The sequence below is a fragment of the Eupeodes corollae genome, chromosome 1 (assembly GCF_945859685.1).
Source record: "Eupeodes corollae chromosome 1, idEupCoro1.1, whole genome shotgun sequence".
Classification (NCBI taxonomy): Eukaryota; Metazoa; Arthropoda; class Insecta; order Diptera; family Syrphidae; genus Eupeodes; species Eupeodes corollae.
The window spans coordinates 27,689,976-27,762,064 of record NC_079147.1 but is presented as its reverse complement, the minus strand read 5'-3'; the positions used below and the strand labels follow the sequence as shown (position 1 = coordinate 27,762,064).

Here is a 72,089-nt window from a genome sequence, read left to right as displayed (position 1 = left end):
GCTGAGTAGTGTGAAATGTAATGTAATGTAATGGTTATATTTGTGTCCAAAACTTCATTATAAATACCCGGAAGTGTATGCTTTGCCAAAAGCATGGGTCTTAACTTCGGTTGAGTTTCAAAGGTTTTAACATTCAAATATTTCACCTAATTCCAAAAGTTCTTTGAGTACATATATTTAGATTACCGTTTAGCTTCTGTCTTAAAATATTTTGTTTTGTATTATGTGTTTACTTGAAGATACTGCCCTTAAAAATGTTCATCACTTGAGCGACGATAAGCTCTCTTAACCATCCAAATGATAATTTTCTAGCATTTTTACACTCTAGACTAAACCAAGGCGTTATGAAGCTATTAATGATATTAAATGTTTTTTATTCAAGTATTTAGAGGAGAAAGAAAGTGAGATACAAATTTTACATCGCACAGAATATTGTTATTAATATTTTGTCAAGTTTTAGTATTAGCGTGGGACTCTTCGCTTTAAGGGCAACCATATTCCGCATTTTTGGCGTTGGTGTCGTGAAGTGGAGAAATTAAAAGTAGCGAGAAGAAAATATTCTTTTCAATCCCATAAGGAGCCAGCAGAATAAAGGAGATAGTTAATTTACCAGCCAAAATGACAACAATATTTCTTCTATTCTGTTTGATTCCATCTTTGTATATGTTTTCATACGAAGGTCAATGAATTTTGTTTTTTTTTTTTTTATATAGGTATATTATATCAATCAATTTTATAGGAACCCTGGAAACCCTAGTGACCCTGGGAACTATAGGAAAAATGGGAACCTTGTGGACCCTAGGAACTCAATGAACCCAAGAAACTCTAGGAACCCAGGGAAGAAGGGGATACTTTTAAATAATAGGACCCCTAGGAATATTTCGAACCCTAGGAACCCTAGGAACCCTTGGAACTCTAAAAGTCCTCAGGAACCGTGGGAACACTAGGAACTTTGGGGACCCTAAAAACATTGGTAATCTTCAGAAAAGTAGGAACCCTAGGAATCGAACTGTGAGTTAGAGTTGGGGTTATGTGTTATGTTTAGAGTTATTATCAGGGATAGGGTTTGCGTTTGGATAAGGGTTAGATTAGCTGTTTATTTTAAATTAATATGTCTCACAAGATAATCTTTCAGACCCAAGGACACTATTGAGCACTCCCTAATATATATATCAATCAATCCAATTGGTAACCGGCATTACTGTCACAAAATATTGGAATTTAGTTTTATCTGGGATGCACCGTATATTTGACCACAATTATCAAATTTCTGAGTCTAAACCGTGTGATCACCAACTTGTTAAGATCTTTTAGGACTCTCGCAACAGTAAGTGCAAACAAAAGTTGGCCCCATAGAATCACTAACGCGCTTAGTGACAGGTGGGGCCATAACACTAACTAGCAGCGTTGAATTGGCGACGAACATGCCTATCAAAGAGATTAGATTTCTCTAAAGAGCTAAATAAGAGAGTGTCATAGACAGCCAGCGTAAGAACCGAGGAAGAGGAAAAATTACTCACGTTTTTTACAAATGACCAAGCTTTGCCATAATTTTTGGTCATGAACAAACTAGGTCTGTTGAATGTGAGCGTTGCATGCCTTGTTGGTTTGCTTAAACTTATTCCGGTTTTCCTAAGTTGGATAAGGTTTAAAACAACGGAAACTTACTTCCTTGACCCTAATAACCACTTTACATTTCGCATCGAACCATGCGGTTTCCTTAGGTCTGATGCTTTTAAACCTATTCGGAATAAAAGTTCTCATGCCCAGAAGAGTCAAACTTGTGATCATATCTACTCTGGCGTCAACGATCCTAAAATAATAAATAAGACTGTCCCAATTGCCTTTCTCGTATTGCCGAACGGTTCTCCTAGTAGCTCTTTCTTTAACTGGAGAGTTTTTGACATGAGGAATTTGCAGATATAACACAATAGTCAGATGTGCCTAGTGGAGATAGAATATTAATATTTTACTTATCAAGTTCAAAGAGTGGTTTCTGCTCGACCTACCACGTCCGAGAACCGAGTGGGCTACGGCTCGTTGACCAGCTATGTTAGGTGGTTAAACTCAGCGAAGATCTCAGCAGACACTCCTTCGGGTGTGGACTGAACCAAATGTTGATGTTGAAGCCTTGAAGAATTGTGTACATTGAAATCGCCCGTAACAACAATTTCAGCGAGAGGATAGGATGAAAGAATTCTATGGATGGAATCAGACAATGGATCAAATTCATGAGAAGTTGATTACTTCTTACTTAAGGTGGCGCTATAGTCCGGGGCGGCCCTGGGCCTCAACCAACATACGTCTCCAGCCAGCTCGGTCCCTAGCTAGCTGTCTCCAGTTTCACACGCCAAGTTGGTTGAGGTCCTATCCCACCTGCGTGCGCCACCTGAGTCGCGGTCTTCCTCTACTGCACCGTCCCTCGGGATTGGATTCGAAGACCTTCCGGGCTGGAGCGTTGATGTCCATCCGCTCTACATGACCTAGTCATCTAAGCCGTTGGACTTTAATTCTGTTAACTAGGTCAGTGTCGCTGTACAGCCCGTACAGTTCGTCGTTATATCTTCTCCTCCATTCTCCATCTATGCGTACGGGACCAAAAATCACCCGAAGAATTTTTCTCTCGAAGCATCCTAAGACGCTCTCATTTTTCTTTGACAGGGTCCAGGCCTCAGCGCCATAGATGAGAACCGGGATGATGAGTGTCTTATAGATGGTGATTTTAGATGCTCGAGAGAGGACTTTACTTCTCAATTGCCTTCTAACTCCAAAGAAGCAGCGATTTGCAAGAGTTATTCTTCGTTTGATTTCAGCGCTGGTGTCGTTGTCTGCATTAATAGCGGTGCCTAGGTAGACAAAGTCCTTAACTACCTCAAAGTTATAGCTGGCCATGGTGACGTTTTGTCCAAGACGTCGTCGTTCAGTGTCGTTTTTTGATGACAGCATATACTTGGTCTTGCCCTCATTGACCACTAAACCCATCTTCTTCGCATCCGTCGCAATGCTCAAAAACGCTCCACTGACATCACGCTCTAATCTTTCAATTATGTCAATATATCTTCTGCGTATCCGAGTAATTCTATGGACCTTTGGAAGATTGTGCCTCTAGTATTGACGGTTGAGTTTTGCACCATTCTTTCTAGAACGATGATGAAGAAGTCGCATGTCAGTGTCTAAAACCTTTTTTGACATCAAATGCATCGGTAAGATCTTTTCCGACCTTGATAGAGCAGCGTGCACTCTCCATCGTCATTCTACACAAACGGATAAGTTTGACAGGGATGCCAAAACTAGACATTGCTCGGTAGAGCACTTACCTACAGATGCTGTCATACGCGGCTTTAAAATCGATAAAGAGATGGTGGGTATCGATTTGAAGCTCCTGGGTTTTTTCCAAGATCTGCCGTAGTGTGAATATTTGGTCGACAGTGAACTTTCCTGGTCTGAAGCCACGCTGATAAGGACCAATCAGGTTGTTGACGAATGGCTTCAGACGTTCACATAATACGGCAGAGAGGATCTTATACGCAATGTTAAGGAAACTGATGCCTCTATAGTTGGCGCAGTTTAGAGGGTCTTCTTTTTTTATGTATCGGGCACACTATGCTGAGATTCCACTCATCGGGCATGCTTTCTTCCGACCATATTTTGCAGATGAGTTGGTGCATGCTCCGTACCAAGTCATCGCCTGCTGCTTTGAATAGTTCGGCAGCGATGCCGTCAGCTCCAGCAGCTTTGTTTGACTTAAGTTTAGATATAGCTATCTTCACTTCGTCAAGGTCGGGTAGGCGGAATTGTTGATCTGCGCCGCCGAGGTTGAGTGGTTCTATCTCCCTTACAGCAGAATTCGGTTCTTCATCCCCGTTATAAAATTTGGAGAAGTGATCTTTCCATATTCTCAGCATCGATTGCATTTCTACTACGATGTTCCCCTGATCGTCTTTAGAGGCTTCGGTTCGTGGTTGGTACCCTTGGGAGGTTTTTTACCTTTTCGTAAAATTTACGAACCTCATTCCTGTTGTGACATCCCTCTATCTCCTCGATCGTGCGCTTCTCATGCTCTCTTTTTTTCCATCTAAGAAACCGGTGTTCCTCTCTCCTCTTCTGCTCGTAGAGCTCGCGAGCAGCTCTAGTCCTTTTGTGCAGCGCCGGCATTCGTCGGCAAACCAGGGGTTTCGCTGTGGTGGCCGTGTGAAACCTAGCACTTCAGAGGCGGCATCTCTAATGGCTGTAAGGCAATATTGCCACTGGTTTTCAATGCTTAATGCAGCAAGCATAGGACTCCTTAAGAGATTATTAGAGACTCGATCGGAAAAGGACATGGCAGTTTCTTGCGATTGTAGCCGTCTAACGTCGAACCTTCTCACAGAACTTCCTTGTTTTGGCTTGGATCGGGATATCCGTACCCGTACCTTGGCTACAACGAGGTAGTGGTCCGAGTCAATGTTGGCCTCCCGAAATGTTCGGATATCCTGTATATTGGAGAAGTGTCGTGCGTCGATCGCAATGTTGTAAATCTGGTTGACGGTTGATTAATCAGGAGATTTCCATGTCCCCTTGTGGATATTAAGATGCGTGAACTGCGTGCTAGCTAACAGAACATCTCGCCCCACAGCGAAATCGACCAGCCTGAATCCGTTGTCGGAGGTAGTGTCGTGCAGGCTTTATCTCCCGATTATGCCACCAAAGATGTCTTCTCTTCCTAGCTTCGCATTAAAATCTCCTAAGACAATTTTAATGTCATACTGCTCATATGTCTTGTCCAAGAGCTCGAAGAATATGTCTTGGGTGTCTTCATCTTTCTCCTCTGTTGGGCAAGCAAAAGTGAAAGTTATTTTATTTGCTTATTTATGAAAATTATTTCTTATCACTTAACTAACTTGTTATTGCATTGATAAAGAATGGTCAACGGAGCACTACCCACGGAGATGGCTTGTCAGCTTTTCTCTTAGACCCCGGAATAATCGGTTAGGATTCCGTTCCCTGTCCCTATCTCCAAAGTCCAAACTAGAGATTAATCGGCCTGCTTAAGCCTTGTCCCTTGTCCGTCGTATACACTTGGAAAATGTGGACGGCGGAATATAACAGGATTAGATTTCCTTCGTGCACTTGACAGCAAACGAGAGATATTTAGTGATTTGCCTCACGATCACGATAAGCTAAGGCTATGCCCGTGGCGCTCTTTACTTGCAGTACTGAATGTTGTCGGGAATTCTCTCGTTTTTATAATAAAGACACGAAGAGAATTCGTTTAGTAATTTTATATCAATTCATATCAATGAAATTTTCTGTGAAAAGTCACTCTGAATTGAAAGCAGGTAAATGGAAAAAGCTTTACTATATTAAAATCTCTTCTGGAAAATATCTTTAACACGTCCTTGTTTCGACAATTAAACAAATGCCAAGAACATCATCACCTTTACTTCACTCGTAAACCAAATTCTTCACAAAACCAAATTTAAAAAAAAAATGTCAAAGATTGCCTCATTTCTTTGAGCAACTATTTAAGCTTCACCTTTTGCTCCGCGTCGGTCGCTCGTTGCCGTCAGATATGCATCACGACACATTAGCCCACTAAAAGATGATGGCATTTCGTCATTATACCAACAAAGCAGGAGACCTGACATCAGCATCACCTTTGTCATAATCGCTATACAGAAGAAGAACCCGTCTCTAACTTACCGCTCCGACCGCTTCTTAACTTCTTGTACTCGTAGGTATATTTATATCGCATCAAAAAGGAAATGCAAGCAATTAGCGTTTGTTTTTGTTCGTAGCTTCTTTTCAATTCCAACCAGGCGTAGACGCAAAGCTTCCATCACTGACGTAAACTGCACCGGCGCGGCTGACTGGCGCGACCGCACCGATCTTGACAAATTATTTTCAGCTCTTCACAGCCTTCAATCTCGAACTTAATTTGCTTTCGTATATCGCATCGCCACCATCGCCATCGTCATCGCATTTGCAAGGAAAATCGCAAAATATGCACCGAGTCATAATTACAGAGCCAGAATGGCATCTAATTGAATAGACACCTCACTGCAGGTAGCCATCAGTGGTGCATCACTCGTTAGTTGATTGGATGGATTGTGGCATGACTTGGGAATTTTGACTCTGGGAGACTTTGGTCTTCGTCTTCGTTCTTCTCTGACTGTGGACAGCGTGCGCAGTTGTACAGGAACTCTTCGTTTATATACCTGCCCTGGGAGATAAAGCTTCCTTTCACTTGAAGGCTATCTCCACTTGAGGCATTGCAAAAGAGACTGCGACACAACGAAGCAGCATCAGGAGCAACAACCGAGTCAATAGCTGTACTTTGCGCACGGTTATAGTATTCTGTGCGAACGATAACTCGAATAGCACCTAATCGTGAGCCATTACGCGCGGCGGCGGCTGCGGAATCACATAGCCACTATAGGAACCACTATATAAGCCTTGCCAGCCGTCTGGTAATTGATGATTTCCAGAAATGCACGAATCCATTGAGGTTTTTTTTGGTAGGTATAAATAAAATGGGCGCAATCAAGAAACATTCATTACCACAGCTCCATAGACGTAACCATCACATATGGATGCACTTTTCGTATCAGCTGCGGTGGCAGCGGTAATGGAGGAATCCTTGCCCAATAATGAAAGTCTTGACAAATATAGCCGAATGTATATATAAAATGTATAGTCAATGAGGAGGACTATTAAAATGACAAATTGGTAGTTGGTTTGTTGTGAAATGCAAAATTGGCGATGATATTTTACAAGGATCAAAGCCTCTTATAAGCAAGAAGAAGTGTTTTGCGACAAAAGAGGAACATAATATATTATTAGGAATGAGAAATGGATGCTTGGGGACAAGTTTTGTAGAGAAAAGAAGAATTGACCTACTTTGATTTTTATTTTATGCAAAGACATCGAACAAACTATTCAAATGAACGTATACTTGAATCATTTGAACTTAAACCACTGAATTTTTTAACCTTTTAAAACAATGATAAAATAGTTTAAGTCCAATATTTCTATCATAAGAGTGACTGTGGGACATTGGTGAAGTCTGGGACGAATTAAATTAAATTATAAAAGAACATTTACTTTAAAGCTTAATTGTCAAAAACGTTGAACTACACATAGCTTCCTTAAAGTCCTGAGGTAACAGCCTTTTTTTAAGGTTCGTTACAAACCATAACAATGGAGCTCATAATGTCACAGCTGATCACACCCAATTTCTCGCAACTCAACTCAACGTCTGATACAACTCATCACAACGGACAACTAATAATACAGCATGTAGTACCCGTGAAGTGATGGTTACTGCGTAGAACTGTCATACCAGAGGTCTTGGGTCTGTTTCACCTAAAGTTAAGGCATCATTATCGTTCTACGTTTAAGGGGAGTTTGAAAGTAACGTATTGATTTATATAACAATTATTTGCCTTAAAGTTGTAAGGCCCCGATATAAAATAGCAACAGTGATTCACTTTTTTAACACTCCATTAAAAGAGTTCTAGGCTTCTACAAATTTGTCGTTATTCCTCTTAAATGAACACATGTCTAATTTTTAATAAACATGTTAGTTACTAATAAAAGTTCCTACAAAATGTACATAACCTGCCTGTTATTATAGCAACCAAGGGCGTTTGACCCCATGATTTGTCTGTAAGCCAGACACCAGAAAAGTATTACCGTTTAGTATGTGTGTGATTTGATAGTATCTTCTAAATTATTGCAACTTTTTCTTTTAAAGCATATACTAGTTATTAACTTAAAGATGTTTTGACATCCCATCTGAGAGTTTTTGCCTTAGGGAGGCCTCAAGGTGCGAGGCCTCCACGACAACCAATACGACCTCTTTTATGAAACCGCAGATCAAGACCAAGGTATTCCCAGAACTTGTATTTTAGCTAAGAAACACTTAAAAGGTTTTTTATGTCAAAATTTTAGCACTCCCGATCTGACAGTTGTCAGATTTGAAGACAAGAATACACAGGGTTTGCTAATGGCCTCTTTTTACTCTGCCCAGAATGCACCATCACCTCCGGAGGAGGTGTGCGAAATCATAACCGAAGCTAACATCAAAAAGGCAAACCTTCTGATCAGAGGCGACGCAAATGCTCGGCATACCCTTTGGGGAAGTTCTGTGATGAATGAACGAGGTGAGTCACTTTTTGATTTTATTATTGAAAATAATATGACAATTTGTAACAGAGGCAATACTCCCACTTTCGTCTTTCCGAGCTCGGAAAATTATGATGGATGGGAGGATGTGCTTGATGTTAGTTTAGTAAACAACCGTAATTTATTAGTGGAGAATTGGAGAGTTTCCCCTTTGAATTCGTTTTCGGATCACAAGTGGATTCTTTTTCAAATTAATTTCAAGTCGAAAAATCCTCCGCCTTACAGAAATCCCAAAAGAACTTACTGGACGAAATTCAGTCAAATTGCGAATTCCAAACTAAGCAACTTACCGAACCTCACTGAATCGATAGGAGACCTTGAATCAAAGGTGAAAACCTTTGAAACTTCTATAAGTAAAGCTTTAAGAGTCTCTTGCCCAGTTTAATATATCAGTAAAACCCTTCCTTCTTGGTGGAATGAAGAACTGTCCAATCTTAGGAAAATGACGAGGACAATTTTCAATATCTGCCACAAACATAAATTTTACCAACCGCATAAAGACTCTCTTAAAATTTACAAGCAAGCCCTGTCATCAGCCAAAAGACAAGGCTGGAGAGAATACTGTCAATCAATCGATGACATAAAGAACTCCGCTTCCGCAAGGCTCAGCAAAGTTTTTTCGAAGGAACATTGTAATCCTTCATTTCTAAAAAAGCCTGATGGAACCTGGACAGCCTCTCCAGCCGAATCTCTTGAGCTACTAATGAAAACGCACTTTCCGGGTTGCGAGACTGATAACCCCGAATCGCTTGAAACCACGGAGCTAAACGTAGTTCATGTGGAACAAGTCAATTCCGTTATAACCAGAGAAAATATTTTGTGGGCCATCAATACTTTTTCTCCATATAAATCCCCAGGCATGGATGGCATACTGCTAGTTATGCTTCAAAAGTTGCATGATGTGGCAGCTCCATGGCTGAAACAAATATTCAAAGAATGTCTCCTTCTCAAACATGTGCCCATGTCGTGGAGACAGGTCAGGTTTTTATCCCGAAAGTGGGTAGGCGAGGTCACGAATCCGCGAAGGATTTCAGACTAATAAGCTTAACATCTTTTGTGCTTTAAACCTTGGAGCGTATTCTTGATTACCATATTAGAGAAATACTAGTTGGACGACCTCTCGAAAGCTCTCAGCATGCTTATCTTAAAGGCAAATCTACGGAGACTGCCCTCCATGACGTAGTGCGTACTGTAGAACAAACAATCCATTATAAAGAATTTACTCTTGCCACCTTCCTAGACAAAGAAGGTGCTTTTAACAACGTCCTTACCGAATCCATAGATGAATCGCTCGTTAGGTTCGGTATAGAAGACTTCATTCGAGAATGGATTATTTCCATGCTCAGTGGTAGGAAGATTCGATCCACTCTAAGCAATACAATCGCAACAAAACACGTGAGTAGGGGAATACCCCAGGGTGGTGTCCTTTCGCCTCTTCTATGGCTTCTTTGCGGATGATTTGGTGCTATTGGTGTCAAGAAAGTACACCTCTGTGATTAGTGAAATCACGGAGTCAGGTTTGAAGAAAGTTAGCAACTGGGCCACGAGGTGTGGACTAGGAGTTAACCAAAGTAAAACTGAACTGTTGCTCTTTACCACCAAAACTGAAGTACCGCCTTCCACGCTACCTCGACTCAACGGTCAAATCCTATCATTGTCTTCCAGTGCAAAATATTTGGGTGTTATACTCGACCCTAAACTAAACTGGAAACTAAATATTGAAGTACGGGTTAAGAAGGCCTGTGTTGCCTTCTACGCCTGCAGCAAAACTTTCGGCAAAAAGTGGAGACTTCAGTCGAAGATGATTTTATGGACGTACACAGCCGTAGTACGTCCAATCTTAACATATGGTTCGATTGTGTGGTGGCCTGCTCTTAGCAAAGCCTATAACATTAATAAGCTGAAGAAGGTTCAGAGAACAGCTTGCGTGGGCACCACAGGGGCCATGCGTACTTGCCCAACGGACGCCTTAAACGTTATTTTGGATCTTCTACCAATCGGCCTTAGGCTGAAGGAATCAAACAGCTGGTTGTCAAAACCTTATGGTCACAGCAACACAACGAAATTGATTCCCTCAGATATTATCTCGGTAGACACTAACTACTGCACTCCTACTTTAACCCTTAGTAAGGGTTTTAAGGTTATTTTCCATCCAGAGAAGATTGGGAGGATGACATCGTGTCGATAAGTTTTAAAACAACCATCTTTACTGTTGGCTCAAAGATGGAGTGCGGAGTTGGTTCTGGAATCTTTTCTGAGTCCCTAAATGTAGCCATATCCCTTAGGCTTCCTGACTTTGCTAGCGTTTTTCAAGCTGAACTGCTGGCAATAAGGGAGGCATGTAAGATACGTAAGCAAAACCCAAACCAAAACCGAAATGCGGCTATATTTACAGACAGTCAGGCAGCTGTCAAAGCCATTAGCACGACCATATCCTCATCTAAATTGGTCCAGCGATGTCGCGATGAGCTTGCGATCCTAAACATTAACCTCGGTGTCACATTGATCTGGGTTCTGGGGCATAGTGGTATCGTGGGAAATGAACGGGCTGACGAGGTAGCCAGGCAAGGATTGGAAATTCATAGCTCACTTGCGGAAATGGTTAACATTCCTCTTGGTGCTATGAAGGGTAAAATCTTTTCTATCTACCAAACTGAATCAAACCGAAGGTGAAGCAATTTACCCAACTAGGAAGATATGGCCCACCTATAATAAAACCCGTACAAACGATCTTCTATGCAGGCCAAGGCAAGGCATAGAAACGATTGTTGCGGTTTGTACCGGACATTGGCCTATATGAGTTCATGCAGAGAAGTTGGGTATCTCTTACAACACCTTTTGCCGTAGCTGTAGTGACCAAAGAGAAAGTGCAACCATAATCCATTTCCTCTGCAAATGTCCTGCTTTGGCAAACACCAGAATGAAATGCTTTGGAAAAGCATTCTTTCAAAAACTTGATGAGCTATCTGAGACAAAGATTAGAGACCTAATCTTTTTTCTCAATGCGACAAAATGGCTCTAACATAATCGCTATGAAGCTTCTCTATCAATCAATCCCTTTCAATCAAAGGTCAAACGAGTTTTTGGTATCAAAACGGCGCACTACAGCGGTAATTGGATCTCAGGCTAGGTTGCCTTAAGATCGCCATTTCTACCTACCTACCTAACTCTGGTCATGAAAAGTGCATTCTTAAATTACCCGGTTAACCTTGATATACCCGAGCATTGGTCGGTGAGACCGTAAAATTACTTTTTCTCAAATATTTTAGTAACGGTGTAATTTAGCAATTTAATTTATTTAATAAATTTAAAAAAAAACTAATAAAGACTTGTTTTATTTAGTTATTAATATGTTATTCTATAGATTAAAAAAAAATAATATATATATTCGAAGTTGAAGAGAAACTACGGGCTTTTTAGTTTCGTTCCGAGAGATCGTACGCGGGTATACGTGTTATATTTTTGACGCGGGTATAGAAAGGTTAAATTAGGCCTAAAATTGTAGGTCCCCTGTATATAAGGATGGAATGGTTTGGACTTTAGAGTTCAGAGTTGTAAGTCACTAGGCCCTATTTTTCAACGGACTGTTGGGCCACCTAATGCATTTATTTGGTGAGAAGATTCTAGCTTGTTTTGAGTAGTTTCTTAGAAACAGATTCTAGCTCATACTCGTTACCAAATTTATACGATAAGAGCACAGATGCTTTGAAAGAGACGCAGGATCAATACCCAATCTCATTCAATGTAATTAAATTTCCCAAAAATTACCTTCGTAGTACCCGTGGGGTGATGGCATAGTGCGTTTTACTGTCATGCCAGAAATCTTGAGTTCAATCTCTGTCTGTGTCTAAAGTTTTTTCACGAGTACGTCTCTTAAGGAATTGACAAATCTTCTAAAAGCGGTTCTTGTCATGAAAAGTGCTTTCTTAAAATAGCCGTTTGGATTCGCCCTTAAACTATAGGTCCCCTTAATCCATGACAACATTAGTCATATACAGGAATGGTTGAGAGTTGTAAGTCATGAAAAGTGCTTTCTTAAAATAGCCGTTTGGATTCGGCCTTAAACTATAGGTCCCCTTAATCCATGACAACATTAGTCATATACAGGAATGGTTGAGAGTTGTAAGTCACTAGACCCTAGTTCTCAACGGACTGTTGCACCACTTAATTTATTTTTTTAAATTAGCTTAAAATAACTAAGAAAGAATTTCTTCCCATTCCGTCTGTCGATTAGTTTTGCTTAAAAGGTATGTGGGTTTTCTTGTTTTGTTAAAAAATTTGTTAGTTGAATTATTCTAAAAAATTAAAAAATGACCAACAACATATGATGAAATAATTTAATTTCGAAATCTATTTTTGTTAATGAGTCGAAAACAAATTTTTAAAAATTTTCGAAGCACTTGCGTATTTTTTCGTAGATTTTATTTTTTTATGATAAAAGTGACTGTTTAATTTTTATAAAAATTACTGAATGTCGAAAACAATATCTTCTGTGAGATAAAATTAGTTTAAAGCCAATATTTTTAAGTCGAAAGCAAATTTTCGCCAAATTTTAGTATTGTTTTTTTTTTTCAGATTTTTATTTTTTGTAAAAAAAACAATAGATTTGATTTTTCTCAAAATTTAGCGAATGTTGAAAACAATATTTCTTATAACATGAAATTGGTTTAAAGACATAATCTCAAATTTTTAAAAAGCTATTTGAAGCAAAAATCAATGTTTACCAAGTTTTAGTAATGTTTTATTTTTATTTTGGAAAAAAAAACCTTTTATGTGCCTTAAATATTCAAGGTGACAATTCTTTTTTATTTATTCAAAAAACCCGTTTATTTGATTTTTTATTTCCAAAACTATATTTGTTAAGTATCACGTTACAATATATAATACAAAATTTAATTCAATTTGCAAGCGTTATTGGTACGTGAGATATTTCCGGCTAACCAAAATGTTCACCTTTTTTAAATTGCTGTGATAAAAAAAACCACCCACGCAATTTTCTTAAGAGTCCTTCCTTTATTTTTCTACATTATTACCTGTATAACAAAATTTATTTGAAATCGATATCTCTACCTCACCTTAAGATATGGACGACAAAAAAACACCGAGAACGTACAAACGTACGTACAAACTCTCCTTAAATCTTTTATTTCGACTATAGGGACTTTGAAACGTCGAAAAAATGTCAAAATTTAAATTTTATACTTAATTTGAAGTTGAAAATAGCACATACCCTTTTATTATTTTAAGTACTACATGGGACTATACAAAACTGGATTATTTATTATTTCCCCATGAGAACATGTATAGAAAAAAAATCTTTCAAAACTTCCAATAGAAGAAAAAATAATGAACTTTCCATAAGAAGATAATCAATGTTTCCTTTAAAAAAACAACATTTTCCTTATCATCCATCCTTAGTATATCACTGAATATATAAATGTTAAATCTAGTAAATAAAATAATCCATTAGACTAAGTGGTTTTTAATTGTATAATAAAGTTGTTTTTAAGTTAATGTCTAAGCTTATGAATAAACACTTTGGTCGTAATTTAGGCATATTTCAATCAATTATCACAATTTATTCAATTTAGTGCCGACATTAACAAGAAATTTATTTTTACAGGTGGTTTGATTTTAATGTATTCATCAATTTTGATAAGAATGGCTTCTTTATGATTTTATATATTTTTTTTGATAGCAGATGCCCATAATTTTAATTGTAAAAAAAGTTATGATAGTTTTATGGAAATGAGGCAGAAAGAAGAACTTTGAACTGATACTTCATAGATTCTACTTTTCTCTTGAGCCTTTGCGATTACGTATTAACCATCATTTTCTAGAGTAATAACTTTCTATATTTTATTATAATTTGTAAATAACCCTAAAATAGTACCTTGGCATTAGTGCGTTGGACTGTCATGCGAGAGGTCTTAGGTTCGATCCCTGCTTGTGCCACCTAAAGTTTTTATTCACGGGTATTGCCTCTTGCGAGGAATTGACAAATTCTCCAAGAGTAATTCTTGTCATGAAAAAGTGCTGTCTCAAATTAGCCGTTCGGATTCGGCATATAAACTGTAGGTCCCCTCCATTCCTGACAACATTACTCGCACACAAAAATGGTTGAGAGTTGTAAGTCACTTGGCTCTAGTTCTCAACGGAACCCAATTTAATTTAATTTTAATTAATAACTTTTTAAGTGACCTTACTTACTTAAGGTGGCGCTTCAGTCCGGGGCGGACCTGGGCCTCAACCAACATGCGTCTCCAGCCAGCTCGGTCCCTAGCTAGCTGTCTCCAGTTTCGCACGCCAAGTTCGTTCAGGTCCTCTCCCACCTGGGTGCGCCACCTGAGTAGCAGTCTTAGTCTACTGCGCCGTCCCTCGGGATTGGATTCGAAGACTTTCCGGGCTGGAGCGTTGATGTCCATCCGCTCTACATGAGCTAGCTATCTAAACCGTTGGACTTTAATTCTGCTAACTAGGTCAGTGTCGCTGTACAGCCCGTACAGTTCGTCGTTATATATTCTCCTCCATTTTCCATCTATGCGTACGGGACCAAAAATCACCCGAAGAATTGTTCTCTCGAAGCATCCTAAGACGCTCTCATCTTTCTTTGACATGGTCCAAGCCTCAGCGCCATAAATGAGAACCGGTATGATGAGTGTCTTATAGATGGTGATTTTACATGCTCGAGAGAGGACTTTACTTCTCAATTGCCTTCTTAGTCCAAAGAAGCAGCGATTTGCAAGAGTTATTCTTCGTTTGATTTCAGCGCTGGTATCGTTGTCTGCATTAATAGCGGTGCCTAGGTAGACAAAGTCCTTAACTACCTCTAACATATAGCTGTCCATGGGGACGTTTTGTCCAAGACGTCGTCGTTCAGTGTCCTTTTTTGATGACAGCATATACTTGGTCTTGCCCTCATTGACCACTGAACCCATCTTCTTCGCTTCCGTCGTAATGCTCAAAAACGCTCCACTGACATCACGCTTTGATCTTCCAATTATGTCAATATCATCTGCGTATCCCAGTAATTGGATGGACCTTTGGAAGATTGTGCCCCTAGTGTTCTAGACGTTCACATAATACGGCAGAGAGGATCTTATACGGAATGTTAAGGAGACTGATGCCTCGGTAGTTGGCGCAGTTTAGAGGGTCTCCTTTATTATGTATCGGGAACATGCAGCGATGCCGTCAGCTCCAGCAGCTTTGTTTGACTTAAGTTTAGATATAGCTATCCTCACTTCGTCAAGGTCGGGTAGGCGGAATTGTTGATCTGCTTCGCCGAGGTTGATTGGTTCTAATTCCATTACATCGGAATTCGGTTCATCATCGCCGTTATATAATTTGGAGAAGTGATCTTTCCATATTCTCAGCATCGACTGCAATTCTACTACGATGTTCCCCTGATCGTCTTTACAGGCTTCGGTTCGTGGCTGGTACCCTTGGGATGTTTTTTTTACCTTTTGGTTAAATTTACGAACCTAATTCCTGTTGTGACATCCCTCTATCTCCTCGATTGAGCGCTTCTCATGCTCTCTTTTTTTCCGTCTAAGAAGCCGGTGTTCCTCTCTCCTCTTCTGCTCGTAGAGCTCGCGAGCAGCTCTAGTCCTTTTGTGCAGCGCCGGCATTCGTCGTCAAACCAGGATTTTCGCTGTGGTGGCCGGGTGAAACCTAGCACAATGTTGCCACTGGTTTTCAATGCTTAATGCAGGAAGCATAGGACTCCTTAAGAGGTTATTAGAGACTGGATCGAAAAAGGACATGGCAGTCTCTTGCGATTGTAGCCGTCTAACGTCGAATCTTCTTACAGTACCTCCTTGTTTTTCTCGGATCGCGATATCCGTAGCCGTACCTTGGCTACAACGAGGTAGTGGTCCGAGTCAATGTTGGCCTCTCGGAATGTTCGGATATCCTGGATACTGGAGAAGTGTCGTGCGTCGATCACAATGTGGTCAATCTGGTTGACAGTTGATTGATCAGGAGACTTCCATGTCCCCTTGTGGATGTTAAGATGCGTGAACTGCGTACTAGCTAACAGAACGTCTCGCCCCGCAGCGAAATCGACCAGCCTGAATCCGTTGTCGGAGGTAGTGTCGTGCAGGCTGTATCTCCCGATTATGCCACCAAAGATGTCTTCTCTTCCTAGCTTGGCATTAAAATCTCCTAAGACAATTTTAATGTCATAGCCAGGGCACTGCTCATATGTCTTCTCCAAGAGCTCCAAGAATAAGTCTTTGGTGTCTTCATCTTTCTCTTCTGTTGGGGCATGCGCGCATATTAGGATTATGTTGTGATGTGCTCGCTCACACTCTTGAAACTCAAGACTTTTTGCCTGAGCCTAGTCCCAACAACAAATCCACACCCAAATAGACGATGTCTTTGTTCTCGGTAGCAGTCGCCGTAGTAGATATCGCAGTCTTTTAGTTTGCGTTTGCCCGGTCCATCCCATCGCACTTCTTGGATGGCTGTAATATCTGTCTTGCAGCAGTTTAGGGCTTCCGCTAATTGTTCGGCTGCACGTGGTCTGTTAAGGGACCTAACATTCCACGTACATATCCGAAGTTCGTTGTCCTTATTTCGTTTTCGTGGGTTGTCAACAGTGAATCCGTCCGTATCCGAGGCTTGTTGGTGCTTCGAAACTTAAGGTATTTTTTACGTGGCCAGGAAGTCACCCCGACGGCACAACCTCCAACCTGGAGGGCCAGATCCTTAGTATAACTCCAAGGAAGGGGAGCCGGATAAACCGCTCCTTACAGGCCTGGGCTCTGAATGTGTTGAAGAAGCCCTATAAGGTGTTCACTAAGTAGTTCAACCTTACTGGAACTGTAGACGCCACCGTTGATTCCATCTCGAGAATTCGTCCGCTGCCGCCTGGATAAGGAGAGGTGCCTTAGTGGAAACACCTCTCCCCCCTCTCTCGTTTGCTGCACCCCTTTTAAATGACCTATCAAACATTAAATTCGAAAGTACTTCTTTAACGGCCAATTTCTTGCAAAGTTCAATTCTTTAAACTTGGTTTTCTTCTATTTTATTACTAAACCGAAAACCAAAAATACAAAATTGTAATAATTTTAAATTCGGTCAAGAAATGAGAAGCAGGTTTGTTTCATTACGAAATTAAAATTTTACGTGTTTTTGAACACACACTAAATTCATCTACAAACTATTTAAATAAAGGGGTTATCTAATAGGGACGGGTTGATTTTGCCAGCTCGGATGGCCATATTGATTTTTTTACTTTTTTCCTTTTCCTTCGTTGGGAAGAAATTTTAAACTAAACTTCTGGGTGACCTCGCTTCTTAGCTGATTTCGGTGCTCTTCACCGCGTTTCCAAATCCACTCGTGAAAACCGCAATTGGGCTTTTTTTCAGAACTGTTCTTCATTTTAAGAAACTGATCTGTCCCTTTATAATAATACTCCCAGTCCACCTTATTATAGCAATAAGTTCTTTTCTATTCAAAAACATTTTGATTGAAAGTCCTTGAATAATAAAGTGGTATAAAAACACAAACTTAAATTAAGCTGCTCAAAAGTCTGTTGAGAACTAGGACCTAGTGATTTATAACTCTCAACCATTCCTGTTTGCGCGTAATGTTGCCGCAATGGAGGGGGCCTCTTGGATCGTTTTGCCCCGTGACGACGAAATTTGACCAACACAAACGTTTGATTTGACCCGCTTTAGACTTTTTCATGTGAAGCACGTATGTACATAATGTATATCCAAATAAGAGAGCATTAGGTCATGGATGGGGCTGTTAAATAAAGATAAACCCTTTATGATATCCCATATACTACTTGTTTTATTTAATTTAAAAACAAACCCACCTCTAAAAAACCCTTTTATATTTAGTTAGAAACATACAAGATCAGGTAATTAAAGATTTCATTAAATTTCACCTCAAAATTAAAATAACCTTGTTACTTGATGACAATTGACAGCTCTCAGAGAGCTGTCATTGATGAACTTTCCAAATGTGCAAGGGGCTCAAAAAACCAGTATTGTCATATCTGCATCCACGAAAATTTGATTGCTTAAATCAAGAATACAAATTTATCAAGAATCCCATTAATTTTTTAATAATATTCAATTTTGTCAACACCTTTTCACTTTTGTATAAATTATTCTTACTAAGAATTTTATTTCTTTAAAAAATAAAGCTTATTGAAAATAAAAACATGCAATTACATCTATTTTACTATACTCGTTTACAATACACAACATTTAAGGTCATAAAAGTTTATGTCTTGTGTCATTAATTTGCCAACATTGAACCACGACAATAAGATCATAATTTTTGTGGAATTATTTTTCTCGTGTTCCTTTGGGCACGGCCCGTATAACATCCCACGCATTATCTTAAAGAACACTTCCACTACACCTATAACACCACGATCACACTTCAACTTTATTGTGGTTACATATGACAGCTAAATAACTTTCAAGGGGAAGTAGAAAACGAATGTTTATTTTATTTTAAGTGTTCGAGTTTATGCATTAAAATGAATGAAACATAATAATAACAATAAAGGTAGGTGTAGGTTATAGCGTACTTTGTGTTAAAATACAATCCGCGCCAAATGGATTGCTTTGGACTCAGATAAACTGAACTAATTGGAAATAATTAGACATGACTGTCAGAGGTAAGAGATTTGTAGGAAAAATTGACAAAAAGCGGAAACCAGCAGCTCCCAGTCGAGTGATAAATGATAATTGAATATATTTAGGTAAGTTGAAGGTTTTTTTCACTGCGTTTATGAAAAAAAGTGACGGTTGAAATTTAACAATTTGAAGTTTTTGACTCCAGGAATGTTTTGTTTGACTTAGATATTCTGTTAATAGAATTTATTTAAACACAAATGTTAACAAAGTCCACAATATTTTTCTAACAGAGTACAATTAGTACAGAATATTAGATCTTATATTGTAGATAAAGTGTATAAAATATTGAAAAAAAAAAAGAAAAAATCGCTTAGCGGACTTAAGCTGATCTGTGATACTGACATATAATGCCTAAAAGAAATCTGCGTGGACATTTTATTTCTTTTGGAATTTTTCCCTTATCAAGATTCTGTATCGAAACTTTTCCCTTTGATATAAAAAAGTACCACCGCATCTATATTCGAACTATGAGTATTTTAAAAGTTTTCAGTAACATTAAAATCCCATATTAATGGAAAAAAATCTTTCCTATCATATCAAAATCACAATTTTGTTTTTATTTTAAATCTTTCAAACAACATTATGAATCTGCAGCAAATACATCGCAAGCCATGCAATTCATTTTTGGATCAGCTCCGCTAATTGGAGAATTACCTTAAAGTCTGTTGTAAGTCTTCAAAAGTATACAAATTGTACATCTAAAAACACTGTTAAACAAATTTTATGAATTAAGTAAGTCTATCAAAAATTGTTGCAAACAAAAATGGCAGTTAAATACAAATGTTAAGAATAAATTTTATTATTTTATCAATCGAAGAAAAAAGAGTTCAGATTGATAAGACGCATCCATACTAAAGGTGGCTCTACAGTTCGGGGTGGACCTGGGCCTCAAATAACATGCGTCTCCAAACAGATCGATCCCTAGCTAGCCGTCTCCAGTTTCGCACGCCAAGTTGGTAGAGGTCTTCACCCACCTGCGTGCCCATCACATCTTCTTCGTGCCGTCCCTCGGGATTGGATTCGAAGACCTTCCGGGCTAGAGCGTTGATGTCCATTCACTCTACATGACCAAGCCATCTAAGCCGTTGGACTTTAATTCTGTTAACTAGGTCAGTATCGTTGTACAACCTTCATCGTTATATCTTCTCCTCTATTGTCCATCTATGCAAACGGGACTAAAAATTACCTAAAGAATTTTTCTCTAGGAGCATCCTAAGACGCTCTTATCTTTCTTTGACAGGGTCCAGGCCTCAGCGATATAAATCAGAAGCGGGATGATGAGTGTCTTACAGGTGGTGATTTTAGATGCTTGAGGGAGTACTTTACTACTCAATTGCCTTCTAAGTCCAAAGAAGCAGCGATTCTTCATTTGATTTCAGCGCTGGTGTCGTTGTCTGTATTTATAGCGGTTCCTTGATAGGCAAAGTTTTTAACTACTTCGAAGTTATAGCTGTAAATGGTGACATTTTGTCCAGACCTTCGTTGTTCAATGACCTTTTTTTTGATGATAGCATATACTTGGTCTTACCCTCATTGACCACTAACCCTATCTTCTTCCTTTCCGTCGCAATGCTCAAAAACTTTCCACTGACATCATGCTTTGATCTTCCAATTATGTCAATATCATCTGCGTATCCGAGTAAATTGGATGGACCTTTGGAAGATTGTGCCTCTAGTGTTGACGGTTGAGTTTTGCACAGTATTTTCCAGAACGATGTTGAAGAAGTCACAAGACTGCATTGCCTTGTCTAAAACCTTTTTTTGACATCAAATGCATAGGTGAGATCTTCATCGACCTTAGTAGAGTAGCGTGCATTCACCATCGTCATTCTGCACAAACGGAAAAGTTTGACATGGATTCCTAAACTGGACATTGCTCTGTAGAGCTCATACGCGGCTTTAAAATCGATAAAGAAATGGTGGGTATCGATTTAAAGCTCCTGGGTTTTTTCCAAGAACTGCTGTAGTGTGAATATTTGGTCGATAGTGGACTTTCCTGGGCTGAAGCTCAACTGATAAGGACCTACCAGGTTGCTTACATACGCTTTGTTCGACTTTAGTTATGATAAAGCTATCTTCACTTCGTCGAGTTCGGGTAGTCGGAATTGTTGATCTACGTTGCTTAGGTTGTGTGGTTCTTTATCCCTTATAGCGGAATTCGATTCGTCATCGAAGTTATATAATTTGGAGAAGTGGCCTTTCCATATTCTCAACATTGACTGCGGTTCGACTACGATGTTTTCGTGATCGTCCTTTCACGCTTCGGTTCATGGCTGGTACCTTTAGGACGTTTTTTTTACCTTTATTAAAATTTAAGAACCTCATTTCTGTTGTGACATCCCTCTACTTCCTTGATAGCGCGCTTCTCATTCTCTCTTTTTTTCCATCGAGGAAGCCGGTATTTCTCTCTCATTTTCTGCTCGTAGAGCTCTGCGAAAAGATCTGGTTATTCTGTACAGACGCATACTATGGGATAAATCAAATCCATCGGAGCTATGTAAGAAAACAAGTCTTAAAATATTGATTTTGGATCACATTTTAATTAGATTAATCAAAAACCACAGGGTCAATAAATTATTATTCAAACATTCACTCGAAATTCTCTCCCAATGTGTTCCATAACCAAAGAAATCACGTTGAGTTTGCCACTGAATACTCTTTTTTCTCGGAAGTCCTCTCGAACTTCTGTAATCTAATGGAAAAAAAGCTTATTTCAAATTGGGAATTGAAGTTTTGGGAAAAGAATTCGAGAATTAGTTTTGGGATTTTTTTTTGAAAACATTGTGTTCTAGAGTAGCACCAAAGGTTTCAAGAACGAAAAATGTCTGGCAATTCCATCTTAAATTACTGCGGTCCAAATTAATTTGTTTGTCAAAATATATAGAAGTTTAAAGAATTGTACTTTTTTGTGACATTTCAAATACCTTAAGTCACCGCGAAAGATCTAGAAGTCATTCGTTATCCCAAACTAAACAAGAAAGTAAATATTCAAGAACGGACTAAGTATGCTTGCATTGCCTTCAACGACTGTAGAAAAACTTCAGGTAATAAGTGGGGTCTTCAATCGAAAATGAATTTACAACACAGCTGTTGTAAGTCCTATTTTGTTTTATAGCCTGCGCTTACAAAAAACATCGAGAAACTAACGAAGTTTAAAGAATAGCTAGTTTCGGGACGCTTTAATTATGCCTAACAGATGCCTTAAAAGTTATTCTGCACCTCCTACCAGTAGATCTTTATATTAAAATTGAGTATCGTACAGGTTTTCCAGATCCTATGGGCATGGCAACACTATTCTAGTGGATATTTTTGCGACCGACCATCCCAGACATGAACCTCAATAAAGATTTTAAAGTCATCTTTCCTGCCAGAAAGGATCGGAAGAATGGCATGGTTAAGAAAGGTTTCGATACCACTATCTTTACCGAACGGGTCAGGTCAAAGATGGAGTTAGAGTTTGGTCGGAAATATTCTTCGCGCCCTTAAATTTCTCTGAAATACAAGTAAAAAGAAAAATCAGGCTAAATATTCAAATAAAACTCAAACCTAAATAGAAACACGGCTTCCTGCAATAACAGACAAGGGGCTGTTATGACTATCAGTTAAGTCACAACATTGTCGATACTGGTCCAACAACTTCGCGACAAACTATCGAGTCTAAACATCAACCTCCGTGTAACTCTTTTTTGGTTCCATAGAATTATTGATAGAAATGAATGGGCTGATAAGTTGGTCTGGCAAGGTTTGGCCTTTAATGACAACTTGTACTTCTCTGACAGAATCTAACGCAGATGGAACAGTTAACGGACTGTACGTACTTTATCCACGAAGATCTTTTTCGAACTTTCTATCGAACTTTTATGCATGATATAGCCAGGGTCCCTGCAAAATATACCGGACATTGGCCGATAGGAGAGCATGCAAAAAAGTTGGGTATCCCTCACAATACTCACTGCTGTAGCTGCCGTGACCAACATAAAGACTTTATATTCTTGATATGTAACTCACTTTTTATTTCGAAGAAAATTGCTGAAACTTTTCTGTAAAAATTTCGGTTTTTTGGCATTTTTTCAATTTAAATTTTCTGATTCCAAATTTTCTTTTTTCTCAATCCTGTGTAGTTGATTATGATAATGTTCTGAGGTTCAAAATATATCATGTTTGTTAACAATAGATACAATGATATCAGCAAAAAAAAAAGATAGTAAAATATAAATGCTAGCTTAACTTACCTTACTAAAGGATTAGGGCCATATAATCCTCCTTCTTATTCCCCTCAGCTCAATTCAATTTGAAATATTTCACACCATACACATCCGATCCGTTCCGTACAAACATAAATCGAGCTCTAGAAATGGAAGCACAAAAGTGAAGATGCAATTTGTCTCAACTATCCCGTTTTCCTTCAACGAGTTATTGTGAAGGTAATGCCAATGGCAATATAAGAACACAATTTAGCCAACCAAAGCGAGATATAGTTTTCCATTATAAATAATTCATAATTTCCCTTAAGGCCCAATGCACATGGAGCATGTGCACTTCTCCATACAAAGTAACTGTGCGTCAAGAGACGAAGTCAGCAACAATGACCATTTCTCTTCTTCCACGTTTTTACTGCACCTCATCGGACTGGACGCCTTGATAAATATAGCAGCTAGCTATTTTAGTTTTCAGCATCAGCTTGAACATGAATATGAGCATGAGCATTCACATGGAAATGTCTGCCCGATGCGAAGTTCAGTTCATTTCACCCCCGTCACCGTCACGGATTATTAAAATTGGCGCGGCTTCAATGTTATTGTTCGCAGTGACAAACAATAGTGGCCCTGGCCCCACAGTGCTGCATGAACTCCTTCGAGTCGAATATCGAATGAGAGCTTATGTTGCGCATCATCAGAAAAACAAAATTCCCTGCAACCCAAACGGACTCAGGCGAAGCGACCGGAGCCGACGACTACGACCGCGATGCAATAAACGCAAGGAACATCAGCTTCAGAGCAGCGCAGTATAAGAAATGTAAATGGCTACGGAGATTAACGTGTGGGTCGCGCACTACAATCGATAGTTAACTTTTGCTTCTATACTAGATTCAGACTCTAAACCTTCTTTAAACCTGGACCGGGACATGAAGTCTGAACGAAGAAGATGATGATGGTCTAAAGTCGTCGCGTCGTCGTGGTCGCTCGCTGGGATGGACCTTCTTATTTTAGGCCGCTACATCGTGTCCAGTTATGGAAGAAGTGCTCATGTGTATTATAGTTGTCCTGCTGTTGGGATGACCCTGGGCCATTCGATCCTACACTATGCTTCATTGCGCTTCGTCGAACAAGAGAGTGCACAGTTATGGTTTCTGGGATCATAACTGAAAGTAACGGAATTCGAATGTAAGTAGGGTCTTTTTTTATTTTTTTGAGTTGGTTGTAAGGAGACTTTTTGGAACTGTTCTTCTTCTTAGAGCCGCAGCAATTATGGTTTTTAGTTCGCTTAGGTATCATGGTTGGGTGGATATTGAAATAGGATAATCAAGTCATAGGGTCATATTGTGTGGGGTAAAGTCGTCATAAAACGAACCATGCCTTATTGGGCTACTTGAACTTTTTGCTCATAAATATAGGAGGTTAGGTTATCGCTGTATGTGCGATATAAAAGCTTAACAAAATTAGTCTTGAACATTAATAAGAAAGTTAAAAATGTACCTTAAACATAATTTGGTACTTAAGTGATCATATTTTGTTGTTGAAAAGGTCTACGTATAAAGAAAAAACATTTTTCAATTTTAGAAAACATCATCGGGTTGGGTTCGGTAATGAGAAATTTTACAAGGAATTCAGTACAAAATCATATTAGACAGAAAAACTTATTTGATGAGGTTTTCTTATGGCTCAATAAAAAAGGGTACTTATGCTTGAAGCCTCAAAGTACAGTATAGCTGGGAGGTCAATGAGGCAGATAAACCTTATTTTATAGGAAAGATAAATGGATGTCCTTTAGACAAAACTATAGACGTAGCCTGAATACAAACAAGCAAGGTATGAAATATAACATGGTTCAAGTAAATTGGGGTTTTAAAGGTTATTAAAAGCAATTATTTATGAACACTATTAAAAGTGTTAAGGACTTAAAAGGCGATAAAACACCAATATACTAAATTTGAATGGACTTTTAGGGCGTTAAGAAAATTTAAATTAAAAGGCTAAGATTTTTAAATTCAATTAAAATAACACCTTTTGGGGCTTCTACGACATATTTGTAGCCCAGGCCTATAATGAATGGTTTATCCTGCTCCCCGTCTTTAGAGTTATTCTAAGGATCTGGCCCTCCAGGTTGGGGGTTGTGCCTTCGGGGTGACTTCTTGACAACGTAAAAAATACCATAGTTGAGAAGCACTAACAAGCCTCGGATACAGACGGATTTACTGTTGACAAACCAAGGAAAGGAAATTAAGGACAACGAACTTTGGTTCTGTACGTGGAATTTTAGGTCCCTTAATAGACCATGTGTAGTACCCGTGGCATGATGGTTTGTGCGTTGGACTGTCATGCAAGGGGTCTTGGGTTCAATCCCTGCCTGTGCCACCTTAATTTAAAAAAATTAATTTTCGCGGGTACTGCCTCTTGCGAGGAATTGACAAATCCTTTAAGAGTAATTCTTGTCATGAAAAAGTGCTTTCTCAAACTAGCCGTTCGGATTCGGCATAAAATTGTAGGTCCCCTCCATTCCTGACAACATTACTCGCACACAGGAATGGTTGAGAGTTGTAAGTCACTAGGCCCTGGTTCACAACGGACTGTTGCGCCACCCCATTTGATTTTTTTTTTTTTGAATAGACCATGTGCAGCCGAAGAATTAGCGGAGGCCCTAAACGTCTGAAAAGCAGATATTACCGCCATCTAAGAAGAGCGAGGGGGTGGACCGAGCTGATGCAAATTAAAAGACTGCGATCCATACTACGGCGACTACTACTGAGAACAAAGACAGCGCGAATTAGGGTGTGGATGTGTTGTTCGAAATAGACAAAGCCTAGAGTTTCAGCAGTGTAAGCGAGCTCATCACGACATTCCGCATCAAGGCTAATTTAGCCAACATAATCTTGATACGCGCTCATGCTCTTGGACATGACATAAGATCTGTGCCCTCGCTATCACATTTAAATTGTCTTAAGAGATTTTATTGCCAAGCTAGGAAGAGATAACATCTTTGGTGGCACAATCAGGAGCTACAGCCTGCACAACTCTACTTCCAACAACGGATTCAGGCTGATCGATTAAGCTGCGAGGCGAGACGTTCTGGTACCCAGTACGAAGTTCACTCATCAGGGGAAATCTCTTGATCAATTAACCGTCAACCAGATTGATCACATTGCGATCGACGCACGACACATCTTCAGTATACAGGATATCCGAACTTTTCGAGGGGCTAACATTGACTCGGACCACTACCTCGTTATAGCCAAGGTAAGGCTAAGGATATCCTGATCCAAACCAAAACAATTAAGTACTGTGAGAAGATTTGACGTTAAACGGCTACAATCGCAAGAGACTGCCATGTCCTTTTGATCGAGACGATTATACCTCTTAAGAGGCTGGTTTGACGATGAATGTCGACGCACGCAGCAAATCAACATGCATTTAAAACGGCGCTGCATAGATGGATAAAAGCTGCTCGCGAGCTCTACGAGCAAAAGAGGAGAGAGGAACTCCATCTTTGTATATGGAAAAAAGAGAGCATGAGAAGCTTGTGATCGAGGAGGTAGAGGGATGTCACACAGGAATGAGATTCGTAAATTTTTCCAAAAGGTACACAAAATTTTCCAAGGGTACCAGCCACGAACCGAAGTCTGCAAGGACGATAAGGGGAACATCGTAGTAGAATCTCAGTCTATGTTGAGAATATAGAAAGACCACTTCTCCAAATTATATAACGGCGATGGTGAACCGAATTCCGATGTAAGGGAATTAGAACCAATCAACCTCGGCGACGCAGATCAACAATTCCGCCTACCCGATCTAGAAGAAGTGAAGATAGCTATATCTAAACTGAAGTCAAACAAACTGCTGGAGCTGACGGCATCGCTACCGAACTATTGAAAGCCACAGGCGATAACTTGATAGGGAGCAACTCATCTGCAAAATATGGTCGGAAGAAAGCATGCCCGATGAGTGGAATCTCAGCATAGTGTGCCCGATACATAAGAAAGGAGACCCTCTAAACTGCTCCAACTACAGAGGCGTCAGTCTCCTTAACATTGCGTATAAGATCCTCTCTGTCGTATTATGTGAACGTCTGAAGTCATTCGTCAACAACCTGATTGGTCGTTATCAGTATGGCTTCAGACCAGGAAAGTCCACTATCGACCAAATATTCAAACTATGGCAGATCTTGTAAAAAAGTTAGTAGCTTTAAATCGATACCCACCATCTCTTTATCGAATTTAAAGCCGAGTATGACAGCATCTGCAGGGACGAGCTGTGTAGAGCCATGACTAGTTTTGGCATCCCTGCCAAACTCGTCCGTTTGTGCAGAATGATGATGGAGAATGCACGCTGCTCTATCAAGGTTGGAAAAGATCTTACCGATTCTGTTGATGTTAAAAAAGGTTTAAGACAAGGCGATGCACTGTCATGCTTGGAAGATCAAAGCGTGATGTCAGTGGAGCGTTTTTGAGCATTACGAAGGAAGCGAAGAAGATGGGTTTAGTGGTCAATGAGGGCAAGACCAAGTATATGATGTCATCAAAAAAGGATACTGAACAACGACGTCTTGGACAAAACGTAACCACGGACAGCTATAACTTTGAGGTAGTCAAGAACTTTGTCTACCTAGGCACCGCTATTAAAACAGACACCGACACCAGCGGTGAAATCAAACGAAGAATAACTCTTGCAAATCGCTGCTTCTTTGGACTTAAAAGGCAATTGAGTAGTAGAGTCCTGGAAAGATGAGAACCACTTAGTAAGCTGCAAGATTTTTGTTCCCTTATGCATAGACGGAGAATATAGGAGAAGATATAACGAAACACTGTACGGGCTGTACAGCGGCACTGACCTAGGTAACAGAATTAAAGTCCAAGGACTTAGGTGGCTAAGTCATGAAGATCGAATGGACATGAACGCTCCAGCCCGGAAGGTTTTCTAATCCAATCCCGAGAGAAAGACCACGACATAGGTGGCATACGTAGGTGGGTGAAATTGGAGACAGCTTGCTAGCAGCGCAGGTCTGGCCTGGACTTCAGCGCCACCTTTAGTAAGTTAGTAAGTATTTTCAAATCAAGTGAACGCCAAAGCGAAATCGATGAAGCTTGTTCTTTAATTGTGTCTTCTACATACAGTTTTTGATTGATTGGTTACGGTACCAATTTATCTTAATTAATTAAACTTTCATTAATTAGATATCACCAGTGTATCTAAACTTCTATTTACACATAAAGCCAGGCGACTTTTAAGTCTACTAATTTGACTTTAGCATCCCCTTTGCAGACGAAATTTCCTGATAAAACTTAAACATTCCTCTTCGTGCTAAAAAGTCAAATATAAATGTGTGTACTTAGAATCTTTTTTCTTTCAAAGGCAAAGGGCTTAGAATTGGTATACATTTAATGTATCAAAGACAGACTAAAAGTATTATGAAATAATATTCCCGACTAAGTCTCACGAACTTACTCAAATTGTTCTTTTAGTATAGAAAGGGCCTCGTTTTTATTAAAATAACAATAAACCAGTTAGCTAGCCAAAAGAAGTCAACCTAGGCGCCCGAATCGAAAACAAAGAGCCAGCAATCGAAGGAGACTTATCAAGAAAGCAATTACCTGAAAAACCACGCAAGCAAATACTGAATTAAGGACATTCACCATCATCATTATCATTGGCTGGACAATCGGGTTTTGGTCCTGCTCTCATGCAACAATCCATCCTCCTCCGCAACCCAAGTTTTGGGCATCTAGGATTACTCCATCTCTTCAGCGTAAGCTGTCGCCTACCATAGAATGTGCTACAAAGGACTTTCTAAGCTGGGTCTTATTCCGTCATACGAGCTAAGTTTCGAGCCCACCGAAGTCTACCGAGCTTAGTTTCTGTCAAAGGAAGATTACATACAGTTCATAATTGTAGCGTCTCCGGAATGACCCATTCTCATCTCGAACCCACCTAAGTGGTTCGAGTGTCTTTTACTAAGTACCCATGTCTCAAATCGATATAAGTGTTCACGGAGAAAAATCCTTCAGGGAAACAGTTTAATGCATTGGAAGAGGCAGGCAAGAGATCGTATATAAATATGAGGAAAAGACTCGGAGACAAAACGGAGCCCTGAGGGACACCAGCATTTATTTTATGAGTTTCAGATTTAAAACTATCCAATACAACTTGTATTGAACGGTTCGAAAGGTTGTTTCTATTCCAAAGAAGAAGAGATTCATCAATAGCAAAAGCCCGCATTTTCGATAAGAGAGTCTTGTGCCAAACTCTATCAAATGCCTTTGAAATATCAAGTACAATAATCTTACTTTCTCCAAAAAACAATTTTAAGATTTCTTCCACTGTTCGATGAAACAAACCATGAGATCAGCAGTGGGTCTATTTCTACGCAAGCCACACTGTCGGTCAGTAAGATATTTCTTAAGCTGATGATTAATCAGGACGATAGTTAGAGGAAGAGGAGGATTCGCTTTTTTTAGGGACAGGCTGGACATATGCTATTTTCCATCCACTCAGAAAGAGACCTGTAGAGTAGGAAAGATAGAAAAGCTAATATAGTGGTTTTGCCATCCTTGAAGAACATCTCTTAAAAACAATAGGGGGATACTACCTGGGCCAGCGGATTTGTGTATGTCAAGGTCTTTCAGTACTCCTGCAAATGCACGAGAGAGAAAGAAGATTCCCCCATAGAATCGTTTACGCTCTCAAGAACTGGAGGACTTGTGATACTCTTCGGTAACGTCGAATTAACAGCAAATTCTGCTGCAAGCAAATTGGCTTTATCAATCGAGCTTACATAGGGAGTGTCATTGTGGACAAACGTTAGAACTGAGGATGCAGCAATTTGCTTCGTCGAATATGACTGTTACAGGTCTTCCTAGCTTGTTTGAACTTATTCCGGTTTTCCTCTGTGGGGTTGGCTTTATAAATCTGGAAACTTACATCTTTGATTGTAATAACCTTTGTACAGCTCGAATCAAACCATGAGTTTTAATTTCTTTATGTTCCCATGCGTGCATTATAATTTCATGAATTAATCGTTGTAAAGCTGAGATACCATGTTGACATAGCTCAGCGGATATGCCATCGGTTCCTGGGGCTTTTTTACTTTAAGCCTTTTTACAGCCTTCTCGACTTTTTCTTTGCTTGGTTGCGATAGCATATGTGCTTCTTCTTGAAAAGGTGGAGCATCCACTTCGTCAGTGAGCTGACCGATAAGCAATTCGTTAATGTACACTTTCCAGCGCACCATTATGCCTGCATGATCGGTAATCAGATTTCCCTCTCCGTCCTTGTGCAGCGTGATGTATACTGCAACATGATTCAAACGTGTTGGTAGGTATTGAGAATACTAAAATATAATGTTCGAAACAGTTCTTTTTTAATTTGAACTTGTAGCCTAAATCAAATTTGGTATATAAGTAAGCACTAAGAACGTCATTCCTCATCGTATTTTTTTTAAACCTTGAAAACGATATTCAAAGTTTTGCTTGTTTGGAAAAAATCTATAAACATGAGTTTCTAAGATCATAAAGTAAAATAATATCTTTTTTATTTCATAAATAATAATTATTGTCTACCTAACCTATCTACCTAGATAAATAAATTATTTATCTCTTAATAATCTCTTCCAATTTTCAACTAAATCCGCATGAAACTTCCACCGCGGACTTAAGACCCCATAGATTTCTACTAGTTTCAAAATGCATTTTGTATTAAGTTATTATCTAAAGATAATTTATTCATATATGAAGACTGCATAAGCTTAGATATCTAATAACTATATACAAACATATTAACTCAAGCCTTGCTATAGACACACACGTAGAAGCACTAAACTCAAGACTTGAGAGACACTAACTCGCCTGCTGTGTAAAACTACAACATTAATTCTTACAGCAATGTTTAAAGAAAAAAAAATAAATAAAAGTATTAACAAATAGCAGCAATTGAATATGCATTAATGTCTCAATAACTTTCGATTGTAAGGAAATATATACAAATAAACCCATACCAAAGTTGTTGGAATTGGAAGGTTTCATAATTTTATACTTTAACACTAGTTAAACATACGCGTACATTAAACACAATTCATGCCACATTGCCATTTATGGAATTCAATATGTGAATAACACATAAGCTTAACTTAAATTCATTAATTTATTATCAGTAAGTTGATCAAAAAATAGTAGGTCGATACAAAATATAAGATATTATAAATTATGGAATTATAGAGGTCTGTGGTATGAGTTGTAAATAATAAGAACTTTAAGTAGATAAATGTTGCAAGCTAAAGTTTACGTCACCAAAGAAAGTCTCAACAAAGAAATAAGTAGGTTAAAAATAAAAATAGTAACATGACAAATTCGGTGACTCACTGTGGCAAAGTATTAGACTGTTCTCAGACATAAAATATAATAGGGTGTCAAGTGCCTCGAAATATTGACGTCCTCCTGTTTAAAAACACCAATCCTACTGCTGGCCATAGAGCCATAATATTTAGCTTTCTTTTTTAGCCATTATTTAGGAAGACAATATCTTCTGGTTAAGGACACCCTATCACATGGTATGAGGTTTTCTATTCGCCAACACACTATTCGAATCTTTTATAAACATAAATTGTCAGGACCTAGGTGTAGGTAAGTCAGTTGATGCAGTCATTGACAACTTTCAACATGATATATCTGAAGCAATTGAGAAGCAAAAGAGACCTAAGCTGTCAAAGGACAGGTACCATCATCTTCCTAAGTACGTCAAGAATTTGTATGCTCACAGACAGTGGCTAAGAAAACCACTCATACGGATTCATCAAAACGAGCTTAATACAACAAACATCAACTACCAGACAGTTTGGAATGAGCTACAGCAAGTCAACATTAAGTTCCGGAACTCTATTCAACACCACAACAACATCAAATATTAGCGAAGATTGCATGCAATTAAGTCAGGACCTGATGCCTACACAAACATCAATAGGATTACCGGGAAACAGCCACAGATGCCTGTAGCCATCTTCAGCAACACTACTGAAGCAACCTCAACCCAGGACAAGGTGGAAGCGTTCGCCAACTTCTTCGAAGGAAACTTCAAGGCGAATCCATCTGCTGAACCAACGTTCATACAAGAATTAGAGACATCAATTCAGTATACCTCATAGCCAAGCCCGGATATAATCAGTCTCGTTGAAACTAATCGAGCAAGTGATCCTATCGATAGTCCACATCTATGCAATTAAGAGGAGGTAAATAGAAGAGATCATCGGAAATTCTAAAACAAACAAATTAACTGGACCAGATGGTGTCTCCAATTACATTCTGAAAAGGTTTCCACAAGCAGTAATGAATTTTCTCACAATCATCCTCTAAAACTGCATCAATAACTGTTACTTTCCCCGAACGTGGAAAACAGCGAAGATTGTGCCAATCCCGAAAAAGGCCCTTTAAACCTTGTACCCAACTACATGCCAATATCATCTCTCAAAAATATCAACAATTTACTGGAATAAGTAATCCTCCGGAGATTGAGTAAATTCTGCAGTGAAAACTCCATCATCCTTGACATGCAGTTCGACTTTCGAGAAAAGCACTCAACGTTGCATCCGCCGATGAAGTTCCAACATGACATCACCTCCCTCAACAGTCATATTGTGACCGTCGGATGCTTTCTGGATGGCATTTGATAGTGTTTGAATAGAAGGCCTAATGCATAAACTTCATCTACTACAGGTACCTACTCCATTTATAACAATCCTTTTTTCTTTTCTTTGTTTCAGGAAATTTTTCGTGCGTCTAGACAATTGTAAATCAAAAATGAAGAACATCAGAGCCGGAGTCGCCCAAGGCTAAAAACTTGGCTTCTTCCTCTACAGCCTGATGACACCTGACCAACCCGTATCAGTTGGACACGGGAACCTGCCATATGGTGAATACTCTCTCCGTTCGTCATACATGTCAACACTTATGGTTCTCTAAAAAGTAGAGGCCCACATCAGCAGACTCTTCAATTTCTACAAGAAATGGGGATCCGGATCAACACTTCCAGGTGTCTGCTTCAGGACGCCTTTATCTGGTAGAGGTAGCCGCCACGATGCCAATTGCAGGAACCTGGTCTTGAAACTACCTGACGGATCCACAATAGCTGCCAAGCAGAATGTGAAGTACACTTAAAAAATGTTCTTAAAAAAACCAGCTGGGCCTTCCACCGCCTACACTCTTTGATGAAGAAAAAAACAGGACTATGTCAACCAACGAAGATTCTAATCTACAAGCAGTTCTTAAGACCAAACATCAACTACTCCTTTCCAGTCTAGTTCCAAACTTCGAAGACAGCCATAAATGAAGCTTCTAGTATTCGAAAGGAAGATTTTCAGAATTTGCACTGGCCTGTACTTCGACCGGCAGCGACGGAAACACTACAGGAAGAATCATCTCTACTCTGAAGCCAAAATAATCCCGATTGACAAATACCTAGTCCTGTCTCCTGTCAGCAAAGAGACTTGTACGGAACCTCACCCGAATCAGCTAATGAGAAGGATGCCCAATGAACAACGACACCCAGAGCCAAGGTACCTCAGTATAATGGAAACTCTTGATGACACTTGGACAACGAGTAAGCAGTCTCGTTCTGTACTGACATTGGGCAACCTTCTACCGAGGCTAAACACCACTTCCCCCAAACCTATACCAAAAGCAACATTCACATATGGGAAAAGCACCCTGAGAACGATTATTCAGTCGACTTTTTTAAAATGCTGCTAAGCGCAGTATTCTTTTAAAAGGTTCAAAAAGGCCATAATTTCTATGGTGATGAAGAAGGAAAAAGAGAGCGACCTGTCTGACGTTCCTTGGATTAACATTAATAGAAATCTTTTCTAGAAGAAACGGTGATTCAATGGTACTGGTGTAGAAAGAGACTTGGCGGCGTTTTTGGAGGGTTTGTAGATTAATATATTTTTAGCGATCTTCTTAAGGTAGTAAGAATAGATTATAACTCCAAGGAAGGCCGCGGATCACAAATCAAAGAAATCCTCGTTGTACAGATCCAATTCATTGAGAGAAAGAGTTCTGAAATGGAGACCAGACTTGACTTAACAAAGGTGGTGCATATAGATTTAGTTACATAGGGGTTTGAGAATTTTTTAAACCAACGTATCATGAAGCCAAAGGATGATTTGCCCTTGTTAATAATATAGGTTTTTTCAATAAGGGCGGGTTGATGTTGTGTGTAGAGTCGTGGTGTTTGCTGTTTGACAAGTAGCGTCGCTCTGCTGGGACCACATGTCGTCTAGGTGCACGGCGCACGCACGTGGTTTAATTTGCGCCATAAGAAATTAGTTACTGTAAGTTAGTTAGTTAGTCACTGTTGACAGTAACCCCCTCACTAACGTCGTTTTTAAAAAAGGGCGGACTAATTATGCCACCGCGCCGGCCCGAAATCTACACCAAACGGAAACGTCTGTTGCTGTCGTCCCATATACGGGAATTCTACTTCTTTACACATTTATTCACCCAAAAATACGCCTCGTCACTTAAAATGATGTTTGGGCCAAAATTGGGGTCCTCTTCCAAACCATTCGAAGTCCAGTCAGCGAAAAAACGGCGTTCTCTATGGTCATGAACTTTGAGCTCATGGGTCAGTTGGATCTTGTACGGGTGTAGGCCGCGGCGATATTCTCGTCCAATCTTGCGTTTTTTGAAAGTGTTGACTGATTGTTTACTCAACCAGTCGTCTCAAATTTGGCCCCCAAATGTTTAAGAATTGACTGTAAAATGGGCAGAATGCCCGAAACGTTTGCATTAACGATGATATAGTTTTATCATTTGAACGTGTTTTTCAATCGTGTAACTTACTATGATGATTTGGCCTAAACAACAGAAAAGTAAACAATAACTTTGACAGATGTCAGCAAAAGATAATGGCCGTCACGGGGTATATAACCAAAATATAATGGAAAATTTAACTGAGTGTCGCAAGTATCTCCTAAGTACCGAATAGAAATGAGAGAATGAAAGGTAACATCGTGCAGTCTGTAAGTTTGGTTTTTGGAAGATGTGAACACTTACGGCTAAATGTCATGAATTGGCATTTAGCTACATTCAGTTCTAAGAAATTTTCGTCGACCCAAGTCTGAAATGCGTCAAGATCATTTTGGAGTAAGGCAGATAGAACTTTTGTTAATTTCATGTCAGCAGGGTTAATAGAGACAGTTGAATTATCAATGACATTAATAACTTCGTTGATAGTTAAGACAAATATAAAAGGACCAAGGTTGCTTCCTTGAGGGCACTCCTGAGATTTCATTAATGGGATCGGAGATTGAGAACCTTAAAACTTCTCTATATTGGGGGTTCTCGAGTTAGGATTGGCGCCATAAAATAAAAAAAGGTGGGCAATCAAGGGCTTTAAGTTTAAGATAAATAAGTTAGTGACTGATTTTACCAAAAGCTTAAGGATTCCAATTCTCAAATTCGTTTAGAGTTTCAGACACAAAATCAATAAGATTGGTTATTATAGTGGACCTGCCTTTTAAGAAGCAATGTTGTTGGGAAGACAAAATGGGTCTACAATGAAAATAAAGAGGGGCCTAGACAATGCTTTCGAAGAGCTTGGAAATTGCAAAATTAAGGAATCTTTCCAAAGCTTTGGGAAGACAGAAATCGAAAGACAAAACAGTACTGAGAGGGGTTTACATTAGGAGGTGGCACACTTTTTCAATAAATTAGATAAACTATCCGTCAACATTATCATCACTTACTTTGATTTGGGTAAGGGAGGTGCATGACTTACTTAGTCAAAAAAAAACTAGTCAGGTACATCAAGATTATTGCTGTATGATTAGCTGAAGAATAAGGCAAAGGGGTAATAGTTTAAGTGAAATTTTAATGTTGAAGGGAAACCATTGAATGTAGGTTTAATGTTTATAAATTAGAAGTGGCTGGGATCCGTAATCAGGATATCTTGTATTTTGTCAATGCATCCTAGATAAATGTAGCAATTTACAAAGAGTTAAAAATCTGCATTCAGATTTCTCATAGTTAGGAGAGTCAACACAGGACCTGGTTTTTAAAATATGTTTTCAACAATGTATTTCGGACATTTAAAAGGGTAGATCCTTATTATACCAATGAGGGAAGGAAAAACAGAACAGAAAACTAGGAAAAGAAGATCTTCTATTCAAACTAAACCACAATCACGCAAGTTATTTTAATAAATTTTAAGTATAGTTTGTAAACAAAAATTGAGTAAAATAAATATTTTTACTTAAGGTGGCGGTATACAGTCCGGGGCCTACCTGGGCCTCAACCAACAAGTGTCTGCAGCCACCTTGGACTCTTTATCAAGCTGTGTCCATTTTCATTGGTTCAGGTTATTTCCCACATGCGTAGCGTTCCTTTATTGTGCCATCCCTCAAGTCCGGGATCTAGCTAGGCCATAACCAACGCGTCTCCATCCATATCGGTCCGTATAGAAAGTAGTATCCAGTTTGACTGGACTTGGTCATTTCCCACCTGCGTGCGCCACCTGAGTAGCGGTCTTCCCTAACTGTACTATACCTCAAGATGTCTCAAGTTTCAATTAATGTCTAATCGCTCCATATTACCCAGCAATCTTTTGGGCTTTTATGAATTTCTTTTGACCGGTGTCGCTGTACTACCCGTACAATTTGTTTGACGTTTAAGAGAATCAAAGAAGCTTTTTAATGGCTTCATACAAACGTCATCCCCAAGATTGAGCTGCAAAAAGCATAGTTGCTTCAGGTCAGCATTTTTGGATGACAAAGTTGATTATTGTACAGCCTAAGTACTAGCATTTTTTCACTGTTTCGATTTGATCTTGACCATGCAATTATTTTTTTTTAGAGCTAAGATTTTTGATCCTACCGAAATACCTTTGTTTTTAACTTGTTAAATTGACAGTCAAGTTCCATTCAGAGAAATAGCCACGCAATCTGTTGGTTATCAACATTAGTAGCTCAGAAAATTATCCAAAAATGATGATATTATTGGGGTACATAAGATCTTTATCTGTTTTATGTCAAAAGGGAATCCAGAGGCCATGATCTTAAGGTCTTGCATGTGTATTAGCAGAAAGCTGATGGACTAAAGTTGCATCTTTGTTAAAGTTAAACAAAAAAACAATCTAAGAGATTAGTGTTATTCTATGTAGATTTTAGTGGTATTCCTATCCTGTAGAATTTTGATTCACCCAAAAGCTTTTCGAAAGTCAACGAAGATGTAGTACATTTTCTTCGGGCTGCGAAGGTATGTGTCAGCATTATTTGGTATTGGCTAAGCAAATGAACTGCCTCATAGAACGACATCTCAAAATCTCCAGAAATATTTTTAAAGATGTATAAAAGTAGTTCGCTGAAATAAGGTTTCCTTAAAGTGATAGTAAAGAAAGTTTCATTTTTATGCAACCAAGCCACACCACCGGCCAACGCCGGCCGCCGCCGCCGCCACAAGTCACGCACAAAATTTCCCTGACTATTTTATTTGTTTTTAATTCACCCGAAGTTAAATGCGTATAAAAGGTTTTTTGGCACGTAATGAAGACTTTCACAATTATCCGCATGAATGTTGGTCGTTTTGTCAAGTTGACTTTTTTTAAAATAGAGTTAAACTTTTAAACAAACAAGTTTTATCAACCTACTCAAAAGTATACAATCATGGTTGTTGCAACGCGACACATCCTTCAGTAGCACGATTTTCGTAGATATGATTTCACATGTTGGTAAATTTAGTATTTTTATTTTATATTGAAAGTAAATTCAATTAGCATTTTTTGGAAAATAAAGATGAAAGTTCGCTATGTCAACCAACAAAAAGAAGAAATAATCATGAGTCACATGCAGGTGGTGATTTATTACTTCTTGCTTGTTTCAACTACGGATCACGCACAATGATTATGTGGGCGCGATATAACTTCTTCGGAGCTTAAGATATATATTTCCATTTATTTTTTAAAGTAGAAACCTGTAATTACGGAAAAACAGCAATTAAATAACTAGTATTTAAAACTGTATAGTACATTTTACTCACTAGATTGAATTACTCATTTTTATATAGTGCTTTTACTTTATGAGTGCATGGTATTCAGGATTATTTTTTCTTCCTCTACATTTAACACTATTAGTTTGTATTAAAAAAAAACTATTTCTTAAGGTCCAAATATCGTGAAGTTGAGAACCAAAGTACTTGGCAAAGCATAAAAACATACATATGTTAAATTAAAAAATCTAATATAAAATTCGTAAAGTAATTCACGACAGTAAAAGAAAGATCACTGCGATTTTGAAAAATTGTGTTCTATTATATTTACATCGAAAAAAACAAGTTAAAGGGAATAACAAAAAGGTCACAGCCAAAGACCTACGAGTATATCACACTATATAAAAAAAAAGTAAAGTAAAGTGATTTTATTTTCAAATTTAAATAATGTACAGTATAAAGATTAAATAATCAAGTATAGCATGTCAATGCCGTCTGCCAGATTAACATTTTAATTGAATTACTATAACATAATCACACTGCGTCTAAGCTTTTTAATTATCAAAAATTTTTATTAATATAAACTTGTTTAAAAGATTTCATTTAGAAATCTGTTTCGATAAGCTTGTGCTACTTTGCAGTACATAAACAGTTTTTTCACCTCCATTGTATTTAGATAGGCTATCATTTCTCAGCCTCAGTTAAGAAGTTGCAGCCGAAGAAGGATCGGCTAGTTTCCATTAAAACCGGACATTTCCCTAATGGAAAACATCTTCTCTTTCCCTGAGGTTACACAAACTACATAAGATTGGGAGATCCTCTCTGTGTGGCATATAATTCAGTTGAAGAAGTTCAGCACGCAGTCTCAACATCGTTGAATTTTCTTCCACACAATTCTTATCTCTAAAGTAGTTTTTTGCTCCTAGATTATGACAAAGTTTAGTGTAGAATACTCTGTGGTTAGAGCTGACTGCATCTTCAATGTACTTCTCCATAAGCTTCTCGTCAACGAAGGCAATAAGCTCGTACAGTTTACCCCTCCATTCATTGAGATTTAAAACATGCAGGTTCAGTTCGATACCACACCATTTCGCTAGTTATTTCCATTCCTCATACCAACTGAGACTTCGGTTGATTACGTGCAAAGCTGCTTTCTTTGGAAGTCTATCATTATTCATATGTAGAACTTTTATAACATAGTTTACCTGACTTTTCAGCGTCTGAATAAAGAGTGGTGAGAGACCAGTTTCTAATGCAATTACGTAGTTTGGTGTGTTTGACGGCAGGTGAAATATCCTTTTGATAAAAAATCTCAGCAACTTTTATAGACAATCGTATTGTTTGTAACCCCATACTTGCGATGCACAAAATGGTACTGATTCTGACACTGCTTCAAATACACGAAACTTACAGCTATGCGCAATACTTTTGTTGGCAAAACACTTTTTCCATGTAGCTCCAATCACACTCTTGGACTTAGAGAGTTTTTCATTAAGATGTTTTTCCATACTTAAGTTTTTTGTAAAACATACTTAAACTCATTTACGACCTCAATAGGTATTGAATTAAAGAACCATCTTTCATTCTGACTATTTCTTCCACCTCCATTTCTGAAGACCAGTATTTTTGATTTGTTTAGGTTCACTTGGAGTTTCCACGTAATACAGTACTTATATAGTTGGTTGATCATCAACTGAAGTGTTTGTGGTGCTGCTGATAGAAGTAATATGTCGTCAACGTATAAAAGAACCTTTATAGTGGTCCCCGTAAACTCGACTTCTCCAGAAATATAATCTGTTAAATCTTCTATAAAAAGGGCGAATAGAATAGGACTCAACGTACAGCACTGTCGAACACCTGATTCCGTTTGAAACCGTTCCGAAAATTCCTCTCCATTCCAAACAGCTGCCTTTGTTTCGTTGTACAGATTTTGTAAGACTTTTCCAAACTTTAAAGACATCCCCAGTGCATAGAGTTTGTAGATAAGAGCTCGTCTATCCACAGCTTCCAAAGCTCCTTTAAAATCTACGAAAAAGCTGTACAGTTTTTTCCGTTTTAAAGAAAAGTTTCGGCAATACTTTTTAGCACAAAGATGTGATCGATCGTAGAGTAACCAGGACTAAAACCAGCTTGAAATTCTTTTAATAACCCGTTTTCGTTTATCCACTCATTGAGTCGTTGATGAAAAATTGACGAAAATATTTTATATGATGCATTAAGAAAGCTTATCCCACGGTAGTTTTCTGGATTTTGTATACTTCATTTTTTGTGAATCGGAAAAATTAAGGCCTCTTTAAACTCTTGCGGTATAGGTAATACCATGTTCCAGAATTTGGTTAAATGAAATATAAAGTTATGCAATAAGTTCCGATGTTCCGTATTTATAAAACTCAGCTGGTATTCTGTCAGTGCCTGCCGCTTTGCCATCTTTTAAGGTTTTTAAAGTGCGTCTTATGTTCTCTTGTGTTATTGGCGCATCTAAGAGAATATTGTCGAATTTAGGTCTAGCAAACGATTTATTTACGGAGCTGGACTGGGGATTTAAGAGTTCTTTGAAATGTTGACAGAGCGCAGTCGATGTTAGATTTCGGTGAATCTTAAACTTACTTCCATTGAAGAGCTTTACCAGACTCCAAAAATCACACTATATAACGACATACATACATAAATACTGCAACAACATAAAGGTAATAACAAACGCCCAATTTCTGCTATTTCACATGAAAACATGGGAATAAACAACATACAAAATTAAAAAAAAATTCTGGGCTTTTAATGAACATGTCACGAAAATATCTTGAAGATTTGTTTGACTCCAAGCAACAACATTTAGTAACCAAGTCAGATATAGAAGAAGTGCGAGTTGACATAATAGCATACAAATTTGAAAATGACGTGCTGAAAGGAGTACTGCTTTCACTCCAGGCGAACCTACATAGGTGTATTAGAAAAATAAATGGAACCAATGAAAATTCAATCCAATTAAAAAAAATTGATCTTCCGTCTTGAATCCAGAAAACAGGTTGATCAAAAAGTAGAATTAGAAGAAGTTTGTTCTCATCTGTCAAATTATCAGGCAATTAATATCATAGATCATAATATCATAACTTTATTGTCAAACTTAAAACGAAAGAAACACTGAACACTATATTAAAAAACGCAGGATAACTTAAGAACATAATGATCTCAGTTCAAAACGATTATCCGCGAAACATCAGCTAGAAGTGGTTATCTTCTGCACGTTAAAAAAATGATTAAACGCGGGAAAACGATTACAAAAGTTGTCCTGAAAGAGTAGACGTTGTGGGTGTTCTTACACTTGGGACGATTTTGTCGGCCTGAAAAGTGGAACAAATTGAGGATTTTCAAATCTATGCTATTATTCACAACTTCCTCAGGATTATTTGAAATCACGTTTATCCAAAACCAAGGAAGCAATACATGACACACTCAAGGTTCAGAGCAAATGTCAACAGTGTTCAGAATCTTTTAGTTCTGCCAAATGGCTCTGGCCAATAGCGAAGGGATAGCATGCAGAAACAAGATTCTAGTTATAAAAATGTTAATAACGGGCCTTAGGTCAATAAAAAAACAATTATTTATGTTGTCACGACGTTTCGTTTATGTCTATGAACATCATCAGGTGTGGCAATTAATCTATATTTGCATTGGTTACAATTTGGTTTACAATTTGATAACAACAAAAATTAAAAGTTAGACATAACTACACAAAGTTTAACTGACAAGTAACAGGCATAGACAAATTAGTTTTAAAAGATCATATTGTTAGAAGTTTTTATTCTCATACTCTCTATTAAGTGTTTGTATTGAGGGCTTATCTCTTCCATGTCAGTTTTTTGGCTCATGGTGTTGATATGCAGCGTTTCGATTATCATTCTCTTGTTATAGTTGCCTTCTCTTTGCAATACTTTTACATTTTCAAAGTCAGGAGAGTGGTTGAGAGTAATGCAGTGCGATGCCAGTGCTGTCTTCTGCGAGTCATTACTTTTTAAGTCCGATTTATGTCCTGAAAGTCTATTTTTAAGTTTTGCTTTGTGGTTCCAATATATAAGTTTGGTTGCATTTGTGGGAAACGATTTTAAATTTATTTACAAACCACAGAACAGCAACGGTCACAGTTTTAGGACCTCTTTCTATCAATTGGCATACGAACAAACTGGAATCGAACAATGATCATTTGATAAAAGAATTGTGGAATGCGTGGGTGATTTTGATGGTGGAAGAGAAATTGGTGTGGTGGATACATGATGCACAGAGATTAATTTTGAACATAAATTAGTACTCCCAAATTGCTATCCACTTGCTGGACCGGAAAGAGAAATTTAAGAGAAAATGTGAAAGAAACTAGTAAACATAAACGGCTCGTTTTTTTTCATGTCACAAACACAATCAAAAATGTTAATGATGGAGACCCTTCCGGGAATGTTTTCTGGCTGGTTTTTGACTACGGAATTAATTTTTGGTCACACCTATTTTTAAAAAATTCTAAAATGAATTTAGAGATCAAAACGTAGTTCTGTGGTTAAAAACTCGGTCAGAAGCAACATCTCCGGAAATTCTCACGTGCCATATTCGGAATTTTTAACTTCGAAAATGACTGGTGAGTGGGTGTGATGACAATGGGCTATAAAAGGGAAATTCTGCCAGTTTGAGTCTCTCTTTGTGTGGCGAAAATTTTCGACTGGTGCGTTCGGGCCGAAAGGTCTGATTTAACTTCGGGCTAAGACTTTTTCAAACACTTACTCGAATCATCTTAAATCCGAGAAAATAAAAAGTTAAATTTTAACTCGTGGTTTAAAAGTATTTATTTCGATCAGCTTTAAATGAAAATTAAGTATTTCGGTTATCGTAAAAAAAAGGTATAAACGTGCCTAAATTAGATATCGTCGGATTCATCATAAGAGATCTCCTTTTATGACCTAAATCGTAATCTCAAAAGTGGTAACAAGGGTGCTGATTTTACGCCCAGAAAAAGTAAAAATCCCGATATAAATAGCCAAAAAAAAATCTGATAAAAAAAGTAACTCTAAGTCCGATGTAAAACGTTCAGAAAAACCCTACATAAAAAAGGAGAACAAAAAATAAAACCCTGCGAAGTAAATACAGCTTATTGTCCTATAAAAGTCCAAACACCTAAGAAGCGCCATAAAAAGAAATAAAACAGACACCCACATGCACAAACCATAAAGCTAAAACTAAATTAATCACAAAAAAAACCCTTAAACATAACTACCCAGTGTATCCCCCTCACACCCCCCCCCCCTCACACCCCCCCCCCCCCCCCCCCCCCCGAAAATTAATAACCATAAGTGAAAGTGCAAGCTTATTCAGCATTTGACCCCTCCCTATGTGAAATACGAAAAACAGACACAATTGGCAAGATCAGAAGCCATCTACCTGCGAGAAGTCCGCACACCTGATTGTACAAGTACAATTGGATCAAGAATTCTGCCGCGAGTTACACCACTAACCAGCAACTCTGGTTGACGGTTGATTGTTCAGGAGATTTCCATGTCCTCTTGTGGATATTGAGATGCGTGAACTGCGTACTAGCTACCAGAACGTCTCGCCCCGCAGCGAAATCGATCACCCTGAATCCGTTGTTGGAAGTGATATCGTGCAGGCTGTATCTCCCGATTATGCCACCAAAGATGTCTTCTCTTCCTTGCTTGGCATTCAAATCTACTCCTCATTTGTCCTGTCCAAGAGCTCGAAGAATATGTCTTTGGTGTCTGGGCTCCGAATATGTTGAAGAAGTCCTATAAGGTGTTCACTAAGTAGTTCAACCTTACTGGAACTGTAGACGCCACCGTTGATTCCATCTCGAAAATGCGTCCGCTGCCGCCTGGATAAGGAGAGGTGCCTTAGTGGAAAAACCTCTTCCCCCCTCTCTCGTTTGCTGCCCCCAACAACTGTCCACTGGGGTTGGAACCCAATCTCCAGTTGAGGTACTAGGCACCTGATGGGGACATGCACATGTCTACCATTTGAACATTAAAAAATTGAAGCTTGTGCCTCTTGCATATCTTTAAGTTGATATGGATTATAACTTTTAATTTTTGAAATAATTTATTAAGGTACTACTATTAAGTTATTAATGTTAGTTTTTTTTTCTTATACAAATGGCTGTTTGTATAACAATATGGAGTGATATATTTTATTTTTTTTGTTGATACAGAAAACGTATAGATGTTATTCATAAATCTTACTTAGTATTTAAAAAACATTTCTATGAACTTTATTTAAAAATTTCAACAAAAAGGTTACCGAAGCTAAAGCAGTAGGGGCGTTTTAAGGTGAACTTCGTCGTTAAAAATGCATAACCATACAGGGTTCAACAGTTCTTTCGCAATACTTTTACTTTTAATAATGCCCCTCAGCTTAGCCTCGAACTCAATTCAGGACAGACTTTCAAGTAGGGAGATTCTTTTTTAGCCACACATCAAGAATATGGTGCACTTTGAGCAATTTTCAACTAAAGTATTATCTTAAAGGACTAAAGCTTTTTAATGACCATCAGTATGCTTTCGTAGCAATAGTTCCACTGGACCTTTGATCTAATGGTTCATCTCACCGAACAGTGAACTTCTAGGAATCCTCATCAGGGTTCTCTACTTTTAGGTACAGGGATTCTTTCTTTAGCCGCACTTCACGAATGCAGAACGCCTTCCAGGCTTGATTTTTCTCACTAATTACAATATGCAGACATTCAAAACTAATATGCATCGGTATCTCCTTCCTAATATTGGCCTCATTTACATTATAAGGGTATTCATAACCTTTTGAAGAGCGCGCTTAATAAAAAAAGGTTCTTGCATAATTTCAGCTCTAGCAAACACATTAGAATTTGTTTAAATCATAAAATCCGGTTGGAGGTTGAACCTGCTAAAAGTGGATTAATAGATTTACATTCTTTGCCAAAAAATTTGTTCTTCTTCACAAGATTTATTGCTGAAACAAATATTTTTTAAACCGGAACCAGAGTTATAAGAATGACGAAAACAACAATCGCTAATTAATGACTTCAGAGTGCAACATTAAATCCGAGGTAGTTTAAGTCGTAACCACATTAAGTAAAAATTAAATTAAATTAATTGAATTGGGTGTAACACATCCCATGCGAATGTGATCATGATCCAAACACTGGACATTGTTTAAAAGGCAGTCAAACCAATTGAAATCCATTAAAGTATCGTTAAACCACAATTTTCCGCTGCCGCCTCACCGATTCTGCTTCCATGCATACCAAATGCTCATCAGAATCTCTCTCTAATTGCTATAGCTTCTATTTCAACTTCCTCTCCAATGCACTTATAGGTTGCAAAGTTCCATGTACAAACACCGCTCACAACATTCCGCACTTCATCTAATCAACCTGAGAAAAAAGTTCACAAATCGACCATAATAATATTTGATTACACCACACGAAGGCTCTCTTATAGTCTTAAGTCTTCTGGCTTTTGATGCGCTACCCTGCGCTGGCGCTGAAGCTGTTTGATGCTGCATGAAGCTATGCATATAGAGAATGTGCTCACGCAACGCAACTTCTTCATAGTACTATAAAATAATTTCCATGCCATCTTTCCTGGTCGAAGGATAATTGCAGCCTGTTGGTGTAATCCGCACTCCTAATTCTATATGACAAGTGTTAATTAAGGTACCGACATACTCGGCGCACCTTACACCTGCTGTAGCACCTTTTACCATGTTGCAAATTGAAATTGGAAAGATAATATCCGCTTTAAAAGGTAAGGGGTAAAAAGGTACATATCTATGTTTATAGCAGAGGAAGCCAAGCCCTCCCAATCTCAGCTGAAGGATCGCTTACACATAGAAGTTGGCTATATACTAGAGAGATTGTTGATTTATGTGGTGTGGCACAGAAGCTAGAGCAGTTCGAACTTGCTTCTTGACTTTTTTGTTTGCATCCGTTCCAGAAGCAGCAATGGGGGAATTCTAGGAACACCAGCGAAATGCAAAGATGTCGGATATTATGCCGACACGCTGGGAACAGAAGTTCGAATTGTTGGTGCTCGTTAAAATTTCTGAGAATCCCAAAGACGGACGGGATGTGATTCCAGTGGATATGGAGGACCCTTCGTTTCCTAAAGTTGTTGTTTTTCTTCTTTTTAGTCGTTGTATACGAATTGATGAGGGAGGCGAGGCTGTGAAGACTCAACGAGACAATGTTTTCCATGTTTGAAGTTGGGTTGCAACTTTGACCAAGTACCCCCTGGTCCTCTGTCGAAGTCCATTAAGTAATTTTAATTGCCTTTGCGTGTATGGCAAAAAGCATGTGGCGGTCGTCTTGGTGGCAGTGACGATGACGGTGCATAGTTGTAGCACCTGTACCTGCATCGTCATCATCACCAAGACGGGAGGCGACGCAAGATGAAAGCTAAAATAAAGTCTTAGACCGTGTTGCTTGAAAAATTATGAGAGATTTGATTGTGAGGTGTCAATGCAGCAATGTATGGATTGTTTTGCCAAGCTTAGCAGGTGTTATTGCTAATGACTTGCTCTGCTGCTTAGGAAAAGGAATGCTGGAAAATTTTGAAAATTTGTTTGTTTTACTGATTGCACACGCAAATGCATCAGGAAACAGACTCGAGTTGAATGTTGCAGTATTATAAAAATCTAATATGCCTCTGCAAGAAAAATCATATAAACATTTTTATGTTGCAAGATGGAAGATGGTGTACCTATGGGAGTTGAAGAAATTTGTTTGCTTTAAAGCATTAAAATGTTAATTTTTTACGCTTGTCCATGGGCTGTAAAATTAAGGAAAGACCATTCTTTTAATCCACAACGACAACATTGAATTTTTTGTATTTGCTTGAACTTCGTTTATGTTATGTTTTAAAAGATTTTATTTACTTAATTAGCTACTAAAACTTCTACGCGTCATGGTGTGCGATCTCTGGAAATATACACATATACCTCAGCTTTCTCAAAATCTTCTCCAATCTTTCGAAAAATACTTCTATAGGTTAGCCCACTTGTCTTCTCTCCGGCATCACTTGCCCTACAATACAGTCGCTGGCATGTACCTCGGCGTTGGAGCTACGGTTGGTCCCCAAGGAGTTTCAAAGATATTTTTTAAACACATATTCAGCTCTTTTGTGACAGTGTCTGGTCTGTGGAGTTTTTCATGTGTTTTCTCTCTCATAATTATCAACTATCAAGCTTGGAAAAGATACCACCACATCCTTTAGGAAAGAATTGTGCAAAACTCAATGTTCAAAACTAGAAGCATACAATCTTCTAAACGCCGATGATATTGACCAAATCAAAGCGTAATGTCAAGGGCAAATTACTGAGCATTGTGCCGAAAGCGGAGAAGATGGTCTTAGGAGTGAGTGCAACATCACGTATGTCCTGTCATCGAGAAAACACATTGAACAACGAAGTCTAAAAAAAAAGCCACAATTCCGATTGTTGTTAGCTTTTTAGAGAAAGCTAATCTCTTTGCTAGGCAGTTCGCTGCCAGTGAGTGTTATGATTCCGTCTATACTTGAACTAGTTAGTGATTCTATGGGACCAATCTTTTTTCACACTCGTACTGTGGGAAGAGTCCTAAGAATTCTAAACAAACATAAATCCCCTGGTCCAGATGGTATCCCCGCTATTTTCTGAAGAGGTTTTCGTCAACGCTGGAAAAACCACTGCGTTAGCTTTTTCATCCCTCTCTCGAGGGACCAAATTGTCGCTGTATAAGACCCCTATCATCCCCGTCCTGCTATACGGTGCAGAAGCATGGACTATGACAAAAGCGGATGAAAGCACTTTGGGTCGGTTCGAGAGAAAAGTTCTTGATCTACGGTCCCGAATGAATCGAAAGGGAGTGGAGGAGAAGATGGAACGACGAGCTGTAAGGGCTATACAGCGACGTAGACTTAGCCAGAAGGGTAAAATTCAAACGACTAAGATGGGTGGGTCACGTGGAACTCATGGAAACCAATGCTCCGGCCCGGAAAGTATTCGAATCCACACCGACAGTACAGCGCAGTAGAGGAAGACCACGAATCAGGTGCCGCGAAAAAGTGGAAAGTGACCTCACCCAACTTGGAGCGTGAAACTGGAGACATCTAGCTAGGGACCAAACTAGATAGAGAAGTTTGTTGGGCGAGGCCCTAGTTTGCACAGGACTGTAGAGCCACCTTAAGCAAGTAAGAAAGTTTTTTCATCTGTCTAACTCCTCAGGCCCCGAGAGGATGAAAAACCGCATTTGCCCATCCTATCAACAAAAAAGGCAAATCTTTGTCACCCTCTAATTACCGAAAGCTTGCACTTACTCCTTTCTTTCCTAGGTCATAGGAACGCCGATAATTTTTCAGCTCAAGAAATATCTTAAAGATCGAAAGCTTCTTAATGACCGTCAGTAAGGCTTTCGAAGCAATAGGTTCACTGGTTAACTCATGGTTCATCTCACCGAACAGTTGAGCAAATCTTTACATCATTTTGGAGAAAGAACTGATATTTCAAACGTATTTGAAAGGGTTTGGCATCAGGCTCTCTTATCGAAAATTCGTGCTTTCGGTTTTCATGAATCCCTCCTTCATTAGATTAGTAATTAGCTTTTGGATCGTTCAATGCAGGTAGTATAAGATAAATTCAAGTCTGAAAAACAAAAAATAAATACTGGTCTGCACCAGGGCTGTGTATGTGCATGGAATGTGCAAACACTCTACCGGCCACGCAAAGCAAAGTTTTGATGTGACATCCCTCAAGGAAATGCGATGGAATGGGCCAGGCAGTAGGGAGATTGAAGGCTTTGATTTCTACTATCGGAAGTGTCTACTCGATGGGAGGAATCGCGTAGGATGTGGTTTTGCTGTCAGAGAAAAACTAAGGCAAAGAACTGTAAGCTTTCGGAAAGTAAGCGAAAGAGTGACGATAATCCGCATTATGGCCAAATTCCACCACCTGAGCTTTTTAAGCGCGCATGCCCCGACGGAAGAGGAGGATGATAACACCAAAGAAGAATTCTACGAGCTCCTCGCCAAAACATATGATCAATGTCTCCTTTGAGATTTCAGTAGCACAAGATTCCCTTGCCCAGATATCCATAAAGGCCCCTGGCGGTCTCTCGATGATCGAACATGCAACCAAATCGATCATGTTGCTATTAACGGAAGACACTCCTCTAGCATACTGAGTGGTTGTACGTACAGATCAGCCAACATAGATTCCGACCTAGTTGGTGCTAAACTGCGCGTACGCCAGCTTTACGTAGAAAAGGGATTAGAACCGTTTGCTCAGATGAAAGAAAAAAGATCATGAGCAGCGTGAAGTCGAGGAGATCCAGGGATGTTTTAACAGGAAACAGGTGTGGAGCTTTTATGAAAGAATTAAAAAGAAAACAACGGGATTTACTAGCCGCCGAGAAAAGATAAGGAACAAAATACCGTAGTGTCTTGACAAACCATTTAAACCAGCTGCTTAATGGTGATGAAGTTAACGATTCCGAAAGCGAGCAGCAACATCAAATCCATTTGGTTGACGATCTAGAATTCCACCAACCCAATCAGAGTGAGATCAAACTAGCCATCATCTGAAGTCGGAGAAAGAGGCCAGTGTTGATGGTCTGCAGGCGGAGCTTTTTAAGTACGCTGTAGCAGATCAATTTACTAAAATTTGGTCCGAAGAAAGCATGCCCGACAAGTGTAAGTTAGGCACTTTCTTCCCAATCCATAAAAAAGGTAACTGCTTTGTATGGCTTCAGGCCTAAAAAATCTACCATTGACCAAATTTTCACTCTATTGGAAAATTCAGGAAAAGATCCAAGAACATAACATCGAAACACACCATCTTTTCATCGATTTTAAAGCAGCTCATGACAGTGTAGACAGGAACGAACTATACCGTGCCTTGTTGAGTTTTGGTATCCCTACAGTTACGACTTATCAGGATGACGCTGGAAAATGCTCGTTGCGTCAAAATTGTAAGAGACTCAACCGAAACCATCAGAGAACTTCGACAAGGCGATGCGGTGTCATGTGGCTGCTTCAATATTGTTCTTGAAATAGTGGTGCGCAACACCAACGCCAATACACGTTTCAACATCTTTTAAAAATCCACACAATATCTTGGATATGCAGATGACATCGAGATTATGTGAAGATCTAAACGAGCAGTGCCGGATGTTTTCCTTAATATCGACTCTGAGGCAAAGAAAATGGGTCTTGATATTAACGAGGACAAAACGAAGTATTTACTAGAGTCGATTCGCACCGTAGACTTTGTCAAAACGCGACAATTAACAGTTATAACTTTGAGGTGGTAAACGAATTTGCTTATCTAGGCACTGGTGTTAATTGTGCAAATGACCAAATGAGATCAAGCGTAGAATAACCCTTGCTAATCGGTGTTTCTTTGGCCTAAGCAAGCAGTTGAGGAATTAAGCCGCATCGCGAAGTACTAAGGAGACACGGCACAAAACCTTAATCATCCCAGTCTAGCTGTTTAATGCAGAATCATAGACCCTCTCCCAGAGTATAAAGGATCTCTTGGTATCTTCGCGAGAAATTTTCTGCGTAGGCAAAGTAACATCTGGCGAAAAAGATATAACCATGAGTTATACGAGCTGTGCAGCGACTTGCGACTAGTCAAAAAACTGCGTGTTCAACTCTTAACATAGCTAGGCTACGAGCGAATGAACATCGAAGCTCCAGCCCGTAAGGTATTCAACGCCAAGCGTGAGGGAAAAAAAAGCTAAGGCAGACCTCATCTCTAGTAGAGTGATCAAGTTGGGCCGATGCACGTCAACTTGGTATTCGAAACTGGAGGCAGGAAGCTAGAGATCGAGTTAGGTGGCGAAAGTTATTAATTGAGGCCCAGGAGCACAATGCGCTGTAGCGCCAACTTAAGTCAGTTAGTTCACCAGGGCTATGCTTTATCCCCAACATTCTTGCTCATTTGTATTAATGTTCGGATGTGGAATTAAATTCTTCGTAAACATTATGTCTTGTATCGTAAAAGCAGGATATACCCCTTAGCCATTATCCATAGATGGCACTTGCATCAATAAGACTGAACACCTCAATGTTCTCGGTATACATATGTCTCGCTTACCACCTCTTGTGGAACCATTACATACGCGATTACCCAAAAGTCCGCAAGGTATTTGGGTTCCTTAGGCTATTCAAGAAATTTTTCAAGCTTGAGTATAACTCCCATTTATGGGCTAGTGCTCCTATAACTCACTTAAGCCACTTGAATAGTATTGAACGTAGAGCATATACATTGATTGGTGATAACATCATCATAAGTTTATTTACTTCGCTTGAACATCGTCGTAAGGTTTCTTGCGCTTCTAGGAATGTTTATCAATATAACCTGAAGTCCAACTTCGGTCGTACTGTGAAACACAGAGATTCGTTCTTTAGCTGTACTACGTGAATGTGAAAAGCTTTACCATACCTTGTCTTTTCTAGTCATTGCAATATCCCCTTTAGTGTATGGCTTACTATCAAGAAATCCATAGACAGCTACAACTTTAAGGTATTTGAGGACCTTGTCTACTTAGCCACTGCTACTAATTTAGACAACGACATTAGAGTATTACTCTGCAAATCAAGCTTCTTTGGACTTAGAAGAAAAATTAATTATGGCCTTGACCTTGCCAACGCAAGATTTGAACTTTTTAGGATGCTTCAAAAGAAAATTCTTTCGTGTAATTTTTGATCCCATCTGCATAGATGGTGAGTGAAGGGTAGGATACAACGGCTGTACGGGCCGTAAAGTGACACTGATCTGCCAAAAAAATAAAAGCCCAACGATTTGGATGGCTGGGTCATGTCAAGCGTCCAGCTCGGAAGCTCTTCAAAGATAATCCCGAAGGATGGCGCAGTAGAGAAAGAACGTTATTTGCTTCGCGTTAAGTTTAACCTTACATAGAATGAATCCTTCCAAGATATTCGTATTCTTCTACCATCTCTACTTTTTGTCCAGAAATATTGACTTTGATTGATGAGAAACTTCCAAAGCTGATGCTTTTGGTTCTTGCCGTTGTTGATCTCTAGCACCATGATATCTGAATTTCTCCACATCAGTTCGACAAAGCTGCGTGCAGTACGTCACTATATCAGCAACATAAACATTATTGGTAAGAGCATTGAGCCTTGCCTAAGCCAACTTTGGATCTTAACCTCCTCTAATATCTTTTCTTTCTTTTATCTTTCTTTAATTCTTCGATGGTAAGATAAGTAAATACTAATTTAATTTATTGTAGCATATCCCTTAATTAACTTGGTCTTTAAAGTTGGAGTGGATTTGCTGAAATAAAGCACACACATTTTTATTTATGAAACTTCTTTCATAAGTTTTTTTCCTTATTAAACTTGTCCACATAAAACGACTCACTGTTTCTCATAAAAGTCAAGGTATTAACACCTGTTAAATTTACTACCGCTAGTTATAAGATCCTTTCTCACTTTGAAAACATTGATGCTCAAGCAAACGTGTAGTAAAGTGATAATTAAGTTTTGCAAATATTGTGCATTAAAAGACGCACATTAATTAAAGAGGTTGGCTTAATAGAGACATTAAAATGTTCTTAGAATATTTATTTGAAAACTGGTATGCATGCATAGTTTTAGTTGGGTTATTGCAAAACGATATTCCTTATTTTATTTATATATTTTACGGACCATATTATTTTACAATACTTATAACCATGTTGCTTATGTGCAAGATATTACCATAGCTTATAGCTTCTATATAAATGAGTTTTATGAGGGTTTTAATAACTGTAATAATGAACATTTTTGACGGTAAAAGGTTCAAAATAGATCAAATTTTAAATGTATAGTTATCGTTCAAGTTATTATAACCAGGAATGCGGAAATGTTAAACATGGATCTTAGCGTTAGATTACTTTTAATAAGTTCCTTATAGAATATATTCGTTTTTGATACCAATCGAAGATTTACATTTTCTGAAGAGTAAAAGATCGCTCAGTAGTACCCAAGGATGAGGGGAGGAATTACTGTGTCTCCGAATAGCGATTTAATCCTATTGGAGCCAGATTCAGTCCCGCTGACTAGAAAGGCTTTGGAGGTAGAGGCTGACCTTCAAGAAACAGAACTAGTGCAGGCCCTGCAAGCCAAACAGGCAGCCATCAGCCAGTTCGAACAAAGCCTAAATAAGCTCAAGGAGGAAATTGAGCCCCCCCTCAGTCAGGTAAAGCTGAAACAAGAGGCGCGACGAAAGCAAGAGGCAACCCAAAACAACAGCAGCAACACAGAACGAAAAAAGTTATTCTATTGACTATTTTGGTAGTCAATATGACTATTTGGTAGTCAATTTTCAGCCGATTACCGCGATAGTCAATAGAACAATTTTCGGTTGTCAATTTTGGGATCCGAAATTTTTTTACAATTTGGTAGTCAATATGACAACTGTGGTAGTCAATATGACAACTTTGGTTGAAAGAAATTGAAACTAAGGTTGTCGTATTGACTAATGCGGAAGTCAATACGACAACTGCGGTAGTCAATATGACAACTGCGGTAGTCAATATGATAACTGCGGTAGTCAATATAACAATTGCGGTAGTCAATATGACAACTGCGGTAGTCAATATGACAATTGCGGTAGTCAATATGACAACTGCGGTAGTCAATATGACAATTGCGGTAGTCAATATGACAACTGCGGTAGTCAATACGACAACTGCGGTTGTCATTATTACAACTGCTGTAGACCATACAACAATTCTCGATAAACAATTGTGGGTAGTCAATATGACAACCAAATTGTCGTATTGACTACCGAAGTTGTTCTATAGACAATTTTGGTAGTCAATGCGACCATTTGGCCAAATTTCAGGTTGACTATCGACGATTCTTAATATTAAATTTTTTTTTTTTTCTGTGAACAACCACAGAAACAAAAACAACCACAACCCAAGCCCGCTCCCAAGAACACAGGAGCGGAGCAAAATAAAAAGAGGCTATCAGTAGTGACAGGCCCAATGTCCGAGGGCCCATCGACTTTGGCTAAGGCCAAACAACAACAACAGCTACAACCGTGGGAGCAGAAACAGCAGCAGCAGCAACAACATCAACAACAGCAACAACAGCAAAAGAAGCAGAAGAACAGCAGCAGACACATAGAGTTGACCTGGACGACATAAAACCGGTATGTAAGTCGGCCACTAAGGGAAAATTTCTCATACAAAAATTTAAACGAAAAAGAAAAGGATTATTCGGGCCAGACATTTTACAATGTACCAATTGCCAGAGGTTTGGCCATGCCAAAGCCAACTGCAATATGCAGTTGCGCTGTTTCAGGTGCTCAGAAATCCACATCGAAGGCGAATGCAAGCTGGGGAATGAGCGGGTTGAGGATTTGACCCTGCTCAAGTGTGTCCTTTGTGGAAACCAAGGGCACCCGGCTAGCTAGAGGGGTTGCCCTAAGGTCCAAGAAATGAATCGAAAACAGGCCAGTCAAAAAGTTGAAAAAAGTCGAACAGTTCGACAGGCTCCAACACAACAATTCGTGGATCCCAAATTCTCTTACGCCCAAATGGTTTCAGGGAATGGGAACACGAGACAGGCTCCACCACAAGTCGTCCCAAAGGCCCCCGCGTCTGAGGCGCCAGAAGTGCAGCCTGACATTGTAGCCTTGTTGTTGACCATTCAAGGTCAACTTACAGGACTACAAGTCAGATAAAAGATCAAGGCAAAAGGGTAGATCATCTCTACTCTTTGTTGCCTGGCCTGATGCAATATAGACCATAATGGGCGCACTGCCGGAGATGCGTCTAAAAGTCCTAGCTGTGAATGTAAATTCACTGATAAGGATTTAACGAAGAGCCAACATGTTCCAGTTGTTGAAAGACTACAGTCCCGATGTGTTTATGGATAGCGATTGACTCATAAAAATTACAATATCGTGAGAAGAGACCGGCCCGACTCCACTCAAGGGGGCGGTGTCGCTCTCTTTATACGAAAAGGCATTAATTATAAAGTCATATACAACAATGAATTCCGAAAGCTCAAGACGCTAGAAGTTTGCGGTGCATGCATCTCTCTCTCTCAAGTAAAGCGGATGTATATGATTGCGGCTTATGCGGCTGAAGCTCCGCAGGTTTGATGTTACTGACTTTGCTTCAGATCTCGAGATTCTTGTTAGGGAACTAATACTGAGCTTGGAAGAAAACTATTTCGTCTTCGCCGGTGATTTGAACGCAAAACATGAAGATTGGGGAAATCAACATAATAATCCCAGAGGTAACCATCTTTTTAATTTGATGAATCTTCACAGCGTTGAATATGGCATCGACCTGCTGGCTACTGAAAAGCCATCGTTTCTAAGAAGCGGCTCTTTTCTGGATCTTTTGCTGTACGACCAGACTGACAGTTACAGACAAAGTGGGTAATCACCTTCAAAACTGCTTACAGACAGTCGAGTACGACAGTGATAACTGCGGGCAGGCTGCTGTAATGCAGATTCCGAACGAACGCGTGGAGTTGGAGGAATACGTTGCAACGCAATCTTACAACTACAGTAAGATGCGCTGGCCTCGTTTCAAAAACGAAAGAACTTCGTTCGATTGACATAGCCCCACCAAACATCAGAAACCTGACAAATACCGAAATTGACCAACATTTACAAATGATGGACGAAACAATAAAACGAACGATGGAACGAACAATACCAAAGAACTAAGAACTGGACCAAATGGACGCTTACAGGAGTGGCTTACTGACAAGACTCAAAAACTTGTACAAACGACTCACAGACCCACATGACTTGGAGGTTAGGACACTGAAGTCGTCAATAAAAAATGTCAATATTTTGACTAAGGAGAGCTACAGGCTGTCAATTAACAAGTACTGGGACCGCAAGATCCGGTCAGTTAATTCCAGTGACCCTAGTATGTTCCCCAAAATCAACAAGATATTCAGGAAAAAAAACGATAATGACCTTCCGTGTCTTAAACTCCAAAGAACTGAAGAGAACAGAGACGTACTTATGACAGCGCAAATAGATCCAGAGGAAGCCATCTTTGACGATGACTTTTATATAATCGAAGATCCGAAGGAAAAGGTGAAGGCAGTTGGAGCTGCTTTCCATCAAGTGTACAAGGTGAATGTTAGCATTCGCCCCAACCACGACCTGGAAAACGAAGCCCTACTTAATCACTTTTACCTTCGAAATGATATGACGATCTGAGAACCGCTGTTTCATACGGTTCAATGACGATTCCTTGGCAAATGCCACAATCGCCGAGCAAAAGGGACCAAGTCCCTTGTTAGTGACGAAGGTTGAGCTTTAACTCATCTTCAATTCAATAAAAAACAAAAAGTCAGCAGGTGTCTATCCAACGTTGTACTAAAACAGTTACTGATGGAGGCAATTGACATTGATACTACACTCTTCTATAGTGCATATTATCAAGTGCATTGGAAGACCTCGTGGTTCATCCTGTTCTAAAAAAGGGAAAGGACAACTCTAACGCGACAATACTTCAGTTGATAAGTCTTTTTCCGAGCATTAGCAAAGTTTTCGAAAAGATCATTAATATGGCTCTGACTAAGTGGGCTGCGGACAAACAATTCGGGTTCAAGGCGGGTCATGACACAATTCATGCTGCGTCTAAACTCGTTTCTGATATCCAATGAAATAAATTCAAAACAACAATGAACAGGTGCTGTTCTGGTTGATTTGGAAAAGGCCTTTGACACCGTATGGTTAGAGGGTCTTTACCTAAAACTGAGCAGGCTTGGCATAAGGAAGACATTGTTGTACATACTTAATGATATGCTTAACGGTAGAAAGTTTGTTGTCAAAAGTGGCAATGTAACTTCTATCACAACATTTTCAATTAAAAATGGTCTTCAACAGGGAGCGGTGAATTCGCGAATTTCTTCAGCATTTACACCAGTGATCTGATAGGTAGGCTTACAAAGCCAATTGCATGCGCCGACGATCTTAGTGCGTACAGAACGGCCCGAAAGGTTGAGATTATTAGGACTCTCTTGCAGTGTGATTTCGACAAGATTCAGCGATATTGCGACGACTGGAAACTGAAAATAAATGTCCAGAAGTCGGATAAAATTCTGTTCCGGACTCCGTTGGCTAGGGTCACGAGGGATACGTGAAAGAATTGGCGCAAGATGGTCATCGTTGATCTTCGCGGACGGCCATTAGCGAGCAAAAGTGTAGTGAAGTACCTCGGTATCGGGCCCTGACCAAAATCGGAGGAGCCATCGCTCTGACGAAAACGCTGTTTTACAGCAGCCAGCTTGACCCCAGAGTGAAGGTAATTTGCTACATGGCCCTCATACTGCCGATGATCGTTTATGGTTGACCATGTTATTCAACGTTGCCCCTTCCCAGATAAAGAAGTTTTGGGTGTTCAAACGGCAGTGTTTACGACGCTGTACCGGCTTATATCGAACAGCCGAATCTTCTTACGTGCATTACTATTCCAATTAGGTCCTATGCAACAGGGCTCGAACCAACAGAATTGACAATTTCGTGATAAAACTCGTTCGAGGTCACATTGCAAGAGCTATGTCTTCGATTAAAAATTTAGTTTTCGGGCGAACTATCCGATTGACGAGTATTTTGAAAGTGCACACTTGAGTGGCTTTATTCCACCAGAGGCATTCCTCTTTTTAGATAGATAGATAGTGTTGGGGGGATTCTTCTTAATATGAATCCCAGAGCAAAATATGTTTTAAGCTGGAAAAAGTTCAAAATTTCTTGCAGTACCACAATACGATAAAGAATAAAAAACAAAGATAACCAATTTTTTACCTTCAAGGTTATTTATTATGCTTATTCGTCTAATCTCTTCTAATGTTACAATCGAAGTGAATTACAATTATTTTTTAAGACACGAATGTGCCTTAGTCAAACCGACTATCTCGGTGGTGAAAACTATAAACTTAGTTTATATAAAGGTGAGATTAAGAATAGAGATTGTATGTCTTATAATATTCTGAACTTCATTATTATTAAAATAAACAACTTAATTTACGTTACGTTTAATAGTGACGCCTAAAGGTATGCAATATTGTTTTTTAAATAATTTAGTTCAAATAATCGTTTGAATATTATAAACTGCTACTTGACGTCAACATTCCGGCCTCCCTTTGCAGAAATGCAAAAAGTATAGAATCCATGCATCCGAAAAGTTGATAGATTTTACGTAGCGAGTCCATCGGTGGAGGTATTTTGTTAAAGAAGCGCCTCGATTCGCTACTCAGGAAAAAAAAAAATAAGATTAGTAAATCCAACGTTGAGGGTTGTTTAAAGAGTGCCCTTACTCACTCAGACATGTTAGTGGGAATACAAATGTCAGTTAAAAAAAATTAAATAGATAAATTTATTGATTAAATTTCAAAAGGTGCTGTGCAGAACCATCAATAAAATATCAAAAATAATGAATGCATTAAGTTAATTAGCTTAAATTTATTATTTGTTTTGCGAAGCAAGATACACCTGGAACACTTCCTGATCGACAGGCAAGAGACATAATTTAACTATAGGGCGTAGAATTTCGCCTTGTTGAGTTTTAACGGTAGCAACGCGAACCTTTCCATCTTTTCCAGGGTGAACAGCCACTATTTTTCCCAGTCGCCATTGAGTGGGTGGTAGATTTTCGTTGCGCACAACTACAACGTCTCCAACTTTGATATTACGCTTAGGAAATTTCCACTTTGTTCTTCGTTGAAGATCGGTCAAATATTCCTCCTTCCATCGTTTTGAAAAAGAGTATAAAATTTGCTGGACTCTTTCCCAATTCCTTAGTTTTGCAATTTCGCCAACTTGGCTTTCGGGTAAGGAGAGCAAGGGTGCACCTTTTAAAAAATGTCCCGGTGTTAAGGGAAGAGGGTCAGAAGGGTTCTCACTAATCGGAGAAATAGGGCGGGAGTTCATACATGACTCAATTTTAACAAGCAGTGTTGAAAACTCTTCAAACGTTAGCCTGGAGTTTCCAACAACCTTCTTAAAGTGTGTTTTAAACGACTTTATACCAGCTTCCCATAGACCGCCCATATGAGGAGAACCTGGTGGAATGAAATTCCACTTCAAATTCTTTGGTAGATAGAGTTTTTCAGCTTCCAATGTAGCTTCTGATACGGCTTTTTTCAACTCCCTTTTTAATATTTTATTAGCAGCAACAAAATTGGTGCCGTTATCAGAGAAAAGTTGTTGGGGAACACCTCTACGACCGACAAATCTATCAAAAGCAGCTAAAAACGACTCCGTTGAGAGACTTCCTACCGCTTCTAAATGTACAGCTTTTGTACAGAGACAAATAAAAAGACAAGCATAACCTTTTACTGCTTGATAGAACCGACCCTTTTGAACCTTTAGTTCAAAGGGGCCAGCGAAATCCAATCCAACATGAGTGAATGGAAAGGAATAGTTAACCCTTTCGGGTGGAAGTGTTCCCATAATTTGGGTTTGAAGTTCCCTTTTGTGTAAAACACAAACAATGCAACTATTGGCAAATGATTTTATTAAGTTTTTTACTTTTGGAATCCAAAATGACTTTCGCATGAGGTACATGACTTGTTGGTTCCCTCCATGTAGGGAAATTCTATGGAAGAATCCTACTAGCAATTTCGACAACGGACATGAGTATGGCAATATTATTGGGTATTTTTCATTGTAACTCAAATTTGCATTGGTTAAACGACCGTTGACTCTCATGATTAGGTCAGAGTCTAAGGTAGGGTTAAGCGATAAAATTGTACTATTTTTGCTTAACGGTTTCGAGTTATATAGAGCGTTGAACTCTTCACTAAAATAGAAACGTTGTGCTAGTACAACGAGTCGAGTTTTCACAAAAGTTAATTCATGATGAGTTAACTTAATAGAAAAGTATCTGAAAGGATAAAACCTTTTTCTTTTGCGAGAAGCTAGGTTAATAAATCTAAACAAATATGATATGACTTTTATAGCACGAGAGTAACATGAAAATCTTCTCAAAATATCATCATTTGTGTTTTGATTTACTACAAAGCTTTTAATTTGTTTGATTTCAAGATTCCAATTGGGATCCTTTTGAATCTTCGTTATTGGCCAAGTTTCCTGGGAATTCTTTAACCAACTTGGACCATGCCACCATTGGTCGTTTTTTATTAAATTCTGAGGCATTACACCCCGGGAAGCGATGTCAGCTGGATTGTGTTCAGAAGGAACATGTTTCCAAATACAACCTGGCGGACTCTCAGTTTGTACTTTAGAGACCCGGTTTCGGACAAACGTTTCCAATCGAGATGGGCAGTCACGAATCCAATAAAGGACAATCATTGAATCCGTCCAAAGGTAAACATGATAGTTTTTCAGGCGTAGACTACTTTGTACAGCGTTTACTAACCTTGTTAGCAAAACAGCTCCACAAAGCTCCAGCCGAGGTATGGAAATGGCTTTTAGGGGAGCCACTTTTGTTTTTGAGCAAAGAAGGTTGATAAACACATTTCCAGATGAATCTGAAATCCTAGAGTAGACAGCAGCAGCATATGCACTTAGAGATGCATCGCAAAAGCCGTGTATTTCAACACACATATCTGGAGTATAATTGATCCATCTTGGAATTTTGATATCCTTTATTATAGGAAAGGATTTCACAAAATCTTTCCATGTCTCTAACCGAGTTGATTTTATGGGCGCATCCCACTCAGTTTTGTCTTTCCAGACATCTTGCAATAAAATCTTTAATAAAATTGTTGTTGGCGCAAGCCAACCTATAGGGTCATATATTTTAGCTATATTTGAAAAAAGCTCACGTTTAGTCAAAACAGTTGTTGAAGAAAATAGGTTACATCGAATATAGAAGCAATCTTCCCTTGCATTCCACCCTATACCTAGAACTTTCGAATGTGAATTCTCATCGATTATAAGAAAGTGTTGGTCTAAAACATCCCCCCTAGGAATGTTTTCCAACAAGCGAGGGTGGTTTGCAGTCCATTTTTTCAAGCAAAACCCTCCGGACAAAAGTAGTGCATTTAACTGAGTTTGAGCTTGAACAACAGTATCTAGATCGAACCCTCCAGAAAAAACGTCGTCCACATAAAAATCTGACAATACCATATCCTTTGCTAAAGGATATTGGTTTCCTTCATCAGAGGCAAGTTGATGTAATGTTCGGATTGCCAAATATGGAGCACAGTTAACTCCAAAAGTAACCCTATTTATTTCAAAATCAGCCAAATCTGATTCTGAATTTGACGATCGAAAAATTATTCTTTGGAATCTATGATGATCGGGGTGAACATGTATTTGGCGATACATTTTCTCAATATCGCTATTAAAAACATAGGGATACTGTCGCCATTTTAATAAAATAGTTTGTAGGTCATTTTGAAGAGCAGGACCGGTACACAAAAAATCGTTTAGGCTATGCCCTTTGTTGGTAGAAGCACTTGCGTTAAAAACGACTCTAACCTTTGTTGAAGCACTGTCCGGTTTAACCACAGCATGGTGCGGCAAATAAAAGTGCTGTGTGGAAAGATTTAATTCACCTTTTGACCTAAGCGTCATGTGCTTCAAAGAAATGTATTCGTTCAGAACTTTGTTATACTCTTCTCTGAGCGATATATCGCAAAGAAGACGCTTCTCTTGTCTCAGAAATTGTAAAACTGCGCTACTTCTGGAAAGACCTAAATCTGATATATTTAAGTGAGGCTTAAATGGAAGTTTCACTGTATAGCTGCCATCTAGATTGCGAGTTGTTGTATCCGTATACAATTTTTCACAAAATTTATCTTCGTTAGAAAAGGGTTTTATTTCTGGAACTTCTTCGAGTTCCCAAAATCTCTGAATTTGTTTTTCTAAACAAATCTCACTAAAAAATGTATGAAAAGTTGGTTTCTTTAAACCAACTTCACATGGTCCAGAAAGAACCCATCCGAAAACCGTATTTTGAGCAATTGGTGAAAAGTCCTTTTCTTTCTTAACACCTTCACGTAGAATAAGAGGGTAGATATCTGCTCCGATCAAAATGTCTATCGAAGCGGGTTTATCAAAGTTAGGATCTGCCAATCGTAATCCCTTGAGCTCAACCAAGTTTGATGCGTCAACAGACTGCGATGGCAAATTTCCTGTCAGCTTTTTCAAAACAACGGCTGAAACCGGTATATGTACATCAGGGTTGATGCGAGATTCGAGCGTGAGAGGACACATACTCGTTGAAAATTCGCTTTGAACTTGTCCAATGCCACAAATAGATGCATTGGTAGCCCGTGTAAAAAGCTTAAATCGGTTCACTACGGATTGTAAAATATAAGTAGCTTCAGAACCAGGGTCGATTAAAGCTCTCAAAAGAATGGTTTGATTATGAACATTAATTTTAACCAAAGCTGTAGCTAGTAAAATATTCTTTTGCTGGTTAACAAGGAAACTTTTAAGTGTAGACGAATTAGAATTTATATCCTTTTCTAAATCCAGCGTTGTTTGTTGTTCTATTTTCGAAGTGGACTGTATGGGGGTGGGGGGTGGTAGCAAGAAGAGTTTGAGATAGAGGAGGTGATATTGTATCCTGAGATGATTGTTTTTGTTGGGAAAAGTGAAGCAAACTGTGGTGCCTTCTACCGCACTTATCGCAAGAAACTTTACTTTTACACTCATACACCGCATGAGTGAGTGCAAGGCAGTTGTAGCAGTACTTTTGAACTTGTACTACTTTACGACGAGATGAAACGCAAGGGATGATTGCTATTGCATACCTTACAACTGAAATTCTTTTGTTCAACATGAAAAGAGTTTACCTTTTTGGAATTTAAATTGGATGATTGATTCGCACTTCGTAATTATCTCCAAAATAACTCAAGGGGTTATGAGTTTTTAATCCCAAATTTATTTGCTGTCCAAAGTATTTATCTGGCTCGATTGGACCAAAAAATGTTGGGGGGATTCTTCTTAATATGAATCCCAGAGCAAAATATGTTTTAAGCTGGAAAAAGTTCAAAATTTCTTGCAGTACCACAATACGATAAAGAATAAAAAACAAAGATAACCAATTTTTTACCTTCAAGGTTATTTATTATGCTTATTCGTCTAATCTCTTCTAATGTTACAATCGAAGTGAATTACAATTATTTTTTAAGACACGAATGTGCCTTAGTCAAACCGACTATCTCGGTGGTGAAAACTATAAACTTAGTTTATATAAAGGTGAGATTAAGAATAGAGATTGTATGTCTTATAATATTCTCAACTTCATTATTATTAAAATAAACAACTTAATTTACGTTACGTTTAATAGTGACGCCTAAAGGTATGCAATATTGTTTTTTAAATAATTTAGTTCAAATAATCGTTTGAATATTATAAACTGCTACTTGACGTCAACAGATAGTTCCGACAATCTACCACGTCAGACGACGAACCGTGGATAGGTGACTCCCACACAATCGGGACGTCATGGCACAAGGCGGAGCGGAGCTCCTTCGGTTCAGTAGGGCTGTTTCCGAACGGGACCGAACTGATAGGGTGAAGCAGGAGAACCAGTTTTGGTGGCTTCAATCGGCACTTGATAGCGGGTAGTTGGGATGGGGTTTTTAGCCTTCGCCGGCTTACATACTTGTTTTATAGTTTTGATGTTTAGTTTTAAATAGAATAGGCATGGTGGCACAGCAAAAAAAATAAAATGCACGACTGGGTCGCACGAACTTGCTCCTGTATGCTAAGAGTCTGTTTAAAAAAGTACTTATATAAGATTTAAAAATATACCTGTAAAATAAGTTTGTCTTCAAAGATATAAATGCCATTTAGTTTTTCAAAAAAAACCGCACGATCTTTGTATTTGAAAACCATAGTACTCTCTTGAGCAGAAACTTTTAGGGCGACCAGATGCCGAGTCGATGGCGGGCGTGGCGTTAGTATCGAAAGTGGAGAAATTCAGAGGGAGCGAGAGAAAAATATTATTTCCATTCGCATAAGCAGCAGAATAAGGGAGATAATTAATTTTCCACCCAAAAAGTCTATACAATTTCCCTCATTTTATTTGAGTCTATCCTCGCCTCGTATATGTTTTCACATAAAGAGCTTCCATATGAAGGTTGATGAATTTGTTTTTGTTTTATTTATATCAATGAACTTTATATAACAAACAAAATTTCTTAATATTGTATCTAATAAGGGGATGAAACAAACTTTTGCATGCTTAAGTCAGCTGTTTAGGATCTTTTACCAATATTTGTTTTTATTTACATTCATATAAGTCTGCTTTTATTTGTGTACGATCTTTGTATATGGAAAATGGTTTCTATTATTTATAAAGCTACAATGCGATTCATATAGATTCAACTTGTTCCTTTAAAGCTTTTTTCCTTAGATAGCTTTATTGTAATTTCATATTAGAAGAGCCAGGATGGAAAATAAATAAGATAAGAAAGAGGCAGACCATGAATGTTTAAATTGTAAAGCGATCGCCTATTGGTTGTGTAGTAAGGTAGCAGGTAGATGTCTAAAACGACCATAGAATAGTGCACTTGGCGTGCTTAGCTTTATGCAGATAGATAGATAAGGGACATGTTAATGATGATAATGAAGGAATGTTATTGGTGGCTAGAAGGTACATATGTACTACATTCCTTCTTAAGTTTTCAGCGCAAACATATGGAGTTATTCCGTTCAGTCTATTTTTTCACTAAAGTTTAAACAAGCATACGAACAAGTACAAGAAATTGCTGTTCATGTGTTGTTTACAGTCAGGCTCTTGTGCGTTTTGGATTTTAGTTAAGAAGTGACACGTAAGCAGTAGTTGTAGAAGTTGTACGTAATACCTTTATAAATAGGTTGGTACAATGTGTATGCGTTGAAAAAGTGATTCTAATAGAAAATACTCTCTCTGGCCAGTTTCTTTAACTTGTAGGTACTAAGTAGGTATTTATTTTTTTTATATAGGCGAAGGCCAGTAAATCATGTGTGAAACAACCTTATTCGTAAAAAATAATATTTTAAAAACACATAGGTAGGTATACAAAGTTACCAAGATAATACTTCTTGATAGACTCTTTAAAATAGATTGTTGATTAAATATATCATATAAATGTGTACCAAATGCATTAATTTGGATGAAAGATATATAATTTAATAATTTAAAAAATAATATTTTAATATTCAAAATTTTACCTGAAAAATAAGTTTGTTTTCAAAAATTTAAATGCCATTTTATAAATAAAAAAACCGTTGATTTTTCAAATTTTTATTTTGAAAATCGTTAGAGCGGTTTTTTTTTAAATTAATTTTTTATATATAAAATTTTCCAATTTTGTTCTAAAAATATTTTTGGTATGCAGTTGTTTAGCGATTGTAAATATACGTCTTAAGTTTGAATTTCGTAAAAAATTGTTGACCCGTTTTTGAGATATAGAGTTTTGAAAAATAAAAATTCAATATTTTTTAAAAAATCCAAACAATTAAAAATTGCATTTTTGTTAATCAAATATTGTTAAGGCAATATAGGAGCTTATTCAGAAAAAAAATTATTTAAATCAGTTCATACGTTGCTGAGAAAATTAAAAAACAAAATAACGGTTCTATGAGCGGTACCTTTCCTGAGCAATACAAAAATATGGTTTTCTTATAAAAAGAAGCCAAGTTAAAAAATAAAATTTTAGAGAAAATTTAAAAAAAATCTATCGGTTTGGTTTTGAGAAAATTTGAATTTTCGATTTTTGACCAAAAAAATTGTATGGGGGCCACTGTTAGTTTTGATCTTAAAAAAAAAATGAAAAAAACGCCTAACGCGAATCTGCTCAAAACCTTAACTTCCAAGTTTGGACTCCATCGACCCAACGGTTTAGGCTGTAGGAGCGTGGACAGACAGACAAAACCGACCGGACGGAATCGCGGGACCCACTTTTTTCGACTTCTCTACCATCGTAATATCATGTTTGATTAAAATCTCGAGTTCGAAATTTTGCACGAATGCAAAACTTGCCATATAGTTCCTATATGTCGCAAGTAAAAATAGCATTTAATAAAAAAAAAATAAAAAAAATAAAAAGACAACAATATATGCAAAACAAAAAGCGTTAGATAGTTAGATTTGCTGCAGTGGTTGTTCTAGTTTTAAGTAGTTTATAGGTAGGATAGATAGTTTAAGTTAGCTTTAAGTTTAATATGAAGGACCTTATTTTAAGTAGTCTTAAGTCAAAATACAAAAGGATCTCCATTTTAGTTTTTTTTTCAAATTTTCTAATAAATACAAAAATAAATAAAATTTAAATTGAAGTAAAATAGATCTCAGGGCCGAAAGGCATTAGCATTAAGTATTATAGTTTAACCTAGAGTGTCCGTATGGGACCAGTTAGTTAGATGTAAGTTATGGTTAATTAGGCTAGTTTTATGAATTTTTGTCTATCTTTAAGATAGGTTTAAGATTGAATTAATAAAAATGAATTTAAAAAAAAATAGTGTGTTGGACTGTCATGCCAGAGGTCTTGGGTTCGATCTCTGCCTATGTCATCTAATTTTTTTTTAAAAGGTACTGCATCTTGCGAGGAATTGACAAATTAAGCCGTTCCGATTCGGCTTAAAACTGTAGGTCTCCTCCATTCCTCACAAAAGTACTCGCATACATTAATGGTTGAGAGGTTTAAGTTACTAGGCCTTAGTTTTCAACGGACTGTTGCGCCGCCCAATTTATTTATTTCAATCGCTCAAAATTGGCTTCACTGATCTTTTTTTTTATAATCAGCGCACACTCAAAGGGATAACTACACTTAATTTGCAGAGGCACAATGTAAGCACTAGGAAAGGAAGACTGGGTTTAAAAGGAGATGTCGGCACGTGTTGGTCTTGAATTCTTAAATATTTCCAAAGACTGGGAATGACAGAGTGTAGTAAGGAATTTCACATGCACAAAGTTCAGCTAAAGAAAGAATATCTGCATTTTTGAAAGTGCAACCGAAGTTGGAATGCCGATGAGCATTTCTAGAAGCGCGAGTATTACGGTTGAACTGTTTAAGGAGAGAATTGCTGCTGGATATTTCTCTAGAGCATAAGCCGTGTTCAAGTAACGGTAAAAAAGGGTGAGACAATAAACTTTACGACGATGTTCAATCGACGTAAAGGAAATATTTATGATATTATCACCAGTAAGTTTAAATGCTCTAAGTTCAATACTATCCAAGAGGCTTAAATAAGTTACAGTGACGGGTGTTATATTCAGGCCTTAGACGTATGTACAATATATAAGTCTTGTAGATAACAGCCAGCTCAGAAGGGGACTAAAATTCGTTGCATCGCCTTGTGAAACCCAAACACCTTGCTGTATTTTTGGAGACATCGCGTATGTGTTCATTCTGCAAGAGGTAATTGTTGACACACATACCGAGAATGTAGAGGTTTTTGAAAGCATTCCATAAGGTTTTTTATTCCCCATTGTACAATTATGTTTAGGTCTAAATTAAATAAGCTTAAAACATTTAACGTTGCAGTTCCACATGAGGGAAGTGAGCCTGAAAACGAATATGAAAAGCTAAGAGTACTATCGTCAGCGAAACAATGTATTGGATTAGAAGTTACAGAAAGACAATCATTAATAAAAATGAAAAAAGAGTATTGGAGATAAAACAGAGCCCAGGGGCACACCAGCTTTTATTTTGTTTTCAGACATTTTGATGCCAAACCCTACCAAATGCTTTGAAGTGCAATAATCTTACTTTCTCTTAAACGATATACGGATTTACTCCACTGTGCGGTGAGATGAACTATTAGATCAATATCTATTGCTGCGAAAACAGTTCTGTTTGTCATTATGAAGCTTTCGATCTTCGAGATAATTCTTGAGCTGATTAAGGGATGTAAGTGCAATCAGTCAGTAACTAAAGGTAAAGAAAGTTCGTTTTTTTTTTTTTGAAGTGCAAAAAAAGATTATTCCCGAGAATCACTAACACGCTCAAGTACAGGAAGAGTCATAACGATCACTGGCAGCGTTAAAGTAATGTTTTAATTTGGTCCATTGAATATTGGCGTTGCACCTTACCTTAATTGAAGTTCCTTCAGCTTTCCTCCATAGAGTTGGCATTATAGCAACGGAAACTTACTTCTTTGGCCCTAATAACTTTATAGCTAGCATCGAACCATGCTTTTCTTTAAGTCTGATGCTTTAAACCCTGTTTGGGATAAAAGTTCACTAAATTATTATTTTATTTAAAAACTGCCCATTTAAGATGATGGATTGCTTAGTAATCAAACGATGTTCTAAAAATATTAAATGAAGATCCTGACGCAGCCACTTTTTGAGTATCAGGCTATGATCACCAAAATATGTGTTTCTGACAACTTTCCGAAACTTTACGTAGCTTTTCTACTACTCCTCCTTTTTCCACCAAAAAAACACCAATTCTAGTTTCCAGGAAAAAAAAACCTACCGGAATTCACCACAGCCAGCAGTCAAACAAGCCTAATGAAGGAATAGGAACATCCTTTGGTCCTTAAACGAATTCTATACATATACATACACACATCACTATCAACGACTCAGAAATTCGATAAAAAGAACAAAACATTAATCGCTTAGCCATATATCCAAACGTAGGTACTAACTGTCATCAATAAATATTAATGGTTCCGTTTCGTTGGTGAATCTTCTTTATTACCCAATCAGCTTATAAAATTCAATGAAATTTGCACCTCGCCCAACAAACCAACCAACTCAAACGCAACAAGCGACCCGACCATACCTAAACATTCAATAGGATAATAATGGAGGACCTTTTGTCTTCGACTTTATGGCTGTGGTAAGAAATTGCTTGAGCATTTATAATTCAGCATTAACTCAATGTGTGGTTATTAAGTTTTATGGAGCCACCACCTGCCTTTCAAGATTTTTTTTTTAACACTTTAAAGTTTATGCCAAACTGGTGGCGAATCCCGAACTGCTAACACTTTACTTCTTTTCAAAAGAGGCAAAGGAACAAAACAGGTAAAAAGGAATTTTCAGTAAAGTGTCTTGGAGAATTTGTGACTTAAGGACCACCACTTGAGTTTTATAGACTCCCTGGACAAAGAAATACACAATCCAAAGATGTTGGCATTCGTATAGCTTCGACACGTCGCGTTGTCGTCGGTCGGCTGACCCAACAGTCAATTTGCATTTTTACGATGACAAATTTATTTGCACGCTACCTTTTTGTTGATCAATTACCATTTATTTTCTTCCAGATTTTAGTTTTTCTTTTATTTTAAATTCTTAAAATATGTAAGGAACTTTTGCAAAAGGATTGTGCAAACCCGTTAAGGTGGAGAGTATTCGCCTCCAAAAACATGCCATCAAATTGGTGGAAAAAACTATCTTTTTTTCAATGGTTCAATGGAATGATGAAAATTTGTTACTGAACTTTTGTACCCCTTTTATTTAATTTAAAGGTTTTAAAAACTTCTTTAGTTATCGTTAGATAGCAATCGATGAAAAAACGATAATCGGGGATGTAGAGGCCGAAATTTTGTTCATAAAACAATAAAATTAAGCCTTTGAAAATTTTGATTGTAGAGATTTGACACCGTCAACGTACAAAAATAGCAGATCCCTTTTCGATTGAGTATAGTCTGTGATATAAGAGCGTGGCCACTGTTACACGTAGATAAAAATCAGAGTTCTGTTTCCTTTTCTATGACATAGAGGGCACCTCAGTCCTTCATGCTTTTTGTAAAAGGTCAGCTGTCTGTCAAATTTAGTCTTCAATTGAGTGGTTTTTCGAAATGTGTACTGTTTCCGCCTCTCGCTTTGAGGCAATTTTTCTATGTTTGCATGAAAAAGAACCCAAATTATCGCAAACAGCTGCTGCGAAATATATGGGAAAGTCGAAGCAGTTCGTTAGCAAGTGGATAAATTGCTATAAAAAGGTCGGTAACGTTGATGATTTTCCTGATCGTTTAAGTGCAAGCAAAGATTAAAAAAAGACGAATAAAAGATTCTGGCATTGTTTACGTGAAGCTGCTGTGAAATTGAAAGCAAAAGGTGTTGACATATCTTGGAACGATTCGCAGGCACTTGCTTGCCAATAAACTGAAATATCGCAGTTTTTTGGAAAAAACCAATGTTGAGTGCAAAACACGTTGAAAAATGAGTGGAATGGGCGAAGAAAAACTTGGACCGCGATTGGAGCAACGTAATTTTTATAATAAATAATAAAAAGCTTATACCCATAGAGGAAGTTTAAATAATGCCTTAATTTTGAACCAACTTAAAGTAAGCAACTGGGCCATGAGCCCCATATTAATCAAATCAAAACTGAAGAATCATGTGTCAAAAAAAAGGTTAATTTGGGAGCCAACGCTTTTAAGGAGTCCTAAGTTTATCCAGCTGCATGCATTTGGAATTACATTAAAGTTCTGGCCCTCCAGGTTGAGACTTGTGCTCTCGTCGGGGTAACTTCGCGATCACGTAGAAATGTTTACTTGTGAAGCGCTAACAAGGGTTGGAAACATACGTTTTTACTGATGACGAACCAAACAAACGAAATAAGGACGCATCTGTATGTGAAATGCTAGGTTCTTAGTAGACCACGTGCAGCCGAAGATGTAGCAAAAGCCCTAAACTTCTGCATGGCTAAGCTTCTGCAGCCATCCAAGAAGTCCGACGGTATGGACCGGGTGATAGTTAATTAAAAGACTGTGATATATAATATGCTTCTACCGACAGCAAGACAGCTACTATTTGTGTGCAGATTTGGTTTTGGAACTAGATTCAGACAAAAGGTCTTGAGTTTCAATAGTGTGAGCGACCCCATCACCACAATCTGAATCAAGGCTAATTTCGCTAACGTAAGCTTCATATGCGCTTGTGCCATAACAGGGGAAAAAGATGAAGACACCAAACACAAATTCTTCGAGCTCTTGGACAAGACATATGAGCAGTGCCCTGGATATTACATTTCGCTCCTGGGCGAGAAATTTTGGTAGCTAGTACGCCAGTTCACACATTTCCATATCCACAAGGGGACATGGAAATCTCCTGATCAATGAACTGTGAACAAGATTGGCCACACTTATCTATTTATTGAATTCGTTAAACAATTTAACGTAAGAACTTAAGACTTATATTACATTTATTCTTAGATTAATAAATTTACAATGCTTTAAGCAATTTGCAAAAAAACTGAAGTATTGGAAAAATTTAATTTAAATGTTTTACTTTTAAAATCATCGCTAACGGAATATACCAAAAAGTAATACTGTTTTTACCATAGTTCGATCTGCTTGATATAGGACGTAAAGGAACTTGTCTTCTAATACTTGAACGGCTATAGATAAAGTTTAGTTGTTCCAAAATTGATTGAATTCCAAATTCTAATGTCAGCAGCGTAAATTAAAACAGATGAGTGTTTTATAATAGAAGGTATAAGTCGTTGACGTACAAAATAAACATTAACGGTCCTAAGGGGCTACCTTGTGGTACACCAGAGTTGGTATACAAATATGATGACCGCTCATTCCTGAAAACTGAGCAGTATGATCTATTATATAAGTACGAAGAAATCCAACTAACAAATCTATCGTTAAAGCTTTGGGATTTAAGCTTGGAAGCCAACTATTTTATGGCAAAATTTATCAAAGACCTTACTGAAGTCTGTAAAGACACAGTCAACTTATTTCCGTTTTTTTTCAAACGAATCTAAACAAAAAGAACTGAAATGAAAGAGGTTAGTAGCTGTTGACTTATTTTGAACAAAACCATGTTGACTTACAATTAAACGATATGGCTTTACAAACGATGGACTCAAATAACTTAGGGATGACGGAAAAATTGAAGATTTGAGCGATTCATTAAAAAGAATATGTAGAGGATAGGATAAATTGGGTGCGCATTTTTTCAAAATATAAGAAGGTACACCATCTGGACCAGGGTTATGACAAACGTCAAGTTCTGAAGCTTTCATCTTCAGAGATCCAAAGACTTATTGAATTCAAATGAGGGAAATTTAGTGAGTGGGCTAATGACTCAGTCATTTTACAGGAGTTTGCTACTTCGAAAGTATCTTTGAAAAATTTGCAAACATATTTGAAATTTTTTCAGAGCCATGGCTAAGTTCGTTGTTGAAAAATATGCAGTTTGGATACTCGTCAGTATTTCTCTT

The 72,089-nt window shown here is 38.3% G+C and overlaps 1 protein-coding gene across 1 annotated transcript; it reads right to left on the bottom strand.

Annotated features, from left to right (window-relative positions):
* Positions 1 to 30,050: 30,050 nt before the first annotated feature.
* Positions 30,051 to 62,181, bottom strand: LOC129953669 (uncharacterized). The gene is made up of 3 exons (XM_056067002.1): positions 61,882 to 62,181; positions 58,489 to 61,815; positions 30,051 to 30,368 (listed from the first exon to the last, which is right to left on the bottom strand). The coding sequence occupies exons 1-3, from the start codon at positions 62,179 to 62,181 to the stop codon at positions 30,051 to 30,053; spliced, it is 3,945 nt and encodes a 1,314-aa protein (XP_055922977.1).
* Positions 62,182 to 72,089: the final 9,908 nt, after the last annotated feature.

Bases quoted from the DNA above. Each gene is read 5' to 3' on its own strand.
- LOC129953669 (XM_056067002.1), bottom strand. From the start codon at position 62,181: ATGTGTCCTCTCACGCTCGAATCTCGCATCAACCCTGATGTACATATA. The intron at 61,816-61,881 runs GTTGGTTTAAAG...AAACAAATTCAG, and splicing joins TTCTTTCTGGACCATGTGAA to AGATTTTGGGAACTCGAAGA. The intron at 30,369-58,488 runs GTGTATCTTGCT...ATTATATTTTAG, and splicing joins TCGATCAGGAAGTGTTCCAG to TATTCTCAATACCTACCAAC.